Source organism: Arvicanthis niloticus, chromosome 9 (assembly GCF_011762505.2).
Source record: "Arvicanthis niloticus isolate mArvNil1 chromosome 9, mArvNil1.pat.X, whole genome shotgun sequence".
In the NCBI taxonomy this organism is placed as follows: domain Eukaryota; kingdom Metazoa; phylum Chordata; class Mammalia; order Rodentia; family Muridae; genus Arvicanthis; species Arvicanthis niloticus.
Window position 1 is genome coordinate 60,469,330 of NC_047666.1, and position 71,035 is coordinate 60,540,364.

The 71,035-nt window shown below is 44.3% G+C and overlaps 3 protein-coding genes and 1 pseudogene across 6 annotated transcripts; 1 reads left to right on the top strand and 3 right to left on the bottom strand.

Moving 5' to 3' along the window:
• Nucleotides 1–4,623: 4,623 nt before the first annotated feature.
• On the top strand, nt 4,624–15,992 carry Aicda (activation induced cytidine deaminase). Its single transcript, XM_034512215.2, has 5 exons — nt 4,624–4,710; nt 10,739–10,886; nt 13,657–13,927; nt 14,574–14,689; nt 15,131–15,992. Exons 1-5 carry the CDS (start codon nt 4,703–4,705, stop codon nt 15,182–15,184), a joined length of 597 nt encoding a protein of 198 aa, XP_034368106.1. The 5' UTR covers nt 4,624–4,702; the 3' UTR covers nt 15,185–15,992.
• Nucleotides 15,993–16,001: 9 nt separating this feature from the next.
• On the bottom strand, nt 16,002–16,673 carry LOC143443635 (cytochrome c oxidase subunit 7C, mitochondrial pseudogene; annotated as a pseudogene).
• Nucleotides 16,674–33,052: 16,379 nt separating this feature from the next.
• Apobec1 (apolipoprotein B mRNA editing enzyme catalytic subunit 1) lies at nt 33,053–59,737 on the bottom strand. Of its 4 annotated transcripts, none has more exons than XM_076940526.1 (8): nt 59,599–59,737; nt 55,413–55,480; nt 52,237–52,389; nt 46,343–46,500; nt 43,520–43,547; nt 36,691–37,088; nt 36,031–36,153; nt 33,053–34,411 (listed from the first exon to the last, which is right to left on the bottom strand). In XM_076940526.1, the coding sequence occupies exons 4-8, from the start codon at nt 46,356–46,358 to the stop codon at nt 34,263–34,265; spliced, it is 714 nt and encodes a 237-aa protein (XP_076796641.1). In that variant the 5' UTR covers nt 46,359–46,500; nt 52,237–52,389; nt 55,413–55,480; nt 59,599–59,737; the 3' UTR covers nt 33,053–34,262. The 4 variants fall into 4 exon arrangements, with proteins under 4 accessions (XP_076796641.1, XP_076796642.1, XP_076796640.1 ...); XM_076940527.1 differs by having other exon boundaries at nt 33,053–33,179; nt 36,035–36,153; nt 59,588–59,728; XM_076940525.1 differs by having other exon boundaries at nt 59,588–59,728.
• Nucleotides 59,738–64,290: 4,553 nt separating this feature from the next.
• Gdf3 (growth differentiation factor 3) lies at nt 64,291–68,032 on the bottom strand. Its single transcript, XM_034512347.2, has 2 exons — nt 67,597–68,032; nt 64,291–65,120 (listed from the first exon to the last, which is right to left on the bottom strand). The coding sequence occupies exons 1-2, from the start codon at nt 67,865–67,867 to the stop codon at nt 64,291–64,293; spliced, it is 1,101 nt and encodes a 366-aa protein (XP_034368238.1). The 5' UTR covers nt 67,868–68,032.
• Nucleotides 68,033–71,035: the final 3,003 nt, after the last annotated feature.

Sequence of the window (71,035 nt, forward strand, 5' to 3'; positions counted from 1 at the left end):
ATCTTGCCAGCCCCAAATTCGTGTGTATGTATGTGTGTGTGGGGGCGGGGGAGGGTTGCCCTCCTCTCACAAAGGGCCTGCAATCTGCTAGGCAAACGCTCTGTCATGGAACTACATCCCCAGCCCTCAAACAACTATTGGAAAATTAAAATAATGTCTTCCTTGTTGCTTTGTGCCGTGGGAGCCCCTTGCCCTGTTCCCATGTGCTCTGACGGAGGAAACCTCCAGGTACACACACTCCTCTGAGAGCTTAGGACTGGGTGAACCATATGATCCGTGAGCTTTGCGATGCCACAATTCTTTAATCTTTTAGGTTTGTCTTCTAATGCCATTTAATTCTTTTCCTTTTTGTTATTGTTGGGTTTTTTGGTTGTTGTGTTTTGTTTTGTTTTGTTTTGTTTTGTCTTGTTTTGTTTCGAGACAGGGTTTCTCTGTGTAGCCTTGGCTGTCCTGGAACTCACTCTGTAGAACTCAGATCCACCTGTCTCTGTCTCCTGAGTGCTGGGATTAGAGGTGTGAGCCACGTTGCCTGACTGGTCATTTTAACTATTTTATACTGCTGTATAATGTCACATCCAGTTTCAAGGCCTCTAATATCTCTGTCTACTGCCTGGAGAGCACAGTGCAGATCATCAACGACACCCATGGATGATGTAGCACCATGGGTTTGTCCTTTGACCTTATCAAAGGAGATGTTGGGTTGGGGTGCAGCTCGCTGGTAGAACACTTTTCTGACATGCACAAAGGCCTGGAGTTTGATTTCCCAGCACTGTAAAAATTTAACTTTTAAAAATAATACTATATTTTATTATTTTTAACCACTTTCACATGTATACACATTTAAAATACTATATACTTTAAGCCTATGCAATTTCATCTAGAAAAAATTAACAACCTGAAAATAAAAATATAACATGAGCCAAGATAAGGACCCGTATTCAATTCCCAGTATCAAAAGAAAGGGGTGTGATCGAGGGCAAGGTATGCATCCAAAAGAACTGGCAACCAGGGCCAACAGATCTGCCACCCTTGCCTGCTTGTTACACCATCCACAGTAAGCAAAGACAGTGACAGCTCAAGTCTTCACCGGTAGATGAAAGTATCAACAAAACACAGTAAGGGACGAAATTCTGATATGTGGTCTAGCATGGGTGGCTCTTGAAGACATTGGGTGAAAGCAGCCGGCAGCACAGCAAGAGTAAGGGCAGTTTGCGCTACATATTGATACATTTTCATACATACATTTTCTTTCTCGAAAACCAACAAATCAGAAAAAGGAAGAAAGAGAAAAAGACGGGAAACAAACACACTGGGACAAGCATCTTTGCTTTCCAGTTATCTTGAAAGGCTAATTCACAGAAACTAGGGTCTGGGGAGTAAGGGACCACTAGTGACTGCTTAACTGTTTTATGGATGTATTTATTTACTGATTGGTTGATTGGTGCAATGAACGTTTTAGGATGGAGTCTAGAGAGATGGCTCAGTGGCTAAGAGCACATATTCTGTAGAAGACTCTAGTTCAGTTCCCAGCACCCACACCAGGCAGCCCACAATTGCCTATACCACCAGAGAACATAACTCACCAGCCCTCCTGGCATGCACGCACAACACACACACACACACACACACACACACACACACACACACACACACACACACACAATCTTTGAGGGTTTTGTTTTGTTTTGTTTTAGTTTTTTGTTGTCATGTTTTTTGCTTTATGTCTTGATTGGTTGGTTGGTTGGTTGGTTTTGAGACAGGCTCTCTCTATGTCCTGGAACTTACTATGTAGCAGAGGCTGACCTTGAACTCACAGAGATCTTCCTACCTATGCCTCCTGAGTGCTAGAATTAAAGGTATCGTACATTTGGCTCTAAAATTAAAATTTAAAAATTAAAGTTTTAGGGTGGGTGAGATGGTTCGGTAAGTAAAGGCATTGGCCACCATCCTGGGACCCAAGGCAAAAATGGACTCCTGAAATTTGTCCTCTGATGTCAACATGACCACTATGGCGCGCGCGCGCGCGCACACACACACACACACACACACACTAAATAGATATAAAATTTACAGATTGGTTTAAGGTTTAGAAACATACAGCCGTATTATGCAAGCATTCATTCTGAGTGCTCAGGAAGCAGAGGCAGGAAAAAAAGGACCTCAGCCACCTGACAGGTCTCTGCTCCACAAGAGAAAAAGAAAGGTTTGGATATCGATGACCTCTGTGATGTTTGTGACACTCCGATAGTAACCATTGCCACGGAACCCTGCACACACAAAAAAAAAAACCCCACAGGCAAACAGAAGATAAGCAAGAGCATCAGCAATGGGCTGTTTTCTCTCCGGTCCGAAAGGGCCCGGTTTGCCCAGAGAGAATACACAAAGGATTGCGCGCAGCCTGCGCAGCTGCACGCAAGGCAAGCGGCACCGTTGTGGAACCTCTCCTTGAAGACGAGAAAACATTTCCTTTCTTTATTCCTATGGTTTTTTTTTAGCAGGGTTCCTTGGTTGTCCTGGAACTGGACACATAGCCCAGGATGGTCTCAAACTTCCAGGAATCCTCCTGCCTTAACCTTCAGAATGCTGGAATTCTGATCATGTACGACTGCCATACCTTTTGATGTGGGGGCAGGATCACTTGCTCTGCTGCTGTTTGGTGACAGGGTTTCACTGTGTAGCCTTTGGTTGATCTGGAGTACCTTTCTTTCTTTCTTAAGATTTATTTATTTAGTTAGCTAGTTAGTTAGTTATGCATATTGGTATTTTTTTCAAAGAGGACATCAGATTCTATCTTAGACGGTTGTGAGCCACCATGTGAATGAGGAGAATTGAACCCAGGTCCTCTGAAAGAACAGCCAATGTTCTTAAATACTCCAGCCCTTGCGCGTCCATCCCTCCCTCTTTTTAAGAAATGGTATCAATCAGAGCAGGCAAGATGGTTCTGTGGATAAATGTTCTTGCTGCCAAACCTGACTACTTGAATTCGATCCCCAGGTCCTACACAGTGGACAGGAAGGACCAAGTCTTGTAAATTGTCCTCTGACATCTACACACGAGCTCTGGCACTCGTGACTCATACACTCCTCCACTACCAAGCACTGAAAAAATAAATAAATAATTTTTAAAAATGTAAAGAAACAAAACCATCTCTGCCAATGTCAATAAGTTCACCCTTTGGGAGGGTCCTGTTTCTCAGTATGTCATTCCCTGGACAATTGGCGGAAGTAGGGCAAAGGCCCAAGCCTCATCCCGTGAGACAATTTGGAGGGATCGGATTCCAAATGTCCACCTGTCACCTGAGTTTCATTAAACCTGTAATGTCACCACTGATGCTATTTATTCCCAATGCCCTGAATTTTTTCCCAGGAATTCATTAATTCACTAGTGAGTGAAGTTGTGTCTCTGACAGTGATGTGATAATGAGAAAAAAAGTGAATTCGAGGAAGAAGTAGAATGGGGGCTCATTAACATTCCAAATGTGATGTCCAGGGAAGTCAACTGCCGGGAGTAAGCGATGGCTTGAACTATGAGACTTTGCATGGAGAGATTTTGTAGAGGCAGGATATGTGCTCTGTGTGACAGGACATCCAGTCTCTGTAGTTCAAGACTGGCCTGGTCTAGATAGAAAGTTCCAGACCAGCCAGAGGAAATACATAATGAGACCCTGTCTAAAAAAACAAGGAAAAAAAGGAAGGAAGGAAGGAAGGAAGGAAGGAAGGAAGGAAGGAAGGAAGGAAGGAAGGAAGGGATGCTCTTCCAGGTGAACAGGGCTCAGATCCCAGCACCCACATGGTGGCTTACAACCACCTGTTGGTCCTCTGCAATAGAAGCAAGTGCTCTTAACCACTGGGCCAGCTCTCCAGGTCCCCAGCAAGATTTTTTTTAATGAAGAAAAAGAGTTCAATTTAAAAAAAAAATCACTTTTTGACACACACACACACGCAATAAAAAAAATTGCTTTTTGGTGCAAGCAACTAGTCTTTCTAGCTATCTTGTAATGTCATTTAAAAAAAATTTAGTGGGTTGGGAGGTCAAAGTTTACTCTCTGGATGCTGTGGGACTGAGTTTGCTTGCTGAGCCAGGAAGCAGGGTGGTCAACCCCTATCTCTACTGAGGCACAAAACTGAGTGTAACAAACTGAAGGAACATGTTCATGAAGCACAAGATGCTCCTGAAATGCCATTTAATGCCACTTTAAGTCACTGTGACTATTATCATTATTGTTACCATAGTTTTAAAATTAGGAAGCATGCACACACCTTAGTATGATACTCAGGGACACACACACACACACACACACACACACACACACTGCTCACTACCATGATACCAACTTGAGAAGTGTCCAGTGCTATTGTCTCTTGATTCTTGCTACCTGTGGTGCCTAGGCTGACTTTTTAGAGGAACAGCCTCAAAGGAAGCTGGACATTAAGCATAGCAGAACTGCCCTGAATCATTTCATCCATGTGGCTCTGCCCACCACAGCCCCGCCCATCTTTCCTGGACCCAACCCACGAGGTAGATGTTGGATACCTGGTGGTGGTGATGCTGTCGTGAGGAGGAGCCCACAAGAGCAAGCTCAAATTTGAATGCCAGGGGCCAGTGCTCTGTCACACAACGGCACTGAAGCAGCCTTGCTTGAAGCAAGCTTCCTTTGGCCTAAGACTTTGAAGGAGTCAAGACAGTCACGCTGGAGACCGATATGGACAGGTAACAAGACAATCTCATATGTGTGTGCGTGTGCTCCAGTCTTGATGCCTGGCTGTCTGAATGGAAGGCTTTGCCTGTCTGTGTGCACATTTCCTATTCTGTCCATCACCCTCTGCTCAGGTCTTTTGGGTTCTGGACCGAACTCTAACCCCGAGGTTCTTTACTTCGCCTGGTTTCTGTCTTCTCTGTGTTGCTAAGGAGATAGGAAGTCTTGACTCATCCTGGAATTTGGATTTTGAGCTGGAGCTGGCTTGTGACAATAACAACAAAGCCTTAGAAGTCCGTGGCACAAAGAAATCATAGCAACTCCTTACTAAAAACAGTAGTGGTTACTTTCATAATTGTTTGGCAAATATTCAACATTTTAAGACTCTTTAACCGGGAGTCTTTACTGGAATCATTTAACTATAGCAAGGAAATCTGTACTTCTTAAAAATACTAAACATTTGAGATGAATTGCTCGCAACTCATTGCAATGGTGTCTAATGAAGGAGAGAATTTTATTAAAACAGGCAATTTAGTGTTATAGGCTTAACTGTTAGACACTTAGTGTCAGTTTTACTGTTTAATTCATCTGTGCAGAGATTTCTTAGCTTCTTGAAAGCTTTTCGGGCTCTTATATGTGGTTCATGATGAGCCACTATCAGAAATTTTTCTCTCATTTTTCTACCTTTATTGCCAGTGTGTGAGTCACTGTGCCTAAAAGCCATACACTTGAGTCCACTTCCATTTGGCTATGAGGTTTAGAATGTGGAGTTAATATAGTTAACGGTAGCAAGGGTGTTCTTCAGATTCCAGATCTTTCCTTCCTTGTCTTCCTTCTTTCTTATTTCCCTTCTCCGTCCCCTTTTTTCTTCTCCTCTTCCCCCTCCCCTTCTCCCCTTCCCTCCTCCCCCTCCTCTTACCCCTCTTCTTCTCCCTCCTCCCCCTCCTTTTACCCCTCCTCCCCTCCTCCCTCCTCTTCCTCCTCTTCTCCCTCCTCCCTTCCTCCCCCTCCTCTTACCCCTCCTCCCCTCATCCTCTTCTTCCTCTTCTCCCCTCCTCCCTTCCTCTTACCCTTCCTCCTCTTCCTCCTCCCTCCTCTTCCTCCTCTTCTCCCTCCTCCCTTCCTCCCCCTCCTCTTACCCCTCCTCCCCTCATCCTCTTCTTCCTCTTCTCCCCTCCTCCCCTCCTCTTACCCTTCCTCCTCTTCCTCCTCCCATCCTCTTCTTCCTCCTCCTCTTCTCCCCTCCTCCCCCTTCTCCTCCCACTCTCCCTCACCCCTATTAGGGACCACATTGAGGACCTCATACATGCTAGACAAATACTCTGCCACAGAATTACATCCTGAGCCCTCAAAAGGCAACCAACCAACCAACCAACCAACCAGACAAACAAACAAACGTTCGCAGCAGGCAGGCAGACAGCATCAGCTGCTTCTGAGTTTATAGTGAATTTTGAAACCAAATCTGAGATCTATGATGGAGCGCTGATGGAGAAGGGGCTGGGAGAAATCTATGAGCATAGCAACCTGCAAACAAAGACAAAGGTGAGGCTGAGGTTCAGGGAGAAACAAACAAGAAGGTGGAGACAGCACTGACCAGAGAGTAAAGGCAGAGGGTAACTCAAGGCAGCCCTGTTACTCTGCCGGGATTATTTTTAACCCTTTGTGTCTGGTTTGCATTGCTGGGGAAGCCGCTAATGCTCTGCATCAAAGAGCACAGCTGTGTCAGCAGCTGGCAGTCTACAGGCCCGACACACCCCCGCGCAAAGGCCTCCCTCCTTGGAGGGACATCCTGAGGAGAGCGGGCTGGAAATGGGCTCCCAGCTAGAGCTGAGGGAAGTGGAGGATCAAGGTGCCCAGTCCACAGGTCAGGACTGTGCAGCTCCGCCCACCGTGCCTGGAATCTTAAGACAGAAATGGCCTGTTATATCTTCCTGTGGTTCAGACTCAATTCTTCTACTTGTGACACATCCTTCTTTTTCTAAACTCCAAGGATACCTTTCCTTCATAAAAACAGCACTGGCCCCCAATACACACTGGTAAACATACACACACACACACACACACACACACAGATATACACACACAGAAACACGTACTTACACTTCTACCCACAGTATGTGGGAAAACGTTTTCTAGGGCCATGAGTGCGGCTCCGTGTCACAGTACTCACGAGCATATACAAGGCCCCAGGTTCAACCCACTGAAAAAGACTCTACTTTTCCCACCTAGGTAACACAGAAAGTTAAGTTAAATAAGAAAAAAAAAATTATTGCTAAGAGATGAAGGTTAAGGTGTTTAAAATTGGCTGGATTCAAGAGATTCCTGTGCTTATTATTATAATATGCTGAACTATGATGATGATGATGATGATGATGATGATGATGATGATGATGATGATGTGTTTTACCACGTACCCTGGGTGGCTTAGAATTCTCCATGTAAATCAGGCTGGCTTCCATTACACAAAGAGCCTCTGCCTTCCCCCAAGTTCTGGAATTAAAGGTGTGCACCACCATGCCCAGCTGCTAAAGGGTTTTACAGGCTAGTAATGAACAGTAGACGTAGAGGTACTAGGATGATTATCATGGCAAATTATTATTTCAAAATAAAGCTATTATCGTTAGAGGCTAAGACGGGAGGATCCGTGAGTTTGAGGCCAGCCTCAGGGGCATAGAGATTTCCAGATCAGCATAGATTCTGCAGCATGACCATGTCGGAAAAAAGTCAGGGACTGTCACTTGTACTGAATTATTATTAAAACATGAGCTGTGATCATGTGAACATGAATTCGGTGATAGTATATGAATATTTTCAGTGGTTCTAACCAACGCGGCACCAAAGTGGAACATATCCAAATTTCAACCAGCACATAAATGAATAAACAAAACGTGTTCTATCCACACAATAGAATATACTGCTCAGCACGAAAAAAGGAGTCAACCACTGATACTTGGATAGATATCAAATTTACTATGTTCAATGAGAGCAGTTACACAGGAAGGAGAAAATGTGATTTTAATGAAATTATAGAAAGTTAGAAATACTTTACATTTACAGAGAGCAGGTCCGTGGTTGCGTGGGTAAGAGGAGAAAGAACAAGTAGCAACAAGGAAGCTTTGGGTATAAGACGGCTAGAGATGTCATCTCTGATCGCGCCGGCAGTCTGGGCTGCGGACCCGTCAGTATTCACGGAGCTGTAGATTTTAAGTGAGTGGAGTTTACTATGTAAATTGTATCTCAACAACAACAAAAGTGAAAGATGGTTTCAATTCTCTTGCATCAAAACCGTATTCAAATTCCTAACTAGCTCTTTTTTTTTTTTTTTTTTTAAATAAAACCAATCTCTGCACTTCCACCCATCACCACTGTGTGGCAGTGCTGTGTCTACAAGTGAGCCACACTTCTGTTTATCATCCGTTATCTCCGGGCTCGGGTTAAGCTGTCCACAGCTTTAAAAGGAACTGCATTTTTTTTTTTTTTTAAAGAAACTTGAGGGCTGAGAAGATGGCTCTGTGGGAGCAGAACTTGCCACGAAAGTGAAAGGACCTGAGTGCAGCTGGCCAAAAGCAGGCACCTGTAATCCCCGTGCTTCTAAGACGTTAGCCAGGGGTGCATGGCAGAGAACAAGAGATTCTGTCTCAAACAAGACAGAAGTCAAGAACCAACACCCAAGGTTGTACTCGGGTCTCCACATGTGTCCTGTAGCTTGTGTTGCCTCTACCGCCACCCCCACCCCACATACATACACATTCAACACAAAGATTTTTTAAATTATTTGTGTGTGTGTGTGTGTGTGTGTGTGTGTGTGTGTGTGTGTGTGTGTCAATGCAGGTGCCCTCAAAAGCCAGAGGTGTTGGATCCTGGTGGAGCTGGAGTGACAGGTGGTTGTGAGCCGCCTGATGCAGGTGCTGGGTCTAGAACCCAGGACCTCTGAAAGAGCAGTTCATGCTCTTAACTGATGAGCTATCTCTCTGGTCCCCATAAAAATTGTATAAGCCTTAGGGGCTGGAGATGTAACTCATTAGTAGAGAACTTGCCAGCATGCACAAAGCCCTGGGTTAAGTCTCAAAGTGGGTGGAGCACACCTGTCATCCCAGGACCTGGGGAGTGGAGGCAGGAGAGACATCCTTGTCAAATTCCCTACCAGCCTGAGCTAGATGAGATCTTAACTCAAAACAAAAATAAATAAAATAAAATAAGACCAACAAAACTGACCAAGCAAAATCCAAAACTGAAAACCCAAAGACCTAAGTGTGTGGGAGGGGAGGGGAGGGGAGCCACGGGGGTAGAGCGGTGGTTTGTCAGACAGCACGTGCTCTCAAACCTGATGTTTTGAGTTTGAGCCCTGGAACTCCCATGATGGAAACAGAGAGCCAACTTCCACAAGTTGCCCTCTGACCTCCACAGGTATGTATGTGTCCATACACATGTATGATTCACACAACAATAATTTTAAAATGTGATATCTTTTAAAGACACAGAGGCAAACTTCTGTTCAATGAAGAATGGGTAGATACTATGTAGCAAGAGATAGCAAGTAGACATGGCCTCATATGAGCCTGTGCTTGGAGAGGGAGGAAGGGCATCCGGCAAGGCCCATCTGTAATGTTCCTTTTCCTGGATGTAGGACAGGGCATCCATGGAATCTGGCTCTTCAAGGAAGAGAGTGACTTTCTTTTCCCAGTAGCTCAGTGGCTTTGATATCCTGTTCTCTTCCTTCCTCCACTGTGACTCAAGTGCTGGAATTGGAGTGTGACTTTCTGTGTTTTCCTTTGCTTCGTTTTGTGGTACTGAGGGCTCAGACCTAGAGCCTCATATAAGATAGGCAACTGCTGTGCTCCTGAGCTATGTTCTTGTCATAGAGCTCAGGCTGGGCTCAAACTTACAGCAATCCCTCCCTTTCCCCCGGCGCCCCCCAAGTGCTGAGGTTACAGGCACAAGCAACCTACTCTGGCCCTCACCAGGCTTTATCACTTGCTTTTTGGAAGAGTTCAGGTTCTGTGATGCTATTAGGGTAGTGGGGAGACGGGAAGGCAGAATATTAAAGAGACGGCGTCTAAGGTTATGTCCAAAGCCTTCAGATCTCCTGTCTTTCAAGTTCTCAGAATGTCAAACTACCATATTTTTCCCCCGAGTCCCAATAGAATTTACAAACTTATACAATTAATTAACTATGAAAACTGAGGAAGAAGAAGTGATCAAGGAGGGTCAAAGAGATAGATGGGCTGGAGAGATGGCTCAGCGGTTAAGAGCACTGGCCGCTTTTCCAGAGGACAATTCCCAGCAACCATACAATGGCTCACGATCATCTACAATGGGTTTTGACACCCTCTTTTGACATGCAGGCATGCATGTACACAGAGCATTCATACATAAAATATATAAAAATACATTTAGAAAATAAAAATTAGCCGGGCGGTGGAGGCGCACGCCTTTAATCCCAGCACTTGGGAGGCAGAAGCAGGTGGATTTCTGAGTTCGAGGCCAGCCTGGTCTACAGAGTGAGTTCCAGGACAGCCAGGGCTACACAGAGAAACCCTGTCTCGAAAAACAAAACAAAAACAAAAGAAAAATTATTCAAGGGCGATCGCCTAGTTTGACTGCTGCGGTGAGGGGGAGGGGTGGGCTGTGGGCACGGGAGGTCTGTTGCTTGACAACCTGGAGTTTGAGCTCCATATAGAATATGGAGGTGGTGACAGGAGGAAGTACAGTGATACCTCAGCTAGAAGACAGCTGCACAAGGTGACTGTCGTGGAGACTCAAGTAGGTTTAGGGATCTCCCACTGGGTCTCAATCTGAAGCCCCGAAGGGTGGATGGATTTTAAGCTGAGTATGTCTCAGGTGTCCAGAAAAGGAAGCAAGACTATGCTTTCCGGTATAACCCAAATCATTATAAAATTAAAAAAAATCACAATGATCGTAATGGGTCTGGGGTTGCAGTCAGTGGTGAAGGGCTTAGCTAGCTTGCATAGGGCTCTAGGCTCAGTCCTCAGCAGGAGCAATGATAACCAGAAGCCTTGCCCTTTCTTCTCTCATTCACAGCCTTCTGATGAAGCAAAAGAAGTTTCTATACCACTTCAAAAATGTCCGCTGGGCTAAGGGTCGGCATGAGACCTACCTGTGCTATGTAGTGAAGAGAAGAGACAGTGCCACCTCCTTCTCGCTGGACTTCGGCCACCTTCGAAACAAGGTACCAGGGGGGCTGGTAGCTGTTGACCCTAAACCTGAGGATGCCCCTAGTGCCAAGTGCTGAGGGGACAAGACAGTCCCAAAGGGGAGAGAAAGAGAAATGGAGACGGAGAAAAAGCTAGCACCTATGTTCCCAAGCTGACCAACTCTGACGGTCCTCCTGCCTCAGTGCTGTAATTACAGGAATGTGCCACCACACTGAACTTTTTCAAGGTTATTTGACTAATGTCTCCACCAGCTTCCTCGGGTCCTTTCCACATTCTATCCAAACACAATAGATTGGACCTGAAGGTTGTTACTCGGTCACACTGGGAACTCTACTGCCATGCCTTCCTTCAATGACAGGAAGAATTGTCTCCAAACTTTTCTGTATCACCCCCTCCCTGCTTCTGATTTGCTTTAAGGCTGAAGTAAATGGACCCGAGAAGCTGCTCTGTGGTTAAGAGTGTCAGTTGCTCTTCTGGGAGACCTGGGCTTGACTCCCAGCTCTCCCATGGCAACTCACAACCATCTGTAACATCTGTAACACCTGTTCCAGGGCATCCAATGCTCTTTCCCAGCCTCCGAGCACAACACACACACACACACACACACACACACACACACACACACACACAGGCAAAACACCCACACACATGAAATAAAAATAACCTTTAAAAAAGATTAAGGTAAAGGCAGTGGTGGCGCATGCCTTTAATTCCAGCACTTGGGAGATGGAAGCAGACTGGTTGCTGAGTTTGAGACAGCCTGGTTTACAGAGAGTTTTAGGACAGCCAAGACTACACAGAGAAACCCTGTCTGGAAAAACAAACAAAAGGGCTGAAATAATAATGCATGCCTGTATTTCCAGCACTTGGGAATACATAGGGAGTCCCTGTATCAAAAACAAGAACAAGAAACCAGCATTTTGATCTATAAATTTTAATTTTCCCAGTGCTAGGGATGAAACGAAGGCCCTGCCTTGCCAGACAAGCCCCACCCCTGAGCTCTTTCCTAACCTCCTCTGGCCCCTCAGGCCCCCAGTGCTTTAATTCCTCAGTTCTGGGTCCCTTCTCAAGCACTTTCTTGAGTGAAAAAAAAATCATGTCTTTAGAATTTTTGAAAATCAATAAAAAAAAAAATAGGTAAAATGACATCAACTCAACTGTTTTCCAATAATTTCATTTCCTCCTGATCAAAAGATCAGAGGCCAATGGTCACCTTTAACCTGATGAGTTTAGCCTTCAGGAACCAGAGAGACAGTCGTGTGGGTAATTAGCTGCCTGAAAGAACAAGAGAACTCCAAGAGAGTTCACCGAATTGCAGATTGGCTTCCACCTGCTTCTCCTGGGCATCTCCAAGACTCCCAGGGAAGAGCTCGGGTGGAGTTGGCTATTTATAATGTAGGTTCCCTTTCGTGGGGCAAACTTGCTTCAACACCATCATTTTACAGTCTCTTCCCTGCTTGGAGTCACGACACTCTGTATTTACAGATGGCTTGATCAAGTGGTACTTTCTCTTCGCACGCAGTGCTCACAACACCAGCTTGATTTACTGCTAAGGAAATAGCGCAAAAAAAAAAAAAAGAAAAAAGAAAAAAAAAAGAAAAAAAGAAAAGATGAGTTTAAAAAAACTATGTTCAGTCTTAGACTAATGATTTTTGCAAATAGGAGGTGGGCCTACTACAGTTGCAGTTATCAAGTCACAGAGATCACATAGCACGCGCGCGTGCACACACACACACACACACACACACACACTTAATTGCCTTCCACTTACTACTCCATACACCAAGTCAGAGAGACTCGAATCTCTTCAATAAGCTTTTCCCTCCAGTCAGTGCCCTAACCCTCCTTACAAATTGTCCTGGCGCCACCTAGTGGCCACACTTCAGTTTTACAACGTGGCATCCAAACAGGCACTTCGGAAACACAAACCCTGCAAGGTGTGTGATGAATCCTTTGTCCCATAACCCGCAGCTTTTCTTTACCCAACGGGTCCAGTGTAATAAAGAGATTTGGCTCCAACAAGTGCTCTCTTAAGAGAGCACTTAGCCGGGCAGTGATGGCGCATGCCTTTAATCCCAGCACTTGGGAGGCAGAGGCAGATGGATTTCTGAGTTCGAGGCCAGCCTGGTCTACCGAGTGAGTTCCAGGACAGCCAGGGCTATACAGAGAAACCCTGTCTCGAAAAAAACAAAACAGCCGGGCGGTGGTGGCGCACGCCTTTAATCCCAGCACTTGGGAGGCAGAGGCAGATGGATTTCTGAGTTCGAGGCCAGCCTGGTCTACAGAGTGAGTTCCAGGACAGCCAGGGCTACACAGAGAAACCCTGTCTCGAAAAACCAAAAAAAAAAAAAAAAAAAAAAAAAAAGAAAGAAAGAAAGAAAGAAAGAAAAGAAAAGAAAGTTAACTTTAGAGGGCTTGGAGCGATAGCTCAGGGGTTAAGAGCACTGACTGCTCTTCCACAAGTCCTGAGTTCAATTTCCAGCAACCACATGGTGGCTCACAACCATCTGTAATGGGGTCTAATGTCCTCTTCTGGTGTGTCTGAAAACAGAGAAATTAAAAATAACTAAATAAATAAATCTTTAAAAAGAAAGAAAGAAAAGAAAAGAAAATTAACTTTATGCTAGGAGTGGCGGTGCACACCTTTAATCCCAGCACTCTGGAGGTAGAGTCAGTTCCCTCTCGGAGTTCCAGGCCAGCTGTGCGGCATCCCCCAGGATCCCAAATGGCCTGGGTGGGAAAGCATGCTCCTCACGTCACCAGCGCTCTCTGCTCTCTCCCCAGTCCGGCTGCCACGTGGAGTTGTTGTTCCTACGGTACATCTCGGACTGGGACCTGGACCCCGGCCGGTGTTACCGCGTGACCTGGTTCACCTCCTGGAGCCCCTGCTACGACTGTGCCCGGCACGTGGCTGAGTTTCTGAGATGGAACCCCAACCTCAGCCTGAGGATTTTCACTGCGCGCCTCTACTTCTGCGAAGACCGCAAGGCTGAGCCTGAGGGGTTGCGGAGACTGCACCGCGCTGGGGTCCAGATCGGGATCATGACCTTCAAAGGTGAGACTGGCTCCCAGGAGTGGGCCATCTGAGTTGCCATTCAGAGTGAGTGTCAGTGGGGAAACTGGGGGAGAGGTGCTACATAAAGATTCAATTCATCAAAAGTATTACTTTATTTTTTGAGGTAGGGTCTCACTCTTCCAGGCTGACCTTCAACTTGCAATTCTCCATCCTCTGCCTTCTGAGTGGTGGAATTATAAGTGTACATTAGTCTCGGAATTTGAGAGATAGAAGTTGGCAGGGCTACAGGTACACTCAGTGACAGAACTCTTGTCCAGCGTGTGCAAAGCCCTGTGTTCCACCCTTAGCAGTCAAAAAATAAATTAACGATGGTAGTGATGGTGGTGATGGTGGTGGTGGTGGTGGTGGTGGTGGTGGTGGTGGTGGTGGTGGTGGTGGTCAGAGAGATGGTTCTGTGGGGGTCACTTGCCTTCGTGACTTAAGTCTGATCCCTGAAATGCCACATGGTGAAAGAAAAGAAATCTCACGAACTGTACTCTGTCTGCCCTTCTGACTTTCTGACATTCACCTACACACTGTGATTATTATGTGGGCGTGTGCCTACACACACACACTCACACATACTCCTTTTATTTATTTATTAATTAATTTATTTATTCATTCATTCATTCATTTTTCTTTTAAGACTATTTTTACTGCTGGAATACATTTGTAGAAAATCATGAAAGAACTTTCAAAGCCTGGGAAGGGCTGCATGAAAACTCCGTCCGGCTAACCAGACAGCTTCGGCGCATCCTTTTGGTAAGTCAGTCTCTCTCTCTCTCTCTCTCTCTCTCTCTCTCTCTCTCTCTCTCTCTCTGTCTCTGTCTCTCTGTCTCTCTGTTTCTCTCTCTTTCTCACCTGGAGCCTCTCAGATATTTATTTGTGTTACGTACTATTTTATATAATGATTACTTCATGGCACTTAAACAGTCCAGCTTTCTCTTCCGTCTTTGCCCAGGGCAGAGATTCCACTAAGACTCCCGCCTCTTGCCTCCTCTTGACTCAGTCTTCATAACTTTTTCCTTTTGTTAACCTCCCCTCAGGTGGAGTTCCTTCCAGGCCAGAATTCTCCCCTTCTTTTCCCTGCTCCTCATCCCAATTTACTTTCCTTTGGAGCCACCCACTTCGTTTAGACGCGTTCCCTTCCCCCAGCTCAAATGTAAAGCCATTCACTCCGTTTGTATCTCTCTTTCTCTGCAGCCCTTGTACGAAGTCGATGACTTGCGAGATGCATTTCGAATTTTGGGACTTTGATAGCAACCTTCTGGAATGTCACGTGTGATGAAATTTCTCCGCTGAAGAGACTAGACAGAAAACCAACCCTTCAACTAACTGATTTTCTTCTTAAGTACTCACTTTTATAAGTGTAGGGGGGCGGAAATAATATGACTTTAAAAAATACTTGAGCTGCATAGGACCTCCCGAGCGATGATGCAACTGAACTTTGTGTGCGACATCGCCATCTACTGGGGAACATCAGAACTTCCAGACTTTGGACCATAAATGATGCTCTCTCGGACCTTTCAACAGAAGGGAATTGCTTAGAACAGCATCTGGAGAGGACCACACGGTTTGTTACACCTACCCTCCATTCTTTGATTCATTTGAATTCGCAAGGGTATCAGTGACGGATTTTTCTATTCTTTTCCTCTGAGGCTCACTTTCAGGGGTCCTCTTCCAACGAGGCCACGGGGCTGTCCTACAGTCTCTGTCGGGTGATCACAAGCCATTCTCTCAAAAGCATTACTATGTAGGCTTGTGCTGTGTGTTTTCATTGTCCGTCGCGTTTTTCATATTCGTATGTGAGAGGGCTTGGGGGTGGGATTTGAAGTATGGATGATCACCTCTGAGTGATTTTAATAAAGGATCTTAAAATGCAGATGAGGACTGCGAAGAAATCACTCTGAAAATGAGTTCATGCCTCAGGAAGCAAATCCCCTGGAAACACAGACTCTTTTTTCATCTTTAATGTCATTAATTTACTTACAGTCTTATGTAGAATAAGAGTTCAAGAGTTCAATCCAGTTTTCAGATCGCTTCCCTTAAACATCTGTAATTCTGCTAAAGAGATTAAACATCCTTAGTCCTTAAGTAACTGGTGCCTTACTATAAAGAAAGGAGCCGAGCATCCAGATCCAGAGTACATGGTCATCATAGCCAGAAACTGCCACTTTTTTCCCCATTAAAAATGGCAGATTCTTCCCTGGCCTCTCATAGTGACTGAGACAGACCACAGAGGTGGTGAACCTCCGGATACTCTGGCCCAACATGGCTGAAAGCTCTGTGGGGGCACAGAGACGGAATGAGGCAGAAATGGCCCCATGTCCCTACTCTCCTTTTCTTGCTACCTTGGGAACAAGACTCTTAAAGGAGCCTGTGATTTAGAAACACCACGAACTCCTAGTAATGAGCACCTGGGAATTGTTCGAGTATGGAGCGATAATCTATTCTCTTTGATGGATGCCAATACAGTTAAACAGAATTTTTCTAGTTTTTATATGTGTATGCAGCTCCCCCAAATTGTTAGCTGTGCAAGAGGGTGGCAAAATAGAATCGTATCTGATGCCAGGAAGAGTGGCATTCATCTATAGTTCCAGCATTCAGGAGGCTGGGGCAGGAGGATTGTAAATTTGAGGCCAGTCTGGGCTGCAAGGTGAGATCTTATTTAAAACAGCATGGCCAGGGTTGGGGTCGGGTAAATTATGTAACAAGGAAAAATACAAGATGCAAGACCATGGCAAGGATATTATGCTTTGCCCAACAAAATGTGGGGAACCAACATAGACTCCCTATTTGTCTCTCTTTATGCCTTGTCTCCCTAACAACAATCTTTGCTGGTGAGAAAAATATTAGAAGAATATCCCTGTGCAGTTATTACCCAGTTGCTGTTATAATGCAATTAAAAGACCCACAGGAAATCCTGTACACACAACCATTATTTATTGTATGTAAGTTGCCAAGGAAGAGGAGAAAAAAATAAAAATCATCAATTTCTTCCTGCATCTATTCCTGTTTTTTTTTTATTTTGCTGTACAACATCCAGTGATATTCCTGCCGTCATTTCCTCTTCCAAAATATTAAAGTAGGTGCCTGACATTTCATGAATCTGAAACTTTAGAAATTACTATAGCTTCGTGCATAGCTGTGACCATCTAAAATCCTAACGCTTTGTCTCAGCAGCTGTGCTCCTGATTTTTAGGAACTCCCCCCTACCGCCCACCCCCCACCCCCACCTCTCCAACCCCCCAGCCACCCTCCAGCCCCCCACCCCCACACAGCAAGTGCATCCTGGCTCATTTTAAGTCCACCGAATACACAATTAAAATGTAAACATTTTGGAGATGAACTACTGAATAAGATGATGTCGAAAAAGTGTTTATAAATTAAAGTTATACAAATCACAGGGTAAGGTGACGCATGTCTTTAGCCTCAGCATTCGGAAGGTGGAGGCAGGAGGATCTCTGTGGGTTTGAGGCCAGGCTGATCTAAATAGACTGCTCCATGAACAGCCAAGAACACTACAAAGAGAGACCCCGTGTTAGAAAAATAAGTAAATATCTGATGAAATAGAATTTAATTGAGAATCCAGAAAATTAACTCACTCGGCTATGACCAACTGATTTCAGATAAAGGCGCAAGGTATGCTGAGTCAACAAATCCTGTTGGGGCAATTTGACATCAGGTGCAAAGAATGTAGTTGACAAGGTGACACCTGCCTGTCCCCTACTTGGGAGGCCTAGTCGAGAAGATCATCAGTTGAAACCAGCGTGGGCATAATAAAAACTGTCCTAAAACAAAACAAATTAAATGATAGATTTGGGCCTCTTCCATACACCACACACAGAAATGTGTTCAACTGCAAGAACTTCCATGTAGAAATTAAAGTTTAAACTTTCAAGATGGCATAGATGGAAATCTTTCTGAGTTTGAATTCCTACCCACTGGGACAGCCACCCACTAAAGACAGTGTCAGTAAGGCGGTGGAGTGACTGGAACTTGTGGACCAAGTTTCAGTTTTTATTGTAGGAATAAAAACTTGTGGACCAAGTTCCAGTTTTTATTGTAGGAATAAAAAATGGTACAGCCGCTGTGGGGAGCAGTTCTGCAGATCCTCAGAAGTTAAATGGGGGAATGCTATTGGACCTCGACAATCCCGTTGCTGAGTTTCTAAGAGAATTACAAGCTTGAGGAGTTAGTTAGACAGATGGCTCACTTGGTAAGGTGTTTGCCTTGGAACCACATGGACCCCAGTTTGATCCCCAGAATCCGTTAGAATTCTGGACATGGTAGTGCAAAATCCCAGCATTCAAGAGGCAGAGACAGCCGGGCCTGAGGCCACTGGTAGCAGCATCTGCTTGGCAAATTCCAGGGGAAGGAGAGAATCTTTTCCTTTTAAGGCCATGCTTGGTGGCACACACCTTTACCCATCACTTGGGATGCAGAGACAGGTGGATTTCTGTGAGACTGAGGTCAACCTGGTCTACATAGTGAGTCTCTATTTAAAAAAAAAAAAAGGCTAGAGCCTAAGGAATGATACCAACACATATATGTGCACATGGCTGAGGACTGATAGCTACATACGCACATGCAAATGACTAAAAGTGCACATGCACACACCACAAATAAGAAGAAACATGTGGTCAAACAAAAATTCATATGTGAATGCTCAGAGTAACATTATACATAATAGCCCCAAAATTTAAATACTCATCAGTTAGTGAGTGCATAAGCATAGCTCGGCACATTTGGCCATAACATGAATATACCTTGAAGGCATGGTGCTGGACCAGCAGGATGGCTCAGTGGGTAACGACCTCATAAGCCAAGCCTGACAACCTGAGCTAGGAGAAGAGAGAATGGACTCAAAGCTGGCACCTGGCCTCCTCGCATGCATCATGGCTCTCGAGCCATCCCCGTGCATATACAATAAGTAAATGCAATTTTTCAAAGAGAGAAAAATAATGATTAATTTCAAAAGAAAACACTGTGCTCTGTGAGAGAAACACAAAACTCCACACGTTGTATGATTCCACAGTAGGAGTCCGGGTGTGTCTGTGCACACCTGTAAACCCAGCACTTGGGAGATGAGGCAGGAGGATTGGGAGCTCGCAGCCAGGCTTGACTACATGAAGTCATGACCAGGGTGGGCTACATGAGACCCCATCTCAAAACAAACAAACAACAACAAAAAAATCCCTGAAGAGACAAAAATCGTTAATAATTGGGGGACTCATAGAGACCACTAAGCACTTGCCAGGGGTTGAAGGAGAGGGAAATGAAAATCTGCTTAGGTTTGGGTGTCAGAATTCTATCAAAGGGAAGCAATTTTTAATAAAATTACTAGAATCCTGTGAATTTAAGCTTTTGTTTTAATTAATTGATCAATTTGCTTTTCTGCGACAGGGTCTCCCTGTGTAACTTTGGCTGTTCTGGAGTTGCTATGGTATAGTCTTGGCTGTCCTGGAACTGAGAGATCCACCTGTCTGTGCTGGGTTAACAAGTGTGTGATACCACACCTGGCCAGCATGTCTCTGAGAGTGGCGTTGCTATCCTCTCTGCCTACAAGACAAACCCCTAAAATTATTCCTGCTGTATCCAGTCTCCAGCCCTGACAGGGGAATTTTGTGCTTCGAGTCTGTCTGCTTATTTTGGTGGTGCTGCATTTGAACCCAGGGCCTCCTGCATGTAAGGCCAACACTCTACTTATAAGCCATACCCCAGCTTCTAAGAGGCCTTATTTATTTATTTATTTATTTATTTATTTATTTATTTATTCATTTATGGTTTTTGCTGTTTGTTGTTGTTCTTGTTGTTGTTGTTGTTGTTGTTGTTGTTGTTTTTCGAGACAGGGTTTCTCTGTATCATAGCCCGGGCTGTCCTGGAACTCATTCTGTAGACCAGGCTGGCCTCAAACTCAGAAATCTGCCTGCCTCTGCCTCCCAAGTGCTGGAATTAAAAGTGTGCACCACCACTGTCCAGCTTGCTGTTTGTTTTTGAGACAAGGTTTTTGTCCACATAGCCAAGGCTAGCTTACAATTGTCTCAACTGAGGCTATCCTTGAATTCCTGATTTTTTCTGCTCCATCTCCTGATTACTACCACTACCAGTACACACCACCACGAGTGGCCCCTAAGTAGCTATCTAACCCCTCTGAGAAAGATGAAAAGCCCCCAGGAGTTGCAAGCTGGCCCAGTACTCACAGGGAAGGGGGATTAGTTCCTGTCAGATATGCTCTCATGAGATACCAGCTTCAGACACTGTCAATCTGAGAAATTAAAACCACTCTGTGATTCTGTGATTCTGTCTAAAAGTTGTGCTGTCCACAAAATGCCACACACTCACTGCTTCTCTCCTGTGAGCTCACAGTTTTATTCTGTCCTAAGCGCACACTCCCTAAACATGAGGCTTCATCACAAAGCCCAGCCACAGGGTTCACACTGTCCACAACCAACCCTCCTTTCCTATCACCGAAGCCCAAACGCTAGAACTGGTTCTATCTGGGAATTCTCGTGGCATCCCATAGCATATGCAAGTAAGCAATACGTTCAGCATTTCCTGGAAACCATTGGCACACAAAACTCTGAGTCACCGATACCTGCGGCTCTCTCTACTGAACGCTTCCAATGCTACCTAATTCATTTTGGCTTATGATCATTAGTGAGCGTTAGTTACGTTTCTGTTGCTGTGATTAAAACACCGTGACCAAGGGCAACCTAAGGAAGAGAGAGAGTTTATCTTGGCTTATCTCACTGAGAACTAAGATACCGTCACTGTGGGGCGGAGGCCTGGCATCAAGTGGCAGGCTTGACGTGAGGAGCAGGAAGCTGGGCAATCACATCTTTTTTTTTTTTTTTTTTTTTTTTGGTTTTTCGAGACAGTGGCAATCACATCTTTAACAGCAAGCACCAAGCAGAGAGTGAACTGGAAGTAGGGCACTATAAAATGTTAAAGCCCAACCCGAGTGATGTGTCCCTCCCCCCTCCCCCACGCCAGGCTGCACTTCCTGAACACCCCCAAACAGCGCCACCTACCTAAAAAAAACGACTTTGACCATCCGAGCCTATGGGGGTGGTTGTCATTCTAACCACAACATGTGACAAGTGCCCTTGCACAGTGAGCCATCTTGCCAGCTCATATTCCACCGTAGGTATTGTATTTCACTAATGCCATCTCTGCAGTGGTGGTAATGACGATTGTTTCTTAAGGAGATTTCATTTAAAATTAATACTAACCCACTAAGTATTTGCTCATTCTTCCAAGAGTTTACTGATCAATTGCTGTATACACGTAGCACCGTGGTCATCATTACACAGACTGCTCTGAAGAAGGCTGAAGGATCCTGGGGCCGGAGAGATAGCTCAGTAGTTTACAGAGCTTCTTGGTCCTCTAGAGAACCCAAGTTCAGTTCCCAGCACCCACATCACACAGCTCACAACCACCTGCAACTCCAGCTCCAGGGGGTCTGACACCCCGTTCTTATCTCCATGAGACCTGCATACATGTGACATACAAACACACAAACACACAAATACAAAAATATCAATAAATCAATTTTTTTTCTTAAAAAGTAGTCTTAAAAATCCATGGACCTAAAGAAGTACTATTTGAAATTTTGAAATGGGACTCAAAGAACTTCTCACAGAAACTAATACATATAGTGTTTTGTAACATAAATAAATGTTCAATCAGTGGTAATTAACCTAAAGGCTGAGACTGCAGCCAGGATGGGAGAGTGCTTGTCCAGCGGGCGCCAAGTCTTGCACTCAGCCCACAATGCAACACACAGCTGGGTGTGGTGGTACATGGCTGTAATCCTAGCATTTGGAGGATGGAGATGTAGGGGGCAGAAGTTCAAGGTCAGCCCTTAAAAATGCCTTGGATGATAAATGCATTTGCCAAGTAAACCTGATAAGCTGGAGTTCAATTCTAGGAAGAACCTCCTGCAAGTTGTCCATTAATCCCCACAGGATTGCAGTACCCACATGTGCCTTCAAACAGAGATAATGTGTGTGTGTGTGTGTGTGTGTGTGTGTGTGTGTGTGTGTGTAACTATATATATGTGTGTGTGTGTGTATATATATATATATATATATATATATATATATATATATATATATATAGTTTGTTATTAAAAGTTCAAGATTGCCAGGCAGTGGTGGTGCCACACGCCTTTAATCCCAGCACTTGGGAGGCAGAGGCAGATGGATTTCTGAGTTTGAGGCCAGCCTGGTCTACAGAGTGAGTTCCAGGACAGCCAGGGCCACACAGAGAAACCCTGTCTCAAAAAACAAAACAAAATAAAGTTCAAGGTCATCTTCAGCTGCAAAATAATAGTAAAACTGAGATCAATCTGGGCCTGTCTCTACAACAGCAAAAAGATAAAAAAGTAAAACACAACATTAAACCTTTATTTCACGTATTATTTACTTAGTGGGATATGTGTTCTGGGACTAAAGACCTGCACTCCCACACCCAGCCTCGGCCCTTATTTTAACAACCATAAACAACGGGCTTATCACTCATTACTTTTGCCTCCCTAAAGGACTAAATTTTCATGATGTGCAACGATTTTATATTTTGTTTGTGCACAACCTTTAAGACTTGTTTCCAGGCGTGGTGGCACACACCTGTAATCCCAGCACTCAGGAGGCTTAGACAGGTTTGGGAGTTGCCAGTCACCCCGGGCTACATCACAAGACCCTTTGGATTCTCCTCTCTATTCAAACACTCCGCTTCTGTCTCTTCTGGTCCATGGGTCTGCATCCAGCCCCAATAAAGAGGAACAAAAAAAGAGCCACTGAGGCAGCATCAACCATCCTCTGACCTGTTGGCTATCTCTGACACTTAATGCAATGATACAAAGCCTCTTGGGAACTGCACCGTGGCTGAGTGTACAAGACTTGTTCTGGGTCCCATCCCACATGACTATGGAGGTTGAAAGTAGCATCTGCCTTATTGTTGGCTCCTGAACCCTTGATGACTGAAGCCCTGAGCCTTCCCTTCAAATTTCTAATTTCTGCCATGTCTCAAAATCTGGGAAGAGGAAGAATGCACGTCCTATCGATTTTGTGAAATGGGTTTCTATCTGAGGAGGTAACTTTACCTAGGAAACCTAACACATTTAGGTAGAGAATGGTTTATAAAGTTAAATGGGACTTAGGAGGAGCCACAAAACGAGATAGTGAGGAGTCCCTGGGGTAGTCACTGCTCAGGAGCTGTCACCCTCTCTGGCAGGTATGATAACCAGGACGAGGCAGGGTTGGCCTATAAAGAAGCAGCCATCCTGGGAGGGAACTTGCTGGAGTCACAGGCAGTCTGGGAGATGGCTGAAAAGCCAGGCAAGCTGTGTCCACAGGAAGACGCTCTAGTCTTCAGAGCGTGAAATCTACTCAGCACAAATAACTACCTTTGAGTGCTAATCAAATGCGATAGGCCCCTGGGGTTTTAAGACAGTCATGGTCCATGCAATTTGGTTTCTTCTTCTTTCCAGTTTAAATCTCACAGGGTGTCACGTATTATCAGACACGAGATCTAAATAAGAAACTGAGCGAACGAAGCAGAAGCCAGTGATATACAGAAAGACTCCATGAACGTCCCACAAAAATCACCCGTATAAAGAGCAAACTGAGAAAGAAGCTGTGGTGGCGGCCTTCACGGCTCCTTCACGGTCTTCTTTCTTCTCTTCTTTCCCAAGGTTTCCATGCTCTGTTTACTCCCAAATGGAACCTTTCACACAAAGACAAGATTTCATAAAACAGCAATGACAGCTGAATGATGGCGGTATGCCTTTAATCTCAGCACTCAGGAAGCATAGGCCAGTGGATCTCTGTGAGTTCAAGGCCAGCCTGGTCTACAGAGTGAGTTCCAGGGCTGCATAGAGAAACTCTGTCTCAGGCTGGAGAGATGGCTCAGCTGTTAAAGGTTAAGCTCACAACCAAAAATATAAGAGAAACCCTGTCTCAAAAAACAAAAACAAACAAATAAATAACCCCCCCCCCAAAGAAAACATAGCCATGACTTAGGCAGAGAAGGAGAGGAGTCTGTCTGAGGATGGCTCACAGCTCAGCTGTTAACTCGCCTAATTACTTAATTTATTCAAGTTCCCAGGAATCTGTCTTCAGTGCAGCACTTAGCATGGTCACTCAAGATTCACTAGACATGGGTGATTCTGCTACAAAAGTTATTCCAGGAACTGAGGGTGTAGCTCAGGGGTAGAGTGCTTACCCACCCTGGGGAAGGGCTTGGCTTCAATTCCCAGCACAGGAGAATAAGGGGGAGAGGGACAAGGTGGATATGGTAGACTATGTCTGCACTGGGAGCAGGGGCAGAAAGATTCTGACAGTGAGACCAGATTGGGCTGTATAGTAAGACCTGGTCTCCAACAAAACAGAGAAGGAAGAAAGGACAAAGAAAAATAAGTTCTTCCAGAAGACACCGTGTTTGTAGTGCTGGGATTTTCCTTTCTTTCTTTCTTTCTTTCTTTCTTTCTTTCTTTCTTTCTTTCTTTCTTTCTTTCTTTCTTTCTTTCCTTCTGAGACCTGTCTATAATGTAGCCCAGGCTGGCCTCACACTTGCTATGGAGTCAAAGATGGCCTTGAACTCCTGATTCTCCTGCCTCCACCTCTCAAATTCTGGGTTTATAGTCTATGGTATCACTCTGGGTTTATATGGTTTTAAAAATCGAACATAGAAAAAAAAAATCGAACATAGGGCTTCATGAAAGCTAGGCAACGGGGTTGGGGATTTAGCTCAGTGGTAGAGCAATTGCCTAGCAAGCACAAGGCCCTCAGCTAAAAAAGAAAGAAAGAAAGAAAGAAAGAAAGAAAGAAAGAAAGAAAGAAAGAAAGAAAGAAAGGAAGGAAGGAAGGAAGGAAGCAACCTAGGCAAGTGCCCTACAGACGGAACTCCATCTCCAGCCCTGGAAATTTATGAACCTCAATTTAAGACACTGTCTCAGTCCGTCTTGTCAGACTCTGGTTCTCAGGACAATCAGGCTGACCACTGGGCCTAGGCAACACCTTTAGTACTGAAGACCAGATTAGCACCGTTCTAACTATAGTAAGTCAACACACTGCACCTTCTGTGGGCGGGCCAACTGTATCCACCAAGTCCACACACCAGTGCACACACCTGGGTATTGGCTTGCCCTGACATCTGGAGTTAAGAAGGTAGTTATTCAGGAAGTGACTCACGTTTATTGGTTCCTCTGTCACCAACCCCTGCTGTATTTGTTTACTCTTTAGTAATTGAGCAAGGATTTGGGGACCACCCAAGCTCACAGCCATGTCACTTTACACTTTAAAGTAAGTATATATATGTGTGTTTAGGATGGAGGAGAAGGTGCTTGGAAATGTTCAACGCATTTGTCACCGAGTCCCTGTTTAATGAAAGATTAAATTGCTTAACGTCCACAGGCAGAATCAGGGCTGAAGCTGACTTCCTCCAAGGGTTATTTTTTGAATTATAAAACCTGGAGAAAACTAAGTCTGCTATATATAAAGGAAGTTGCCAGAACATGACCCCTTGGTTTGCAAAAGGCTGCTTCCCGTTTCCCGGGGCAGAGACACATAGTCAGCAGCAGCTGGGTGGCCTTGGTCGAATCATTTGAACTTTTTTCTGTTTAGATCTTTCTCTCTTCCAAAGTCAAGCCGGTAACAAGTGGAGACTTCTGGGGGAAAAAATAAATGAATTCAATGCATGAGACACTCAGCAGTTTGTATAATCAAGAATACATATGCCTGATTGCATTGTGTATGAGTCTGCCTGTTCACCCTGAGTTCCTTGTAGGTTTTCAAGCACTCTGGGTACATTTAGAAGAGACAAAGTATTACTTAATCTATAACTTCGTTGCTTAGGTTGTGTTTCACAATGTCCTCATGACACAGGAACTTTATCATCCTCGTTTTACTGCAGAAACGGAAATCAGATGACCAACTTGCCCAAGGTTCCTCAGCAAGAAGCAGGGTTAGAGTTTGACCCATTTGTGGCTTCTTCTGTTAGCTACCAGAGGGTGTTTAAATATTATAGATCCAGCTGTATCCAGCCAGCTCAAGAGCATTGCCAGACTGGTTATCTAATCAGTTGGCACTTTGTCGTCTTTATTTAGTTAGTGCTGGCATGCTACCAGCTGTTAAATGTATTATGATGGTTTCTCCTGAGGATAGGCCATACTTGAAGCTGCAGCTATGGATAAAATCTCCTGAAAAATGTATTTATATAGTACAAGAAAACTATGGGCCAGCAAGATGGCTCAGTAAGTAAAGGAGCCTGCCGCCAAGCCCTGAGAACTTGAGTTTGAGGCTAACCAGACTCACTTGTTAAGAGGGAACTCACTCCTACAAGCTGTTCTCTGACTTCTACATGTGTGTTAAGTCATGTGTGTGTTCACGCGGGCGCGTGGGCATGAGCGCACACGCACACACACACACACACACACGTCATGGACACAATGAACACATAAAATAAACACACGTCATGGACACAATGAACACATAAAATAAATAAAACGTAATTTCAGAGAAAGCTTCTTCCTTGGCAAATGATGGATGGGGTGTGGCAGGAGGGTCCAGAGGACCTGCACACCTCACGAAGTCCCTCGGCTTCTCATCCTCCATGCAGCCGGCTGTTCTGTCTTTCTCTCTTGTTGTCTCACTATCTCCTCTATTCTCTTCCGCTGTTCTTAATATCTTCCCTCTCGGTATTCCCTGCTATCCTTGCTTCTCTAGTCCTGGCTCTGCCCAGTCTGTTTCTCCTTCTGCTCTGGATTTGTCCAGACACCCCTGGAGAGTTTCCCTGTCTTAGCCACAACAAAAACCATAACCACAGAGTGGTCATCCCAACAGTTTCTTTACTGTGTCTCCTCACATACATCTGGTGCTGAGAACTTGAGGCAGAAGACACTCCCCTCACTTCCAAGGGGCCTGGCCTCTTCTAACTGAACAAAGCTGCTGATTTGGCTCTCCTGCGGTCTAGATCGTGTGTTTCATCTGGCTTCTGCCACCACCATATTCAGCTCCAAATTCTAGGGTCTGCCTCTTCTGTCCCTTCTCCTCCACCTGAGCTAGCCACTTGTCTCTCCTTACCTACTTGCTAAGTGTCTCTCCCAGAGCTCCTGGAGCATGCTACAAAATCAAGCTGGTGCATCGGGCATCCTCCCTACATCTTTTGGGTGCCCTTATGGAAGTGCCTCTCCACTGATCCTGGGTATCTCTCTGACAAGTTTCAGTCCCCTTGGGGATGCCTCCAGGCTGAATTCTGACCCATGACATTTTCCCTTTACAGAGTCACCCTGTCTGTTTCTCCGACACTATCTTGGAATCATCCTTCTGGTGGAATTTCTTCTGGCAACGCTCTAAGTCTCTCCAATCCCCCGTCCTGGGCTCCTGGATGCCTCTCTGCCTGCTCTGTCTCTCAGCTCCCTCCTGGAGCTCGCTCTGTCTCTAACCGCAACTAAACACTTTTTCTCCTCAGTTTCCTCTAGGAGCTGCCTGTTCTGTCTCTGTTTCCCTCACTGTCTTGCTGGAGCCTGCTATCTGTCTCTCTTTGCTCTACAGAAGCTTCCCAGGAAAAACAAGCAGTTTTCTCTACACCCTTCTAGGCCTCTGGGACCCTTTCCCTAAGCCTTTCCCTCCACCTCCTCACACTGGTTCTCTCTCAGCCCCCTCCTGGAGCTCGCTCTGTCTCTAACCATTGGTTTGTCCCATACAGAATTAGACTTGTTGGATTCCTCCTCTGCCTTCTCTAATCTCTTTCCTCCTTGGACTCAGAGATTTTTATTAAAGCCTTGGTGTCTTACTACAAATGGCTTGGCCTCGGTATAAACTAGATAATCAATCTCAAAGGCCAACAGACAAACAAACAAACATTCAGTTTCCAAATTTTCACAGATTGAAACAACTTCTGCCACTGCATAAGCCAATGATCCCTTAAATCTCTGATCCAGGCTCTGCTCTCATTCTCAAAAATCGTTTTTCCCCTCAGCCTTCATTGTGCCCCACTCTTGTCTTACCCCTGAGCCTTATTTGCTCTGCTCACTCTTGTCTCTCTCTGATCACTAGATTTGGCTTTCTGGAGATTCAAACGTCTTTGGGTATAGATAATATTAAAAATTGTTTTAGGTGGGCAGTGGTGGTGCATGCCTTGAATCCCAGCACTTGAGAGGCAGAAGCAGGTGGATCTCTGAGTTTGAGACCAGCCTGGTCAACAGAGTGAATTCTAGAGAAACCCTGTCTCAAAAAATTAAAATAATAATAAAATAGAAGGAAGAAAAGAAGGAAGAGGAGTACATTGATGATATTGTAATGATAGTGTGCTTCTTGAGATAGAGCTGCACATGTGCCTTTAACCCTTGCACTGCCGGGAGGCAGGAGGACTGCTGGGCCTTGCTGGACACCAGCTTAGCTACTGGTTCAGTGAGTGACGCTGTCTCCAGAGAACAAGGCAGAGAGTGATAAGGCACGACACCTGACATTCTCCTCTGCTGCCCAGGCCCCATGCACACACACTTGTGCATATGCCACATAAATAAAACTGTTTGTTTGTTTGTTTGTTTGTTTGAGACAGAGTCTCTACACAGTTCAGGCTGTCCTGGAACTCCTTCTGTAGACCAGGCTGGCCTTATAGACACCAGCCTGCCTCTGCCTTCCAAGTTGATGAGATTAAAGGTGTAGGCCACCACCACCCTGCCTAAAGTGCCATTTTTTAAAACTATTTTTTAAGATTTATTTATTTTATGCATATGAGTACACTGTAGCTATCTTCAGACACACCAGAAGAGGGCATCGGATCCCATTACAGATGCTTGTGAGCCACCATGTGGTTGCTGGGAATTGAACTCAGGACCTCTGGAAGAGCAGTCAGTGCTCTTAACCGCTGAGCCATCTCTCCAGCCCTAGAGTGACATTTTTTATTCATCAGATTGACAAAGACAAAATATTGTAGTTACATGCCAGGTGTAATGGTGCACACCTTTAATCCCAGCACTCAGGATGCAGAGGCAGGTGGATCTCTGTGAGTTCAAGGACAGCCTGATCTACATTGTTCTAGGACAGCCAGGCCTACCTTGAAAGACTATCTCAAAAACAAACAAACAAACAAAATATATTGGTGAAGTTTATCTGACAATGATGTAGGGAATTGTTAAGGTATAGACGATGCTTGACCATAGGCTCAAGACCTAAGCCCCTTTGTCACATCTTATTCTTAGACAAGGTCTCACTAAGTTACCCAGGCTGGCTTTGAGCTCAGTCTATAGCTCAAGCAAGCCTTGAACTTGAGATCTTCTAACCTTAGCCTACAGAGTTACTAGTATTGTTAACCTGTGACTTCGAAGCCTCGATTAATTTAATTTTCAAAAACTACATTCTTTCTGTATCACATCACCATCTTATTCTAAGCCGCATGTGTAGAGGATTGTGTACGTATGGATGCAACACCTATCAATTAAAGTTTGGCTGGCCTGTAGCTGAGGCAGGAAATAGATGGGACTTCAGACAGGCAGTAAGGATTGTGGAAGAGAGGCAGCGGGGGAAGAGTGGGCCCACAAAGAGAGGACTGTTGCACGTAGCTACGGACTAGACACCGCAGACTTGGATTAGGGTAAACGGGTTATTAACTTATGAGCTATTAGGGAACTAGCCAAGGCTAGTTGGCCAAGGTATCTGTAAATATATATTTTGAATCTCAGCATTGTTATTTTGTAAGGATCTATGATTCACTGAAGAATGATACCCTGGACTCAAATAGTATGCAAAAGGAAAGAGCATTTTATCTGGAGAAGTCCAGCATGCTGGCCATGCAAGGCACCCCAGTGAGCTCGCAGGCCCAATTTAAAGCACTTTAGGGGAATTCCGGGGTAGTTGACCTTTATCTTAATCTATTGCTCTATCTCTAGGAACATTCCAGAACAATTACTGGGGTGTGGGGAGCTGGGAACTGTTGCTGGGATGTCTCAAAACTGTGGCTGAGGAAGTCTGGAAACTGTTGCTAACCCTTGCCTCAGGTCAGGAAGTGGGGCAGCTTCTGATGGCAGGGCAGTTTCTAACTAGCTGCCTGAAGCCTGCTTTTTTAGGGTTTTGTTTTGGTGTGTGTGTGTGTGTGTGTGTGTGTGTGTGCGCATGCGAGTGTGTGTTTGGTTGTTTGTTGTTTTTGTTTGTTTGGGGTTTTTTTGGTTTTTGTTTTGGTTTGGTTTGGTTTGGTTTGGTTTGGTTTGTTTTGCTTTGGCTTGGCTTGGCTTGGCTTGGCTTGGCTTGGCTTGGCTTGGCTTGGCTTGGTTTGGTTTTGGTTTTGGTTTGGTTCTGTTTTTTCCAGTAACTGACTTGCCTGAACTCACTCAGTTCTTGTAAACAGAGATTTAGGCCTAGTCTCCTGAACTGCCAATTTGAAGCCTGTCGTGGAGTCAGCCTAGCCAGTCTCAGTTTCACAAACTTAGGCCAGGAGGAAAACTGTTTTACATGAATGATTCCTCTGTGAGGTTTATTATCACGGTGACCAAATGCCTGAGGCCAACTTGAAGGGAGGAGAGCTTCACCCTGGCTGGAGGCTGTGGAGGGTTTAGTCCATTGTTGTGGGAAGGATGTGGTAGAGCCCAACATCGCACACCAGGGAGTCAGGGAGCAGAAGAAAAATGGCCTCACTTGCTGGCTGTCTCCTTCCATTCCATCCAGGCCCTCAGCCTGTGAAACAGGGATAATCGGGTCATCATGCCTTGTTGAATCCTCTGGGTAACACCTTCCACAAAGCACTCAGAGCACACCCCCAACCTCGCTAGAGCTCTCTGTCCACTGACTTGACATTATCCCAGCATTGTTCTGTAGTGCCAGGGAAATGTTAGCGATCCCCGAAAACACAGACAGGAACCAATCTGATGCAACTCACAGCAGGGTTTTTATTCTATTAGAGCTAGCTCGCCCCACCCCACTCCATACACCCCATCACACGGGATAATTTTCGTGGTTGGGAAGCCCCAAATATCTATTGGGGCAAGGCGTTATAGTAAGTAGCAGTCAGGGAGTATGTGTGTAAGCATCTAGTTGGAAAGGTACTGTGGCCTTTGACATAATTGGCTGGTGCTGGGAGTCATATCATAAACTTAATTTCTGCCCCCCCCATTATTGTCATTAAGCAATGGGTGAGCTTGTAATCTGGAGGTGCAGGTTTGTTGGAGGAATAACCTGGAGATGCTGGTCTTGTTGGGGATTAGCCTAGAGATTGGAGCTAGGCTTGGGTTTTGTTGGGGGTCAGGGAGGGCAACTTGGAGCCTGGAACTAGGCACCAGCCTGTTAGTTTACCTGAGTCTAAACTTAGGTCAGGTTTTCTAAGATGGAGTCAGAACTTAAATATTTGGCCTCTCAGTTCTTTCACTGTTGTGCTGGGGACTTTGTTTTTTGTTTTGTTTTGGTTTTTTTTTTTTTTTTTTTTTTTTTTGGCTTTTTGGTTTTTTTTCTCCTGTCTGAATTCTGTATTTCACCCTTCCTTTAACTTAGTGTAGTAAACCCTCCAGATGCTCTCTGAGAAAGGCAGTCTGGGAAGTCACTTCATCCCTTATCTGTTGAAGTGTCTTTATTTCCAACTGTGTCACTATTCTCTTCACTGTGACAGAATGTCTGGTAGGAAGAGAACTTATTTATTTATGTTTTATTTGCATGTATGTATGCCTGTATACCAGAAGAGAACATCAGACCATCCTGTTAGAGATGTAGATAGTTGTGAGCCACCTTGTGGTTGTTGGGAATTGAACTCAAGACCTTTGGAAAAGCAGATAGTGCTTTTTTTTTTTTTTCATATTTTTTATTGGATATTATGTTTACATTTCAGATTTTATCCCCTCACCCCATTCCCACCACCACCCAGGAACCCACTATCCCATCCCCCCTCCTGCCTCCACAAGGGTGTGCCCCCACTTACCCCTCCCCACTCCTCTCTCCCCACCCTTGAATTCCTCCCCGCTCGGTGTTCAGCCTTCATGGGACCAAGGATCTCCTCTCCCACCCATGCCTGACAAGGCCGTCCTGCCCTAAGTATACAGCTGAAGTCATGGGTGCCTCCCTTTGTGCTCCCAGGCTGGTGATTTAGACCCTGGGGAGCTCTGGTTGGCTGGCACTGTTGCTCTCCTCTTGGGGCCACCAACCCTTTCAGCTCCTTCAGTCCTCTAACTTCTCCATTGGGAACCCTTGATCAGATCAATGGGTAGCTGAGAGCATCCGCCTCTGGATATGTCAGACTCTGGCAGACCTCCGAGGAGACAGCTACATCAGGCTCCTGTCAGCATGCACTTCCTGACATCCATATAGGCGTCTATCTTTGGTGACTGCACATGGGACGGATACCAAGGTAGAGTGGTCTCCAGACGGCTCTTAATCACTGAGCCATCCGTCCAACCCAGACAGGAACAATTTAAAGGAGGACGCATTTGTTTTAGCTCATGGACTCAGAGATTTCAATCTACAGTCTTTTTGTTCCATTCATCCGGAATGCACGTCACTTCCCCTGGCTTTCTGCATGGGTTTGTTGGGCTACTGCCTTCGCCCACTAAGCAATCTCCCCGCCCCCTCTTTTGTTTGATTGGTTGTTTGTGACAGAGTCTAGATAGGTAGTCCAATGGCTGGCCTCCAACTCATGCTCCTTCTGCTTCAGCCTCCTAAGTATTGAGACCAGAGGGTGTACTACCCGCCTTGTAGGAAACCTTCTGCAAAAACAACTGATGATGCACAGCTGCGATGGCTTTCAAGCTATCAGCGCCGGACGACAGTCAAGAAACTGCTCAACGCCTGAAGAGAGTCTGTGGCACGAAGCAGCCAGAAAGGGACAGGTATAGGATCTAAGACAGAGCTAACTGAAGAGAGAGGACACAAAGGCTGAGTTCGAGATCCCAGTTGGACAGATGGATGGATAAAAGACAAAAAACGTTGAGATCCAAAGTCTTCCAGGACAACATAGTGAGTTGGAAGCTTGTTGAGACCCTGGCTCAAAGGAGAAACAAAACAAAGCAAGAAAATCCTGTTTGACTCTAATGAGGTAGAAACCCCTGATCACCACATGCACTAACGTTCTTTCTTCATTTTTCTCACAAACTCCAGTGGGTACCGGGGGCCAAACACCATAAACATACTAACAATTGTTGGATGGTTCTTTTGCTGGAGGTTTTTATTTATTTATTTTTGTTCATGTGTAGACATAGGGCTGTTGAGACCGCTCAGGGGAGATAATTTGCTTTTTTGAACTCACAATCTTCATTCAGTCCTCAGAATGGCTAATAGGAGAGAAAAAAAAAAAACTTAAAAGTTATCTTCTGACCTTCACAGGAGTGTCACCATATGCACACATAACCCCCTCAACACATACAATAATAATAGTAAAGAAATACTTTTTTGTGGGTTTTTTTGTTGTTGTTGTTGGTTTTTTTTGTTTTGTTTTGTTTTGGGTTTTTTTGTTGTTTTTTGTTTTTTGGGGTTTTTTTTTTTTTTTTTTTTTTTTTTTTTTTTTTTTTGGAGACAGGGTTTCTCTGTGTAGCCCTGGCTGTCCTGGAACTCACTCTGTAGACCAGGCTGGCCTCGAACTCAGAAATCCACCTGCCTCTGCCTCCCAAGTGCTGGGATTAAAGGCGTGTGCCACCATTGCCCGGCCAAGAAATAAAATTTTTAAAATTAAAATGTATAGGTAGACTTCATTAGAAGTTAATAAGGTCTAAGCTTTTAATACCCAGGGACTGCTGTATGCCACAATAGCCTTTGGAAGGTCAGGCAGGCAAATGACTGAACTGGTCTGAGTGACTGTATTATGTAAGCTGGCAAGGTGTTGGCTGTTGGCCTCTGGCATACCTGGAAGAATTTAGCACACTGAATTTCTACATGGTGAGGCTGGCTTCAAACTTAATGTGTAGTTCTAAATGACTTGACCTTGTGATTCTCCTGCCTCCACCACTCAAATTGCTGGGATTACAGGAATGCACCACTTTACCTGACTCTTCAACGTCTACATTCTTGATTGGGGCAGGGGTGGGGGCAAGAAGGCATTAGATAAGTTCTCACTGTGTAATTCTAGGTTGACCTGGGTCTTACAATGTAGACCAGGCTAGCCTTGCACTCGGAGAGATCTGGTGCCTCTGCCTCCCAAGTGCTGATAATACAGGAGTGAATAACCATTCCTGGCTCAATTTCTAGATTCTCTGTTTTTCTGGATGTTCTTGGAATTAAACCAATGGCCTCGTGTGTAACTAGAATGCTACCCATGAGTGACAGCCCCAGCTCAATGTTTAGATTCTTCATGGGCTCACTCTTTGGTGGGTCATCAATGCTTGCGGTCAAGACAGTACACATACAAGGAGTCATCTTGTCTATCCCCAACTCCCAGAAGTCATTTCAACCCTGTAGCCCAAAGGAGGTGGGGTGGTATCCTTTGGTAATGGCAGTTCTGAAGAGTAATTGTGAAAAACGTGAATTGAGGTTGTTTTCTTCTTAAGATGTTCAAACAGGGTGGAAGTCCCTGAAACAAAGAAAATTTTATTTTATCCTCAGTAATAATTAACGCTAGTATTACTGTGAACAAGTATAATGACGTTTTTCTTCGGTAGTGTGACTGACCTCTGCCACAGTGGGAAACAGGACTCCCTGCAACACTGAGGCTGGGGTAAGTATAGCCAGAATAGCAACAATAAAGACACAATGGAATCACCCTGTGTCCCAGACACATCTTATATACGTCTGACCTTTTCCTCCCCATACTTGCTTCCCACTACAGAAATCTTTCTTGTGATTTTTTTGGTGATGGTGGTACAGATTTTGGAGACACGGTCTAGATTTATAGTCCAGGCTGCCCTTGAACTCAGAATCCTCTTGATTCGGCCTCCTGAGTGCTGGGATTTCAGGTATGTGTCACCATGCCTGGCTTCAGAATATTTTGCTCTCTCTCTCTCTCTCTCTCTCTCTCTCTCTCTCTCTCTCTCTCTCTCTCTCTCTGAGCAGTCAGTGCTCTTAACTGCTGAGCTATCTCTCCAGCCCCTTGTTTTCTCTTTTTTAAAATGAGTTAACTAGTTAAATAACTAAATATTTGAATAATTTTTACTTCTGTAAGTAACCATTTCCCCATAATTCTGTAAGTAGCCCCAACAAAACTCATTGTTCACCCAGGGGTAATAAAAGAATAAATGACAAAAAAAAAAAAAAAAAAAGCCATGAGAGTATGTGGGAAAATCCTCAGAAGCACAGAGGATTCTTCTCTGTGTGTCAAAACTGTCTCTTAAGTAACTTAAAAGAAAAGGGGGGCGGCGTGATGGAGGCAATTAGGGATGTGGGGGTTGCGCACCTTTGTCCCAGTTCTTGGGAGGAGAGGCAGACAGATCTCTGTGAGTTCCAGGCTAGCCAAGGTTATATAGTGAGACCCTGTCTCAAAAACAAAGCAAGCAAACAAAGAGGGTCTGGAGAGACAGTCCAGGGGTTAAGGACACTGTGATGATTTGAATGACATATCCACCACCATGGGTGTGTATTTGAACACTTGGTGTCTGGTTGGTGCCCTGGAGGTGATGAAACTTTTAGGACATAAAGCTCTGCTGGAGGAAGTATATCACCGGGGGCAGGGTTGAGAGTTTATAGCACCACCCCTCCCCAAGTCCCTGTTAGCTGTCCCTGTAGGGCTGAGATATAATCTACACGCTACCATGCCTTCCCCGACATTGTGTATGCACTCTACCTTAGGATCTGTAAACCAAAGCCTTCCTTCTATCAGCAGCTCTTGGTCAGGATGTTTTATCTCGGCAGCTGTGATACAAAGTATTAACTAATACAAGTAATGGATACAAATGCAGGCTGCTCTTGAACCCAGAGTTCAGTTCCCAGCATCCACCTCTAACTCCAGTTCCAGGGGATCCTCTGCAAGCACCTCCACATCCATTCATAAACACACAGAGACAGGTTAAAAGAAGAGGAGGAGGAACTTACTAGGGAGGCAGGCATGGTAGGGCAAGACCTAATCCTAGGGTTCAGAAGGTGGGGACAGGAGACTCGGGAATTCAGGAGTATCCCAACTACATAGTAAGTTCAAGGACAGCCTAGACTATATAAGACCCTGTCTCAAAACAGAAACAAATGAACAGCCAAAGATACCTACTAAAATGATCGAGTAGAGTTCCAGTACGTAGATCCTCACCCACAGATGGGGGTATCTTGGCCACTGAGCTTCATTCGAAGGGGAGTAGTTGACAAAATTCCTCCAGCAGTAACAAGACTCTAAGGAAACACAGAATTTGGTTTCTTTAACAAATACAACGGTAAATGGCTTAAAATGACCTGGGCATAATGCCTGCAGTCCAAGCTTTTCAGGAGGCTGAAGCGGGAAAACTGCAAATTCAAGACCAGCCTGCTGTACATGACAAAATCCAAGGTAGCCACTTAATAGCCTTGCCTCAAATAAAAACTAAAGAGAGCAAGGATGTAGCTCAATAGTAGAGAGTCTCCCAGGTACGCTTAGCATGTACAGGGCTTTGGCTTCAATTCTGGATAGCAACAACCACAGAGCATGCGCTGTACGTAAAGGCTCTCCTATTGGCTACTAGAGGTGGTCTTGGTCGGTAAGAAGTTAAGGTGACTGGGAGGCAGAGGTACCTAGAGTAGGTGGGGTTGCCATTATCCAACCTTCCCTTGCTGGGAAGGTCCTTCCTCCCCCACTTTATGTTGGACTTTCGCCTCTGGGAATCCCAGCATCACCAGCCTGTGCCGTCTGCCCCCTTTGCCACCACCACTCTCTCAGGAGCATTTTGCTTTTACCTTGCTCCGTCATGATCTGGATAGTCACACCGCTGCTAATAAGATCCCTGAGTCCTTGCCGGTTTCGCTGATCCGCGTGGTGATAAAGTCGTGCTACATAAATAAACAGAGTTATGTGGGGGTGTCGTCTCAAAAATTCAGTAATGGCTTTGGAGCACTCCCCACAGGGACTCCAGGACAGGAACCAGGTAATGGAGCATCTGGTGTTCGGACGAAAGAATCTTTCTCTAGTAAATTTTTCAATGAAGTTTATTTCAGTATGTTTGCTGGTGTTTTGGCTCGTGTGTCGCCAGATGCTGTGCCTCCCGCCCCAGTTGATCTCATACAGCAGACAGGTCTCTTTCCGAAGTTCCCGAGGGTCAAAGAAGACTTCAAATTCATGGGGCTCAATTCTTCTCCTGAAACAAAAAGACTTCCATGCAATCTAAGAAACTTAAAGAACTTTTCTCATACTTTTGGGGGGTTTTTTTGTTTTTTTGGTTTTTTTTTTTTTGTTTTGTTTTTTTTAAGATCTTACATATTCCAGGCTTGTTAGAAGCTTGATACAGAGCTGAAGATGACCTTGATCTTTCTTTTTTATTTTTATTTTAGTGTGTGTTCGTGTGTGTGTGTGTGTGTGTGTGAGAGAGAGAGAGAGAGAGAGAGAGAGAGATGGATTCATACGTTTGCATGTACATGTACACAATCACTTGCTAATGTGTACACATACATATAGAAGCTAGAGGTCAATGTTGGGTGTCTTCTCTATCATTCTCCACCACCTTATTTTTCAAAGCAGAGTCTCTCGATGAACCTCATTGGCCAATAAGTTTCCTGGAGCCATGTGACTCTGTCTTTACAGTGTAAACAAGCCACTAGGCCTGACTCACATGTGGATGCTGGCAACTCAAAAGCGTTGAACCCAATGAGCCGTCTTCCTGGCCAGACCGTAAACACTGATGTCCCTGCTATCCCTGCTTCCACCCAAAGGACTGGAATTAGCAGTGTGTGGGAACCTGGGGTTTCATGTGGTCCTGCTCCACCAACTGAGCTACCTCTCCACCCCTCTCTTTTAAATATTTATCTTTCAAATTGCCAGGTATGGCAGCACACACATAATCTCAGCACTAAGGAGGCAGAGACAGGAGGGTGACACGTTTGAGAGAAGCCTGGGTTCCCTAGCAAGACTCTGTCTCAGCACTTTACTGGGTGACAATCCCCTTTGTAGCATGATGCCGTAGGTGTTTTTAGTCCTAATTGTCCCGCTGGTACCTGAACTATCACATTAGAAGATCCATCTAGTGGGCATGGTGGTACACACAGCGCTAGAAGTCTAAACAGGCGGGCCTCCGATTCCAAGTGAATCTGTGCTACAGCATGAGACTCTGACTCAAAGAGGCTGAACAAAGCAGGAGAAAAATGTAGAAGAAACAGCATGGGAGAAGCTGGGGGGAGGAGAGAAGCCAGGGGGGAGGAGTTGGGGGAGAAGCTGGGTGGATTTAATCAAAACAGATTAAACACATGTACAGAATTCTCAAACAGCAACATTTTCCAAAGCTGAACAAAGAAATAGGTCCTATATTCACTTCCCAGCACCCTTATGGCAGCTCACAACTATCCATATCTCCAGTGCCAAGGGATCCCACACCCTCTTCAGACCTCTGCAGGTACTACACACACACACACACACACACACACACACACAGAGGCATGCGAGCATGCACATATACAGTCACACAGATACAAGCACATACACATTAATAATAAATATTTACGCCGGGCGGTGGTGGTGCACGCCTTTAATCCCAGCACTTGGGAGGCAGAGGCAGGCGGATTTCTGAGTTCGAGGCCAGCCTGGTCTACAGAGTGAGTTCCAGGACAGCCAGGGCTACACAGAGAAACCCTGTCTCGAAAAACCAAAATAATAATAATAAATATTTACAGGCACTTGCCTTTAAACCCATCACTCAGGAGGCACAAGTAAGTGGATCTCAGTGAATTCAAGAGATCAGCCTGGTCTATATATACAGGGCTATATATACAGGGCTACGAGAAGGAGGAGAGGAGGAGGGGAAGGAGGAGAAAGAAGAGTTAATTCAGTTAGTCAATCACCTGGCTGAGGGATCGCCCCCCTTGGGAGGGCAGGACTACATTAAACTATGCCGAAGGGATAGGAGGAGTAATTATTCCTCTAATGAGATTATGTCATTTTCCTTCTGGAATTCCTGCCCCTGTGCAGTTGCTCCGAGATGTCAAGAGGTTCTGTTGGGTCAGTCTGCCTTTCTGAGTCCTTGTGCTGCTTTGCTCCATAGCAAAGACCATGCTGGGAGTTTGCTCTGGGGTGTAGACTGGAGGATGAAGCCTCTACCTCACTGCTGAATAGTTTTGTTTGGTTTTGTTTGTTTGTTTGTTTGTTTGTTTGTTTTCCTGACTGGCTGGGCTGAGAGCTGGCAGGAAAGGGTGAGCGTGTTGTCAGCATAGGGTATTTACCACGTACAGATGCAGCTGGTTTTCAAGTGCTATGGAAAACATAACAAGGACCCCTGTGGAGCTGGGTTTGGGAAGTGACAAAGTTTTGGGGATTTTCAGAACTATGGTGCTTGTCAAGGAATTAAAATGCTCCAGGGCAGAGATGGTGGCAGGGTTCTCCTTTAATCCTAAACAGTAGACACTGGAGGAGCTCTGAGTTAGAGGGTAGCCCAGTCTACAGAGTTCCAGGACAGCCAGAGCTACACAGGAAACCCTGTTTTGTAAAGCCAAAAATGTAATAATGATGATGATGATAATAACAACGATGACATTAATAATAACAAATTAATATTAATTAATTTTATTAACATTTATTATAGTCATTCTATAATTAATACTATTAATATTAATTAAATTAATTACAAACATTGTTAATTATATGTCTATATACAATATTTATATATAATAAATTACTATTATCATTATTATTGTTGTTGTTGTTGTTATTATTATTAGCTCCTGGAAGTTCAAAAAATAGAAATGGAACATGGGAATGACCATCTTCCACAAACACAAGCTGTGGAGGAGGCTTGTTGACACATAGGTTAAGTCCGGGGAAGGAACTCACTTCTAATAAAGGGAAGAGGGCAGAGTTTACTGCTGCTCCACTCCTCCCTTGATTTCGAAGGCTCTCTAGTCACTCCATTTCGTTACAGTACTAATAATTGTAAATATATTCAATCCTGACTGGGGAAGACTTCGGCTTTCTTCTCTTCTGCCTTTTCTTTCAGATGTGGTCTGAGCCTCAGCATGCTTTCCCTAGGATGGTAGACTGGGCTCCTTCTCTCCAGCTCCCTCATACAACGTGTGGCTGCTTGTCCACCCTGTGGCTGACCTCCAGGCTGACTTAACTCAAATCACATAACCGTTCTCTTTCTCTTCTCTGTCTTCCCTTCTGGGCAGCTGCAGAGATTTATAGCTTGTCTGTCCTAAGGTTTTTCTTTTTAAACTCTCATGAAATTGTGCTTGTATGTTTTTTTCTGACCATGTCTTAAATTCTTTTATTAACAAGACTATGAACCTTTTAAGAGGAGACCTGGATTCCCCCATTAACACGCGGTGACTCTGGAAGGACTCCCCGAGGTTTCCACTAATGTTGTGAAGTTGTCTTTGCTTTGAGTTTGATAGATGGGTCTGTGTTTTGGAATGTATCGCTGCCTGCAAGCTGAACAGTGCTCCCATCGTGGCTTCAGCTGTGCTAGGGTCTGGGGGCCTGTTACAGTAACAGTGATTTAAACATAAACAAAAAGCCATAGGAGCTAAACCCAATCACAGGAATCACAGAAATTAAGCTGAGGAAGCAGGAAAAGATGAAGAATGGTAGGTAACCTAGTGAAACAAACAAAAAATTCCAAAGCTGTATGTCCCGCCCCGCCCCCTTATCCCAGCTCCACTACAGTCTGAACCGCATGGAGTCAGAATCCAGAGTGAGAACACAACTTCAGATCCCAAGGATGTATCAGCAAAACTAAAACAAGCCCATTAATACTGACCAAGGGACGTCTGGGAGCTGGAGAGATGGCTCAGCAGTTAAAAGCACTGGCTGCTCTTACAAAGGACCTGGGTTCAGTTCCCAGAACCCACCTGGAGGCTCAGAACCATCTGTAACTCCAGATCCCCAGGATCAGACACCCTCTCCTGACCTCATCCAGCACTTGGCATTCACCTAGTGCATGCACACAGACTTACTTGTGAGCAAAACATTCACACTCTAAAAGACAAAAAAAGTCTGCTGAAGTCATTTCTAAGTGATGTATAAAAATCCAGTTTTTCTGAGACCAACAAATTAATCTTTTCAAAAAGAGCCTTCAGCAGGAGGCAGCAGACAAGGGCTTTAAAATACAGGTGGGAAAGCACAAAATTCTAAGGACTTAATCCTTAGCCCTAGCCCCTTAGAACTAACACAGGGCATGCCAGAGTGACTTGGCACAGAGATTCATGTTCCCTTGAGAATGGCACATTCAAAAAAAAAAAAAAAAAGAAAGAAAGAAAGAAAGAAAGAAAGAAAAGAAAAGAAAAGAAAAGAAAAGAAAAGAAAAAGACACGTCAGGTTTGAAAGCCCCCTACTGGAGTTGTGGGGACCAGGAAAAAGCAAATGTGCCCATACATGATAGATAACAGGCTTCTTGAAAAATGGTTGGAGAAAACAGTGGTCTGCCATGGATTTAAGCCTTTAGACACAGCTCTGGCTTCTATTTATCAGCTTGACAGAAGATAAATAGGTATAGATGATAGATAGATAGATAGATAGATAGATAGATAGATAGATAGATAGATAGATAGATAGATAGATAGATGCATGAATGCATAAACGCATAGCTCTGCCAGGATTTTCCATAAACTTTTGAAGAAGAGCACGGCAGAGAGTGGGCAGAGTCTGGAGAGATGCTCTGGACCAGCACACAGTGGTTGGTAAAGCATCAGCACTTTGGGCATTGATTCACACTAGAGTGAGATTTGTGTGGAGGTGACATGGGGAATCCCAATGCAAGGACCTGGCTCTGAGCCCTGCTTTTTAAACTTTTACCACCAATCCCTTTCACACAAAGAAATTCCTGTTTGTTTTATTCAGTGGGCCACAGTGTAGCTGGTTTCTAAGTTGCAAAACAAAATAAATTTAGCAGTGATAATGTATCTGGTTACACTGTTACAAGTGTTTATTTTTCTTAAAGAGAAGGAAGAAAAGAAAGAAAAAAACCTCAACAGATTCTTAAAATGCACAATGGCAGATTAAAAAAGAAAGAAAGAAAATGGTTAAGACATGTTCATGTTTACTTCTGTGCAACTGTGTGTCACCAGGAAACAACTTTCCACTTGACAGAGGCACAATGATATACATGTCTCAGCATGTCTCATTCTCTAAAGACACTGACAGAAAAAAAAAAAAGAGAGAGAGAGAGAGATGTGGGACTTACTGGCCAGGGCTTGCTCAGGAGCACTGTTAAAGATCACTCTGACTGGAGCATGGGACTTCCGGCACAGCACACCTGAGCATGCCTGTCAAAGCCAGATATCCAGAATAATGTTTGTATAAAAAGCATTATTTTAAAAAATTATGTGGAGCCAGGCATGGTGGCGCACACCTTTAATCCAGCACTCAGGAGGCAAAGGCAGGCAGATCTCTGTGAGTTTGGGGCCAGCCTGGTCTACAGAGAATGTTCCAGAACAGCCAGGCTTACATAGAGAGACCCTGTCTTGAAAAAATAAACTAAACTTTAAAAGTATGTAAAAAGCAAATAAGCTCATGCATACACACACACATACATACACACACATACACACACACATACATACACACACAGACACACACACAGACACACACACACATACACACACATACACACACACATACACACACACATACATACACACATACACACACATACACACACACATACACACACATACACACATACACACACACACATACACACACACATACGTACACACATACATACACACACACACATACACACACACACACACACATACATACACACACACACACATACACACACATACATACACACACACATACACACACACATACACACACATACACACACACATACACACACACACACACACATACACACACACACACACACACTCGTGTGTATGATCTTTTAAATTCTCTAGTTTTCTTTTTACAGTGGTCTAAGTATTCTCAGTTCCCCTCACAACTGCCTGAGATCCTTTTGGAAAGAAGAGACAGAGCTTTGAGAAGTCTCTCCAGATCCACCATTTGCCCAAACCAGGAAGTCAGAAGTCAAAGCAGAAGCCAAGGATGTCTGGGGTACGATGCTGTTGAACTCTGTAGTTTCTGTGGCATTAGATCCAGGAACTGACAAACATGTAGTCTTGGATCAGAACCAGGTCCTTAGACAAGCCACACAAGGAATTTTTACAGGACCCTGGGTACATTCATATATAAGATGTACAGTCTATTTAGATGATAAAGAAATGCATTTTAAACCAATTTTAGTATATAAACATGTGTGCATATACATATATATACATATATATAATTTTACCATTTAATAAAGACAAAAGCAAATTTGCATGCTATCGATAGCCCTGTAATTCTTTTGTGTTTGTTTAATTTAACATTTTAAAATTTTTAGTTACATATGAGTGCACTATCCGCATGACAGAAGAGAGCATCATATCCCATCATAGATAATGCTGGAAATTGAACTCAGAACCTCTGGAAGAACAACCAGTACTCTTAACCCCTGAGCCATCTCTCCAGACCCCCAGTCCTGTAATTCTTAAATGTCCATTTCCGTGATTGAATTGGGAGAACCCATGCCTGTCTTACCTCAAAGTGGGATCGACAGCTACAGGGCCTGTAAACCAAGAGATGATTTTGTCAAATAACACCCAAGTTCACAGTGAACTGCCATGAAATCATGTTCTAGTCTCCCAGACCTACAAGTCATATGGGAAAATGAATGTAGGAGCCAGCACAGTGGGGCACAGCCTCCTTCCCAGCACAGGACAGTCTGGCATGAGGAAACACAGGTTCCAGTTCTGCCTAGCCTATACTTTTGAGATCTGTCCTCAAAAGAAAAAAAAGCCTATTTTAATCAATTTAATGGGAAAGTGACTTCTCAAAGGATCTGAGAGGTACAGTTTGTAAATTATGAAATATAGATTATGTATATTGTATTCCTGTATCTCATTCTACCCAAAACATGTTAGCTAGCAACATGGCATATTCAGTGGTCACTGGATGAACTTTAGCCTACTGCCATCATGTCCTGTTTTCTCCTCTATGTTTTTTTGAAGTTTGTTTTGGGGTAATGTACGAGCTGGACATACCGCATCCAAGATTAGAGTCTATTTTCAGGTTTAGTTTTCTAAAAGACCAGAGAGACCCTCAGTCCATACAGGCTGCGCCTCCTTTCCTATAGCCGTAATGATAGCAATGGTGACTAATACTTTATAACTGTAAACCTTTTTCAGAATTCTATAAAACTTGGGTTTACAGTTTTGCTTTTAAAACAAACCAATGTCTAATTTCCCAGGTGTTTATACTTCCAGCCTATAGACACAGAATAATCTACAGTTATTAACAGTGACGATGAGATGGGGTGCAGTCAAGATGGTGTTGTTAAGATGCAGTGTTAGTGGTCAGTGGGTTATCAAACAGGTAAGATGGGGTGTCCCCTACAGTGTTAGTGGTCACTAGGGTATTTGCCATTTTTCCTTTTCTGTCATTACTTATTGGTAAACTGTCTCCTGTGCTGCTTCCTGTATATTCTCCAATTTTTTCAGAGCTGGAGATTTTAAGGATAAAAGTGGGGTTTCCACAGCATCACCGTGGTTTCATCTTCCACAGACAGCTGTCCTTGTTCTGGAAGGACTTCCCAAAACACCAACCTCACTTCTGCCGGATGTAAACTGTTGAAACCCGGTGCTTTTGCTCCTCGCAATTTTGATCCTTTTCTTGTGGCTTTGGCATCTGACTTCTTATTACCAGAACCTTAGAGTCTCTTTGACTCTAGCGTACAGAAGGAAGGGTTCATTCTTTCCCAGATGGCTTAACCATTGCCTGGGCTTATGTTTGCTTGTTTGTGTCCAGCCCCAAACCAATTAAATAGCAGGCAAATGTGTCCAGAGCACTATTTCAGTCATATCTCTATGCTTCAGATATTCTCAAGATTATCCTCAGCTACACAGTGTGTTAAAGGCCAGCCTGGGCTACATGAGAACTTGTCTCAACAATAAGTAATACAGTAATACAATAGTAGTAGCAATCGTAACAAAAACAATTTTAGAAGTTGAATGCAATCTACCTCATCTGAAATCATTTCCTTCCAAAGCTAGGCATGTTTTCCATCCTGTAATTTTTTTTTTTTTTTTTTTGTATTCCACCTCTAAAATGCATGTACCACCCAGTCTGTTGTATATTGTGCTGGGATTTGAACCCAGGAACCCTGCATGCTGGTCACATCTATACAAACTGAGCCATATTACCCAGGCCGTTTGTTTGTTTAAGAGTAAGATCTCATATTATAGCCTAAGCTGGTCTGAAACTTATTATGTTGCCCAGAATAGCTTCAAATTCCTTGTAAGCCTTCTGTTTCAGCCTCCAGACTATTTAGATAACAGGTAGAAATAGCCACATCTGATTAATATTAATTAATCATTGACTAGTCAGTCAACTAGCATATAAACCATTATTACTACTTCTGTTTTATCTTAGTAGTTTCAAGTTACAGTTTTACATTTTTTCAGTGGGGGTGGGGTAGGGCTGAGCAGGACTGAGATTGAACACGCTAGGCAAGCTCTCTACCACGGGGCTGTACTTTTACTCTTCCTACTTAAAGCTTTTTAAATTGTGAGTGTGTGTGGTGATATGTATGTATGTATGTATGTGTGTATGTATGTATATATGTATGCATGTATGTGTGTGTATGTGTGTGTGATGTGTGTGGTGTGTGTGTGTGTGCCTGTGTGTTCATGTGTGCAGGTACCTGTGGAGGCCAGAGGAGGACACTGGAACCCTTGGAGCTGAAGTTCCAGGCCTTTGTGAGCGGCCTCATGTGGATGCTGGGAATCAGACAAGAACACGAGTCTCTTGAGTGCTGAGCCATCCCTCCAGCTCTCTGACCTTTTCTAAGGAAGGGTCTTGCTAAGTTACCTAACTTGAACTTACCTTATAGTCCACAAAGACCTTTAACTTGTAATTCTCCTGCCTCAGCCTCCCAAGTAGCTAGAATTACAGGCTTACGTCACCAGACCCAACTAACTTAATTTTTTCTTATTGCCATGAAACCAACACTGACTTAGCATTATTTGTCAAAATCATTAGGAGCTATAAATACTTCCTCAGAACAGTAATTCGTCTTATGAACAGTATTAATTATTAATTATACCAGGGAAGTTGGAAAGCACCCAGAGACCCAGGCACAAGCAGGTCAGACTCATTACAACTGACGCACTCTTCAAGACCACGGACCCAAGCTAAGTGTGGCAGCAGGCACTTGGATTCCCAGACACTCAAGTGGTTAAATGAAGCAGGAGGGTAACCTGGGGCCAGAAGTTGGGGGCCAGCCTGGGGTAGCATGACAAACTGTAGAGTAAGAAGCAAAGTAAAGAGGAAAAATCAACTAAACACTTGCCAGTGTCCCTTTACCTGTCTCAGAACTCATCCTGCTATGCCTCTGGACCGCTTCCTCCCTCGGGAGGGAGCTTATGCTGCAGCGATGGCAGAACCTCAGGAGCTTATGCTGCAGCGATGGCTTCTGCCAGCTGGGTGCCGGACTTTGTTTCCTCAGGTGTGCCCACAGCCACCTGCAGGGACACAGAATGACTCATTCCTGAGCGTCAGTAGCAACTTGATATCTGTACTATGTAAATGAAGAAGGAAGTGGCATCTGGATTTTTGTCCTCCCACAGAACCATCAATTCTGCACAATAGACCATTGATGATATTAAATTCCAAAGTTCTCCTAGGGACATCTAAATTTAGAAAGCTTTCTCCTTCCTGCAAGCTCAAGTGAGAGTGGGAGGGAAGCCAGTACAGAGTCAGGGAGGATGAAGCTGCTCCTATAACTAAGAAGACCTCAGTGTGACCCGGTGAGACTGCTAGGGTTTTACCTGTTACTCCCTCTCATTTGCCCTTTGCTCCATATGCCTATTAGAAAAAGGAGGGGCAGCTTAAGATGCAAAAGCAGGACCTTGGCCTTTGAGTCAGATAGCTAGTGTGCAGTTCTGGCACTCTCTGCCTTGTGAAGGGAAGGTTAACTGTATGACTAAGTCTAATCTCTGCTTTAGAGAAAATATTAATAGGCTATACTCCTCTACAGCAATCCTCTGTTGCCAGAACTTCGGGTCAAGTTCAGGCTACCAATTCCTTTAGGCTCAGCATCATCCCTCAAACTTGAGGTCACTCTCTCAAGGCCTAAGTCTCCCACTTGGATCTTCTCCCTAGATTCTGTTGCTGGGATAAAGACCAAGACCAAACACAAACTTCTTTGGCTTCCATTTCCATGGTACACTCCATCACTGAGGAAAGTCCAGGCAGGCTCTCAAGCAAGAACCCGAAGGCAAGACCTGAAGCAGAGGCCATGGAAGAATGCTGCTTACTGGCTTGCTCTCCCTGACGTGTGCAGCCTGCTTTGTAATATACACCAGGACCACCTGCTCAACGGTGGCACCGCTCACAGTGGTCTGAGCCCCCCCACATCAATCACCAATCAAAAAAATGACTACAGACTTACTTACCTACAAACCAATTCAACAGGGCATTTTCTCAAGTGAGGTTCCCTCTCTCTGGCTTGTGTTTTTCTTCTGTCCCAGAATTTCTACCTCCTAGCATAATCTCTGCTTTCTTAGGTCTGCCCACTCTACGGCTTGAAGACCAGCAAGGATGACCTCCACACAGACACCCTTAACAGTCTTGACCCCCGGTAAAACTAGGAAGCAAATGCATCATAAGTGCCCATCCTAAGGTGTAAAATATCGTATGAAGACAGAGGTTATTAAGAATTTGTTGAGGGCTGTCCAAGAAAAGTTTCTTCCTCCTGGTCAACAGAATAAAATCTGAGTTCTGCCTGGGTGGAGACCAGACATTCAGGTCTGACTCAAAGATTAGAACATTACTCCAGCAGGGCCTATCAATCACCTGACAAGGAAAGCACTCCACAAGTAAGCTGACTCACTCAAAGGCATGCCGGAGGTGTGAGGAATGACCACTGCCTTCATGAGCCCCTAGAAGTTGTTCCCCTGATGCAATTGCTTGTAGACCTTCATGACTAAGCCTGCTTGCCTTTTCTGAGTTCTAACTCAGAAAGCATAACTTTATTTTCCTTTTTCTCTCTTTCCATCTCTCTGACCAAAATTCTGTGTATACTTTTCTTGATACTTTGGACATTCATTTATTCTCTTTCTCTCTCTCTCTCTCTCTCTCTCTCTCTCTCTCTCTCTCTCTCTCTCTCTCTCTCTGTGTGTGTGTGTGTGACTGTACTTGTTTTCTCGGACACTAACTCAAAAGTCAAAAAAGTCGTGGTTTTCTCTCCTCCTCTCAGCCGGCTCCCTTCTCCAGGAAGTTGCCATGACACGTGACTTTACCTGAGCCATAGCTTTCTTTCTAACTCTAATACAGTACTGGCTGCTCTACCATAGGACTGGAATTCCTAGCACCCACGTCAGGTAGCGCACAACCACGTGTAACTTCAACCCTAGGGGCTCTGATGCCCTCTTTTGGCCTCCACAGGTACTGCACATTTGTGCACATGTATACACACATGCATACACACATAAATAAAAATAAATCTTTTTTTAAAATAACCTTCAAGCATCCTGAATCTTAGCTAGTTGGTTGGTTAGTTAGTTAGTTAGTTAGTTAGTTTGGTTTGGGGGGGGGGGAACAGAGTCTCTTTATGTAGTCCTGGCTGTCCTGTAACTCCCTATGTAGATAAGGCTAGCCCAAAATCACAGAGCTCCTCCTGCCTCTACCTCCAAATACTGGGATTAAAGCTGCTCGCCACCATGGCCATCTTATGAATCCTTTAGAAATCAGTGTGTTAATGAGACTAAGAACTCACAACAAGGAACCCCAACTCCTCCATAACACTCTCGTTCTCTCTAAATATGTACCTGCCATACAGCTGCTCAAAGAGTTCCACTGCCTGCTTTCTAAGTTAGGAAGTTGGCTAAGAGAGATGGCTCAGTGATTAAGAGCACTGGTACCCCTTCCCGAGGTCCTGGATTCAATTCCTAGCACCCACCAGGGCAGTTCATAATCATGTGTAACTATTTCCCAGGTTACCTTCCTAACCTCCATGGGTGCCAGACAGACACACATGTAGTGCACAGACAGAGCTATGTATTTTTTAAAGAAATAAGCAAAGAGTTAATTCAGCAAGCATGAGCTCCTCTTATCCTCATCTCTCCACCTGGCGGCTGCTGAGATCTCTAGCTTGCCTGGGGTGTAACTCTTCTCTTAAACTATTAAAATTATCCTTGAAGAGAAGATGAAGGAGAGGAGAAGCTAGGTGATGAGAGAGAGAAAGAGAGAGGGGGCATGGAGGCAGATGTTCACAGGTCTCCACCAGTCAAAGATAGTTTTTATATCTAGGTTGGGTATTGGGTTACGCTTCTCATTGAGCATTATCAAACTTATAAATCCTTTGATTAACACTTAAAAAATTGTATAAAAGCAAAAGGGAAAGGGGGCATGGGACATGGGTTTTCTAGGGAGGGGAAATGGGGAAAGGGGATGGCATCTTAAATATAAATAAAATATTAAATAAAAAAAATCATCCTTGAGTTTCCTGCTTTATTTTATTAAAATTCTTTTTCTGTCTTTAAGACTACTGTGAAAGGTACCCTTGTTTTCTCCAGTAATGGCATGAATATCATCCACTATGCTATCTAGGTGATGATTTAAACCCCTCTCTTATTTGGTACATCCTCCACTGTGAATGTCAAAATTTATTGTACGCATTGTCTTTAGGGTAGAAGCTCATTGTGTAGCACAAGTTAGCATCAAATTCTTGCCAATCCTCCTGCCTCAGCCTTGAGTGTTGGGATAACTTGTATGACCCTCTATATTTGGGGGACATTTTTTTTTTTTACTAATACTTGGTCATTGTAAGTAATGTTCCAAGCATTGTTCTTACACATCCATCTCTAGATAATGACTCCTTTAGGATAAAGTCCTAGAGAGGGGGTTAGAGGTAATAAGACATTAGTAACTCTTTTTAAAGACAGAATTTCATTACCCCTGGTTAGCCTCCAACTCTCTCAGTAACCATGATGACCTAGAACTTCTGATCATTCAGTCTTCCACCTCTGGATCCCTGACTCTACAGCTGTGTGCCACCATGCCTAGTGTGTGTGGTCTTGGAAACGGAACCAGGTCTTTCTGCCTGATAGGCAAACACTCTGTCAATGGAGCGTCCTTGCCAGCTCTTAACATGGGTGTTAGCCGGGGCCTAAGCAACAGCTTTGAGCCTGGGTGAAGACAACATAGCAGACGACACTCCTGCCCTGCCTACCTTCCTTTAGATTGTTCAGCTGCTATGGCCAGCTGGACCCGGAAAGCAAGGATCATTTTGGTACCACAGAATCAATCTTGAATTCCCTTTCCTTAAGAGATATCTTCACTAAAAAATCCAGACACGCTCACTGTCTTGACCAGATCTGAGGTTTACTGTGGTTCTCAAGCTCAGGTAGGATGGTTAGTCAGTTTTTAAACACAGTAAATTTTTTTGAACATGCTATTGATAAGTAAAATAAACCAAGGAAGAGGACGTGATACTTCAAGAGTGGCAGACTGACATCAGTCAGGATAAATAATTAGTCATGGCTCATTCTGGAAAATACAGTTTTCCCTGGATTCATGCTTCTCTGGTGCCCTTGGGTACTTTACCCACATGTTCTAGAATCAGCTCTCTTTCCACTCCTTTAGATATAATCTTATGTTCTGGAGATAGATAGACAGACAGACAGACAAATAGATTAAGTTGTTTTATCTTATGTGTATATGCATTATGTTTTTCCTGGTGCCTGGGTAGGTTGAAAGGCATAAGATCCCTTGAAATTGGAGCTACAGATGGCTCTGAACTCCATAAGGTGCTGGGACCTTAACCCAGCCCTCTGTAAGAGCAGCCAGTGTTCTTAACTAACCAGCCCCACCTCTGCTTCTATCATAATGTCAAGGGCCAGGAACTGTAGCTCAGTTTAGGAAGAATGCTTGCCTAGCAAGCACAAAGCTCTGGGTTTGAGTCCTGGCACATGGTATCTTCCATCAGAGGTACACAGGACTCTATCTCAAAACAAACAAAACCCTATAATTTCAAATTCTGGGAACACATTGTTGGTCTAGAACAATATGGTCCAAACAAGCTTATGCCTCGACTTACACCTCCAGGCCTGGTTGGATGCTCCTCGCTGCGTCAACGTGGCTGGTAGCAACGGCAGCATCAGGGGCATGTGTGTGTTGGAACTTACACAGTCACTCACAACCTTGCAGAAACGAACAACTCAAGACACATAGATTCACCTGTTTGCAGAGGGACAGTCCCCGGGAAATGACCGAGTAAAACTCATCTTTCTTAGGCAGATGGTGCCTAAAAACTCAGATCCCCACCATCCACCTTTCTGGGGAACTCTTTACTGCAAGACTTGGAGACCCAGAACAGTGTGATGGGGTGGGGGCTGCTGTTTGGTTGTTATTTGTGTGACTGTGATGGGATAGTTGCTGTTCCCTTGTTGCTTGTGGGGGGGGGGGGGGGCGGGAGGTTGACTTTTCTTTCTTGTTTTATTGCTGTTGTTGTTTGTTTCTTTATGGAATGTTTTGGCGGTATTGTTTTGTTTTTGAGATTAACTCTCCGTGTATTTTCTTTCCATGCTGGCTTCAAACTCTAGGGCTCAGGCAGCCCTCCTGAATCCTACCTCAGCCTTCCTAGAAGCTGTAACCAGCTCGATCATCTTTCTTTTAGCCAGCAGAGGGCAGAGAAATCATACAACTAGCTTGAACCAAGCCCCAGTACATACATCCCTGAAAGTCCTCCGATTCTTCTGCATCCTGTTTTTGCTCGCTGGCATTACTGTAGGCTGGAACACCTTACATACAATACACCCTCACATCTTCCTGCGTGAAAATCCCCCACTGCCCCCAATGAACGCCTGTATCAGATTCAGTCTCTCCTATTTCTCACTCGGATTCTACCTATGATAGTTTCAATAACATTCACCTTTCCACGATAGCTTATGATCATTATTTCTCTGAAAGTCTGGACTATTAACCCTTTAGGTGCCGGAAGCTCCCATAACACTCACTATTAATACTTTTTTATTTAATTTTTTAAAAAAAATCTTTAAAAAATTTTTTTAAGTCAGGCATGGTGTCACCACATCATTAATCCCAGCACGAGGAAGGCAGAGTGTCTCAAGCAACAAGGTAGGTACATGTAGTTAGTATAACAAAAGTTATATGTTATGCTGAGGGTCATCACACAAGGTTCATACCCTTTAAGTTCTCAGCTATGGCTCTAAGCCTATCTCCCCGAGGCTGCTTACCTGTGCAAGGTATCTTAGCTGAAGATCGGGTTCAGACTCTCTGAGTCGAGACAAATCAGACAGTAATCTCTGATTTGAGGGTCAGGATGCTCAGGGAGACCCTACAGGCACCAGGCAGATCGAGGTGGCTCCTCTCCAGCGTCTCCAGCAGTCCTGAGAAAGTACAGAGCATGTGTTGCCTTTGCTCTATTTATATATCAAGTGAGCATTCTTAAGAGAGTTGAAGTCCTGTGTCTGGTTATCTTGAGTGAGTGATACCACGGGTTCTGGTTATCTCACACAGCCTTGGGTGGAGTGGTGTTCCTCACTAAGCTATTTTTACATATCTAAACGGCATTTCTTTCTTTCTTTTTCTTTCTTTTTTTTTACTCTGCTCATCACATAGAGACATGTAGATCTCTGTGAGTTAGAGGCCAGCCTGGTCTACATAGTGAGTGAGTTCCAAGATAGCCAGGGTTACCCACAGAAACCCTTCCTCAAAACAACAAGAACAGAAGAAACAACAACAGCAACAAATCTTTAATTGTTTTTAAATCTATGTGTGCATGTACAAGTGCAGGTACTCAAGTGGGTATCCAGCATGCACGTTGAGGTCAGAGAACAAGTTTTAGGAGTCAGTTCTTTTTTCCATCTTGTGGATCTGAGGGATTCTCAGGTGACAAGTGCCCTTGTTCACTGAGCATCTTTCCAACCCTACCTTTTGATTTTTAAAACAGGGTCTCATTCTATACATCAGGGTGGACTTGAATTCATGGTGGTCCTCCTGTCTCAGTCTCCTAAGTGGTTGGGATTACAAATGTAAGCCCTATGCCTGGCTTATCAAAGAATTGTATCTGGGGTTTGAGAATGTAGCTCAATTTGTAGTGCCTGCCTAGGATGCGTAAAGCCTTGGGCGCTGTCTACAGCACCATATAATGTACACATAGTGTTAAGCACCTGTAGTATCAGTACTTGGCAGGATGAGGGGAAAGGATTATAAATTCAAGATCACCATTATCTACATATCAATAAAACTCCAAAGCAAGCCTGGGGTAAATGAAACCCTGTCTCAGGAACAAAGCAAGGGCCATCAGTATGGCTCAGCAGGTTGGCACTGCCAGCCACACCTGATGACTTGAGTCCCACCCATTTCCAAAAAGACCCACTTGTTGGAAGGAGTCTGACCCTCGATAGTTGTCCTCTGACCTTTACACACATGCACGCACACACATAAAAAAAAAAAAAAAAAAAAAAAAAAAAACCCTTAAAAATTCAAACAAAGCTCTTTTTAATTTTAAATACAAGGAAAAGAGGTTGTGAAAGTGCCAGGTTCGGAAGAGTGGAGTGACGAGGGGTCAGAGCATAGTAAGGTGACCAAGCCAAGATAAGGGCAGGAACTGCATCCAGGGCTTTATGCTTGCTCCATATCGCCGAGCTACAAGCCAGCTCCCAAACAGAGTCGTCCCTGAAGCCAGTCAGGGTGACAAGACATTGTTGTGGGAAGACTGCTCTGGTGAATATGGGTTTGAGCCAATAGAAAGCCTTTATTAGTCATCTGGCAAAAATACTGCGTGTTCAAGATCCCAGGGTAGACCTGAGCCTTTCTCAGGGTGAGCTTTCAAGCACAAAAACACGTCCTGGGTTGACATACTTCAGTTAACAAGAACGGTTAGCCAGAAGCAATTACGGAATCCAAAAAGCAAGGTCAGTACATTCAGGGACTTTCCCAGAACAATGGACTTTGTTCTCGTTTTGGCAGGAGGTGCTGCCCATGTGCTGGGCTTTAAGGCCTGAATGTGCTTCTTCCATCACAGAATTAGTCGTGGTAAGGTGTGGCGGCCTGTCACAACATCACCTGGAATCTAGGAAAGAGTGAAGAGTTTCAGGGACATCTGAATAGTTAGAAAAGGAGGGCGGGGCAATCTGGCTAAACCCAGTAGAATGTTTGCCAGGTCAGAAATATCAATTCTACCAGAGACTGCAGTCAAATTCCTGCCCAGTGCTCTGGATGTCAAAGTAGAAAAATCCAATGCTGCTCCGGTCCAATGGGAGTTACAGGGACTCAGGAGACCAGCTGCGTGAAGCAATAGCAGGGACTCTAAGAAGCTTGGGCAAAGGAGTAGAAGAGAGAATACTGTCACATGTAATATTTCTCATCATTTTTTTTCTCCTCTCCATTCCTGACTCAACAAAAATAGTGATAACATCAACAGAGCAAGGACATTGACAATGACAGCTGGTTTTAGCCACGATACCAGGGGCAGATCTTTACAGTCACATGGTCCAGATTCTCTGCTCATAAACAAAGTATTCCTGTGTGTATGACATAAAGGAAGTGCTTTTTAAATAGAGAAGAAAATGACCAGGAAGTAAGGATTTAGGCAGGTGTGGTGGTACATGCTTGCAACTCCAGCAATGGGGCATAGATGCAGGAAGCCAAGGTCTTGCTTGGGCTTCATGGTGTGAGTTCAGCCTGGGCTACATGAGACCCTGTCTCAAAAACTAATAAATAAAATGAGAAGAAAACGCTTGAGCAATCAATCACTAGTGTCCCAACAGTTAAGCCCCATCCCTTTAAAGAATGCCCCATTCCTTTAAAAGAAGGGCTGGAGAAATGGTTCAGGAGCTAAGAGCACTGACTCCTCTTGCAGAGGACCTAGGTTCAGTTCCCACCACTCACGGGGCAGCCCACAACTGTCTGTAACTCCAGTTCCAGGGGATCTGGCCCCTGCGGGCTCCTGCACACATGTGGTACACAAACTCAACCATGCAAACACACATAGCATAAAAATAAATCCTTTAAAATTAAAAACTATGCCCAGCGAGGTGGATGGGATGAGTGGGTACAGGCATTTGCTGGCAAGTCTAAAGATTTGAGTTCTAGCCTAAGGGCCCATGTAGCAGAAGGAGAGAACCCACAGGAGTCCACATCCACAGGACCCAAGAAGGAGGTCAGAGGCATCTTTCTTGTGTGAGTTCCCTTCTTCCACCTCTGGATTCTGGAAACCAAACTCACGTCACTGGACCCAGTAGCAATCACCTCTTACCTACCATATTACCAGCCCATATTGTTGTGCTTTTTGGTTTTTTCCCAGATAGTTGCATGTAGTTCAGACTAGCCTGCAACTCCTGACTTTCTTCTCCACTTCCCAAGTGCTGGTATCACAGGGGTTGGAGGTAGAGGAATACAACCATACCTGGCTCATGATGTCCTTGGAGCTAATATGAAGAATCCAGAAGCAGAACAAAACAACCACGGGCAGTCCTGGAAAGAGGAAAGAACCATTGTCAAGGTCTGAAAACCCAAAACGACCAAGTAGGAACAAGAGTCCACGCAAAGCAAGATCTTTATTTGAATTAGGCAGCAAAAAAAAAAAAACGACCGGTCAGAAACAACAGCAGAGGCTCGGGGGCTGGCTGCATTGTCATTTTAATAAGTATTTAAGCAAATGTCAAAAATATATTGTATGCAGACCACTGCTGGTCGATCAGGGCCACGGAACAGACTCCACCAGAGCTGAACTGCAACCCTGAGCCAGAATGTTGCAATTTTTAGTTCCAAAACCACGAACATCTCTGCCAAGTCATCCTACCAATGAAGACTTAGGGATAGACTCCCCATCCCACCAATCAGATTTAGGGAAGAGAACATGTCTTCGTGATATACCAGTTCCCATAGATAACCAGTTGGTTATTCAACTGTGACATGGACACACTTGCAGGCAATCATGTCTTAACTTGCCAACCAGGATGCCAGTTACCCGAATACATCTCTCTTTCTGCCAAGCAGGGAAGTCTTAGGAACTTAAAACTTTGCTTGATCCCTATTCAAACTGGAAGTCTTATTCAAAATGGCTTCAGGTTGGCTCCTTCTTATACTCCCCCTCCTTGTGTTTGTACATTGTTCGAGTCCTTGATTATCTGTTTCACAGTATAAAGGACTGTGTTGGGTTCTTAGGACCAGGAGCTTAACTGAGATGGAAATCAATGTCCGATGAGGAGCGGGAGGAAAAGGAAGGACAGTGGTCCTGATACAGTAGTAAATACGGTAGTCAGAGAAGGGGCTCAATCAAAGAGATTCTGGGACCAGTTACCAGCCTGTCTCCCCTGCTCCTCCCTATCCAGAAGGTTTCCACTAAGGTGTCTTGGGCTAGCCCAGAGGCATAGAAACAAGTTTACCCCTAAGGAAATTTACTTTTGACTTGTGTCAAGGGGGCAGGAACAATGTACTCTCTTTTATATTTTCAGTCATTAGGGCCCAGGAAGGCTGAAAATGCCAGTCAAATGCTGGACAATGGGGCATTTTTTCAGAAGCATCTGATTAGCAGAAACTCAGGCTGTACTCCTCTGGAGTCCATTTGACCTGTAACAGGTGGATCCAAGTCTCATGCGTTCTTTGATTCCCTGATGCTTATATGGATTTTAAGTTTAAAAGGAGATATATTAGCAATACCGTTGTATTGAAATTCATATTGTAGAAAAATAGTTAACACACGTTTGCAAACAGCAGGAGCAGACTGATGCTTTGTGTCCCAGCACAAACTATAGCTCTAGGCTTAAAAGGCATGAACATTTTTGTTGTTGTTGTTTTTGTTCAGAGAATGAGGTTATGGGTTGGGTAGAGATGTTTTAATCCGATAAAAAAGCATCTTTTAGTTATATCTAGAAGACAATCAGAGAAAACTCAAAATCCTGAGCTGGCGACTGAGTAGTAAGCAGTCAGTGCTCCATCAAACCTTGAAATTCCAAAATCTCAGGGCAATAACAGCACAGAAGGGGAAAGAGATCCAAAACATTCCTCACCCCTACATATTTTACATTGTTTTTGAGATGTTTAGAACTTATTTAAGTTTTTCTATCCTTAGGTTTTTTATGGACTTGGAATTTTTTTTCATTGACTATAGACATAGTAAGTAGTTGTTACTGAGAACAGCCATTGTAAAGTACGTTCTTTTAGTGAAAAGTTGCATCTGAAAACTTTATCCTTTAACACGAAGCCTGTGAGCATGATAAACTTGTTTGCCCACCCCCTTCCCCGGTAGCTTTAATTAATGAACTAATTAATTAACTAACAAGGTGTCTGTAGTCTTGGGGGAAGAAGCTGATTGTTTGCTATTGTCTAACTGGCAAGCAACAGTTAGCTTACCCATCAATGTGATCAGAGAGACCTGAGAAAGATAAACCATGCTCTAAATGGCCTATGTGTCAGTTAAAATGACAGAGACTAGTCCATATTCCATCACCTAGACCATCATCCCAGGCTCCTGTGGTCTCCATGGCAATGGGGACAGAGGTATCAGGACAGCATCAGAGACATTCCTGTGGAGGAGGACTGACATCACCCTGTCTAGGCAAAATGGGGCCATCAACTCTCCAGTGTCCTGCCTGTCCACAGTTTAGATCAGGCCCTAGCAGCAGGCTAGGTGTTGGGGCAGTTACCTCCAGCAGTTAGTGTTGCCACAGTCGGGTAGAGTCCTTTGTTCCTGTGTCCATTGTCTTGAGACAATGGCATCATTGGGCGTCATTACTAGGATCTGAGAATCTCTGTCTGTCATAGTAAGTTAAATACCATATTCAGCAGATCTCTGGCAGGTTTGAGGGCTAGTATCTCTTAAGCACATCTGAATCAAACGGTCCTCATCCATTTTTAATTATTTGCTTTAAGTTTTTTTTAAAAGATTTATTTATTTTTATTTATATGAGTACACTGTAACTGTCTTCAGACACACCAGAAAAGGGCTTCAGATCCCATCACAGATGGTTGTGAGTCACCACATGGTTGCTGGGAATTGAACTCAGGACTTCTGGAGAAGCAGTCAGTGCTCTTAACCACTGAGCCATCTCTCCAGCCCTATTTTCTTTAAGTTATATCTTGTAACATTTTTTTTTTTTTTTTTTTTTTTTTTTTTTTTTTTTTTTTTTTTTGGTTTTTCGAGACAGGGTTTCTCTGTGTAGCCCTGGCTGTCCTGGAACTCACTCTGTAGACCAGGCTGTCCTCGAACTCAGAAATCCGCCTGCCTCTGCCTCCCAAGTGCGCCACCACCGCCCGGCCTTGTAACATATTTTTAAGCCAGTGATTCTTAGGGTTTTTTTTTTAATGCTATAATGCTTTAATATCCAAGTTCTTCACCAGATTGCCTATGGTCATTGTTTTATTGCAGCATAAGACAGAAATTTTTCAGTCTCTGGTGTTAAGCTGTGGTCCTAATTTTTAGTCTTTTATTTACTTATGCATAAAGACCATATACTAATAAAGGCATACAATAAAATATCAGATAAACTTTAAAATGTTTCATAGCTTTATAAATAAAAACATTTTTAAAAGCTGTTTTTTAAATGTCCAGTTTTTAATTTTTTGTAAAATTCCAAAATTTTCATTAAAGTGATTTAAAATTTCTCAATTGTGTGTTTTTTGTAAAACAAAGTACCATTTTTTAAAGAGTGAAGACATGGAGCACAACCATAATTCTTAGAAGGCAAAACCAAAAATTTTAAAAAGATTTTATGTATATGAGTATATTGTAGCTGTCTTCAGACACACCAGAAGAGGGCATCAGATCCATTACAGATGGTTGTGAGCCACCATGTGGTTGCTGGGAATTGAACTCAGGACCTCTGGAAGAGCAGTCAGTGCTCTTAACCACTGAGCCATCTCTCCAGCCCCCAAAACCAAATTTTAACAGTGTAAACAACTTAGTGTTTTATTACAAATGGGTTAGTTATTATGTTATTATTATAAGTGGGTTATTTTTATGTTACAAAGTTTAGCTGCCAAGAAAAGTTCTTTTTTTATATAAGATTTATTTATTTTATTATATATGTGAGTACACTGTTGCTGTCTTCAGACATACTAGAAGAGAGCACCAGATCATCTTTACAGATGGTTGTGAGCCACCATGTGGTTGCTGGGATTTGAACTCAGGACCTCTAGGAAGAGCAGTCAGTGCTCTTAACCACTAAGCCATCTCTCCAGCCCTGAAAAGTTCTTGTATGAGAACACATGAAGGTGCAGCTTTAATACCTCCTTTTTTTTTTTTTTTTTTTTTTTTTGATAACCTGGTTTTTAAGATAGAGCAGAAATTATATAAAAATCTTATTCCAATTTGAAAGTGTATTTGGATACCTGTTTCCTTGGCTGGCTCATGTCATGTGTTGCTGCCCAGAATGGCCCCAACCCTGAGTTTTAAGTTAACTTTTTGGTACAGATATTATACATTTTTAATCATACCCCAATAACTTATAAGCCAATGATCTATAACCAATACATATAGAACATAGTACATTCATACATTATATATTTAAGACCAGTCAAAAACACACATGCAGTGGCCACATACGTTTATACATTCAAAACAGACAAAACTTTTCTTACTTCTTCCTGACCTAATTTCAAGAAAGGAGCGCCTTGCTGCCTGCAGGATCCAATTCTCATGGGTACAGAGCAGAAACCGGCTTCCTGACCAGAGAAAGCTGGAGAGCTGCAGGTTCTGCTTTAAGAGCAGTTGTACAGATCAGGCGGCTGGGGTTGGCTGTCAGGCGAGCAGGGGGCGGGACTCCACCAGCCCAGTGGTGTTGCACTCACCTCTGCAAGAGCAATGCCAATTTATCAGGTTTTGTTGTTGTTGTTATTGTCCCGATTCAGCCGTTTCTTTTTTTTTTTCTTGTGAAAATCCTTGAGATGGGTAAATACTAAGTCAAGAGGTGAATAGCCCGCAGATGAACTTTGGCCCGTTTTTTCGGATATGAAACACAGAGTAACATTCAAACTAAATGAAACTACAGACACAAACTGACAGACATGGGCAATCCGGCATGCCCAGAACCAGAACCAAATGGTCCCTCGGTGGAAACCAGTGAGAAGGCAGGACGGCTCCTGTCCACCTCTAATCCTAGGGGCAATGCTTCGTCCTCTTTCTCATTTCTTGGGTCCCAGACAGACTCCAATCAGAAAACAGAATACAGGCTTCCCTCCGGGAGGGAACTAAATGTTAGGGTGTAAAAATTCAAAAAACCCAAATCATCACAAGAGTCCAGCAAAGCAAAATCTTTATTTGAATTAGGCAGCAAAAACTGACTGCCGCCACCACCCAGAATGTTACAGAGATGGTAAACTCTAAATCCGCACGTTATTCCACAAATTAGGATTGAGGAATAGAGGACTTCCTTAGGAACCTGTCTTTGTGGTACACTTACCCTGTTTCTATTGGTTGGTTTATTCAACTGTGGTGGGAGACTTGCCTAGCAATCATGTCTCAACTTGCCAAGCAGAATGTCAGTTACCCACTGAGGTCTTGGGAACTTAAACTTTATTTGACCCCTATTCAAAATGGAAGTTTTATTCAAAATGGCTTCAGTTTGGTTCCTTCTTACACCATTGTCCTTTCAACAGGATTTTTACTATCTTTTCTTTTCCTTTCTTCTCCTCCTCCTCCTCCTTTTGGAGACAAGGTCTTTTTATGTGGTTCTGGTTGTCTATAACTCTCTATATAGACCAGGCTAGCCCCAACTCAGAGATCTACCTACCTCTGTCTCCTAAGTGCTGGGATTACAGATGTGTAAAAAGACTGATTTTTGAACCAGACGGTAGTGGCAAACACCTTTAATCCCAGCACATGAGAGGCAGAAGCAGCTGGATGTCTGAGTTCAAGTCCAGCATAGCCTACTGAGAGAACTCCAGGACAGCCAGGAGTACACAGAAAAACCCTGTCTCACATAAACAAAAAGCTTAGTTGTGTGTGTGTGTGTGTGTGTGTGTGTGTGTGTACAGAAGAGAATGCAGGATCTCTCAGAACTAGTTAGACATGTTTGCGGGACACCAGGCTTGTTACATGGGTGCTGGGATCTGGACTCCAGTGCCCAGGATTTAGCCACAGTCACCTCTTACCTGCTGAGCCTTCTCTCCAGCCTCTCTCTTAATAACTTTTATAGAAAGGTCCTACTTTGCTTTACTATTGCTGTGACAAACACAACCAAAAACAACCTAGGGAAGAAAGGACTTATTTCATCTTACACTCCCAGAGAACAATTCATCACGGAGAGAAGTCATTGCGGGAACTTAAAAGAGGAACGGGAAGCAGAAACTGAAGGGGAGACCACGGAGAAATGCTGAATACTGCCTTGTTCCTCATGGCTTGCACAGTCTGCTTTTCTTTTTTTTCTTTTCTTCCCTATTTTATTTTTAGCGTGTGTGTGTGTGTGTGTGTGTGTGTGTGTGTGTGTGTGTGTGATTTACTAGAACTAGAGTTCATGGGTGCTGGGAACTGAACTCTAGTTTTCTGCAAGAGCAGCACATAGTCTTAACCACTGAGCCATCTCTCCAGCCCCTCAGCCTTCTTCTTACACAGCCCAGGTCCACCTGCCCAGGGGTAGCACTGCCCAGAGGGGCCTGGGCCCTCCCACATCAATCAACTCTCAATAAAATGTCCTCAGACATAACCTGAACGCCAGTTTGATCAAGGCAATTCCCCTTTGAGACTCCCTGAGGTAATAACTCTGGGCTGTGTTAAGCTGACAGCTCTAGCTAATTAGAAGAAAGTCCTGGGCTGAAGAGATGGCTCTGTGGTTAAGAGCAATGGCTGCTCTCCCAGGTTCAGTTCCCAGCACCCACATGGCAGCTCACAACTGTCTGTAACTCCTGTTCCAAGGGATTTGACACCCTTGTACAGACATATATACAGTCAAAACAGCAATGTACATAAAAGAGAATTATTTATATATATATATATATATATATATATATATATATATATATATATATTTTGGTTTTTTCGAGACAGGGTTTCTCTGTATAGCCTTGGCTGACCTGGAACTCACTCTGTAGACCAGGCTGGCCTTGAACTCAGAAATCCGCCTGCCTCTGCCTCCCAAGTGCTGGGATCAAAGGCATGCGCCACCACTGCCCGGCAAAGAGAATTATTTCTATATATAATTTTATAATAAATATATTTCTACATATAAATTTATTTAAAAAAAAAAGAATAGAAAAGTATCAAACACATGTACATATAACCCAATATCTATTTAAACACCCTAACAAAATCTTGCTGTAATAATTCAGTTGAGGTAAATTTATTAAAAAAAACCCTAGGAATTTCTATCAACTGAGTTTTGGGCACACACTTGAAGTTTTAAAAAAATGAGCCCAGGTCTTAGGACATAGCTCAGTAATGGAGTCCTTGCTTGTTTGTTAAGGCTCTGGGTTTGACCCCCAGCACAACTGCAAAAACTAAAATAAGTAAATGAGCCCCCCCTGGTGGCCCATGCCTGACATCCCAGAACTCACCCTCTGAAGGCAGAGGCAGGAAGATCACCCTAAGTTCAAGGCCAGTCTGGTTTATATATCTGAGTTCCGTTCTAGCCAGCGCTACACGGTAAGACCCTGTATCAAAAGAGCAGGTATAACTGGGTGTGGTGGTGGTCCCCAGGGAGACAGAAGTGGGTGGAGCTCTGTGAGTTCGAGACCAGCCTGGTCCACTTAGAAAGTTCTAGGCCAGCTAGGGCTACATAGTGAGACCCTGTCTCAAAACAAAACAAATCCCAAACAAACAAAAAACAAAACAAAACCAAACCCCAGGTGTGGTGGGTGGTGGGTGACATAAGTCTACATTAGGGGCACTCCAGAGGCAGAGACAAGAGGTTAGAGGTCAGTGAATTATGTAAGACTCTGTCTCAAAAAACAAATAAACTAAAACAAAGAGGGCTGAGGTTGTAGCTCAGCTGGCAGAGTGTGGGTCTAGTGTGGTCCCCAGGACCACATAAACACAAGTCAGGAATGCGCATGCCCAGAGCAGCAAAACTACTGCGGTACAGGCAGGACAGTTAGGAGTTCAAGGTCACCCTTTCCCTGCTACTTAGGGAAGTCTTAAACTAATCTGGGATAAATGAGACTTGGTTTTTTGAGACAGGGTTTCTCTCTGTGGCCCTGGCTGTCCTGGAACCATCTCTGTAGACCAGGATGACCTGGAACTCAGAAATCCACCTCCCTCTGCCTCCTGGGATTAAAGGCGTGCACTACCACAGCCTGGCAAGAAAAAGAAAATTCTAAAGCCAGGCATGGTTATTCATGCCTCCAATCCCAGCATTCCAGAGGCCTGGAGACCAGTTTAGACTAGAGAGTGAAACTGTCTTAAGAAAACCAAAACAAGAGGAACCTCTGGGTGTGGTGGTGCACACCCAAAATCCCAGCATGGGAGAGGTGGGAGCAGGAGGATCTGCAGTTCAAAACTCTCCTGCACTACAAAGGAAGCTTGGAGGAAGAACTGGACTTAAGTCTCTGTCGCAAGAAAACAAAACACAACGCAGGGAAAACCCATGATTCTATAGTGAAGAAAGCAAGTAATCTAAGCTGTAAAATCATTTGAAAGATCTGAGGCTAAAGAAATGGCTCAGCAGTTAAGAGCACTGGTCTAGTGGAGGAGACTCAGGATCTCCTGTAACTTCGGGAGATCTGGCTCCCCCTTCTGGCCACCATGGAATCCTGCAGGTACACAGGGCACTTACACAAGCGCCCAGGTATACAATGAGTGAATTTTTGATCTCGGAAGGTTTTCTATGTTATATTTTCGCAAAGTAATTTAAAAACTTTAAGATACATAATCATATATGTATATATGTATGGCAGAGAGCAGGTCTTTAATTCTAGGATTTAGGAAGCAGAGGCAGTTTGTGAGTTCGAGGTTAGCCTGGTCTACATAGTGATAGGAGAGCCTGGTGCACTGAGACCCTGTTTCAAAAAAAACAACAACAACAAAAAAAAAATTATTTGGCCCTGGTGGCACAGAACTGTAATCCCAGCACACAGGACGTAGAGAAAAGAACTCACTACTGTGAGTTCAAGGCCAGCAAAGGATACACAGTAAGACCTTGTTCACACCAGAACAAGCAGCCTGGCTGTTATGCACAATGAGAACAAATGAGCTAAGATCACTACGGGCTCCGTAGCCATACACAACTGTGTGTAATTATGGGGATCATTAAGCATGATGGCGGACATGTCCAATTGAAGAGGTCATAAGCCAAGAACCGTAGTTTTATTAAAGAGTTTACCCTGAGCACATGCTTGTCCTATTCCTGAGACTAGCCACACCCACACTCATCCACTACCATGTCTTCATAATGTCGGAGAATGACGTTCTTATCATTATCTTGATAGAGCATGGAGATGGGAGACAACTTGGTGGGGATACAGACAGCCTTGGGGACCTTGGGGTCAGCCATATGCATCAGAGCCTGCATGAAAGCATAATTGGAACTATTCAGATATGTGGTCATTGAGAAGGGGCAATCTCCATGACAGTAATTTGCCATGAACCCCTTAGGGGCGATGACCCACTTGTGCCAACCCAGGTCCTGGAAGTTGATGAACAGCTGATGACGGTGGCAGAGGTTCTTACAAAAACCCTTGGGGACAGGGATAGCTGCCCTCCTTTTCCTGGAAGAAGAGTGACAGTGTTTAGGGTTGAGGGTTACCACCAGCAGGGAGGCATGAAGAGACCCTATCAGCCGGTCACAGGGGTTCTCAAGCTGGACATTTACCCTGGAGTATCTGTCCTCTTTGACCAGAATCTGTAAGTATAAGTCCAAATTCTTCAGTCTGTTTCTGTTCCAATCCTTAACCACACCCTGCAGGTTGAATTGCAGAGAACCTTGAGGCCCAGGGACAGACAGCTGAGCAAGCAATCTGCCCAGCTTAGGGTGGGATCGCCCCCACAGACCACGATCCTGAACCACAGACAGAGCCACCACCAGCTCTGGTTGCAGGTTATAGTAGGACCTGGGCCCCAAGTCTAGAGTCAGCAGAGCCATGGTCAACTTTCCCTTTTCTTTGATGGCAGACAAGTTAAAATAGAGGACCTTCTGTAGACAGGAGCCATCTTGGGAAGGTTTCTGTGTGTTAAGGAAAAAACCTAGAAGCAAAAAGAAACATTTGAGAGACACTGCAACGGTTTCTACTTCGGACCCACACGTGCTTGTGCATAAGGGAGCACAACCCTGAGCTCCTGTCAAACGCTTCCTTCTGGGAGAACAACTCCCCCAGTCCTCCTTATTCAAGTCCAGATGTGTGCTAGTCCTCAGAAGTTGTCTACCTTGGTTTTCTTACATAAGGTCTCATTGACCTGAGGTTCACCAATTTGGCTAGACTGTCTGGCCAGTGAGCCCCAGAACCTGTTTGTCTGTGCCCTAGAATGCTGGGGTTACAGGAGGACATGTAGCACCTGGCTGCCGAACTTCATGCTTGTAAACAAGGTAATCACTTCACTGACGAAGTCTTCTCCCCAGCCCCACCTTTTTTATTTATTTATTTTTGGAGGAACTGTGTTCGTTTGCCTTGGGGTTTTTTTTGTTGTTTGTTTGTTTTTAAAGACAAGTTCTCTTGTAACCAAGGCTGGCCTTGAATTCATTTTAGAGCCAAGGATGACTTTAAACTTCTAATCCTCCTGCCTTTACTTTCAAAGTTTCGAGACTGCAAATCTATTTCTGTACATCTGGTTTATACTATGCTGGAGCTCAAACCCAGAACTTCAGGGGCACGAGGCAATCCCCAGCATCACCATACCATACCATAACACACACACACACACACACCAGTCTCCTATGTATGATCTTCCTCACACCTCCAGCTCTACCTCAATCCTCATGCCCCGCCCCAAATTTTGGGACTAAATGAGTACTGTAGAAATTTGGGGGAGGGGGGTTTGGGGGGAGAGAAGGGGGGTTACAAAGTGGTGAGGGTTTTTCTGTGTAACAACCCTGGCTGTCCTGGTACTTGGGCTGTCCAGGATGGCCTCGAACTCAAGAGATCCACCTGCCTCTGCCTCCTGAGTTCTGGGATTAAAAGCATGCACCACGACAGCCTGCTGAAACTCTGAAACGGAGTAAACTTTTGATAATATCTGCACTTTCAACGCTATTCCCAATCCAACTCCCAGGAAGTATACATTAAAGGCTTCGGGGACAAGTACATATTCAAATCTTTTCTTCATCTCTGCTTTATAATCTCAGCCCTTGGGAAACTGCTGCAAGGTGATTGCTGGAAAACTTTGGCCAGTCTGAGCTGCAGACAGTGGGTCTCAAAACAACAAAAAACACCCAAGCCAGGAAAGAAACAGTTACTAGAAAGACTATGCATCTGAATGCCAATGCAGGAATGTGGTTGCTTGCAACAATCTCCAACTTTGAATAAGAATCAAGTAGGGAAATGAAGGACAGCCTAAGGCTAGAAGAACCTACTTTTAAAACATAAAACAGGAGGCTTGTGCAATTTAGTGGTTGGTCAGTTTAAAAAACTATGGGATGGCAGTCCCTCCAACTTTTATAAGAGTGTGACTGTGGCTTAGTTTAATACCATGGGTCTATATTTTTAAAAAGTCAAGTCATGCGTGATAGTGAATATCTTTAATCCTAGCACCTGGGAGACAGAGGTAGGGGGTGTCTCTTGAATCCAAGGCCATGCAGGTCTAGAAAGAGATCTCCAGGACATCCAGGGCTACACAGAGAAACCCTGTGTTGAAGAAACAAACATAAATAAATAAAATAATTAATGAAATATAAATAAATACAGCACTTGGGAGGCAGAGGCAGGCAGATTTCTGAGTTCGAGGCCAGCCTGGTCTACAGAGTGAGTTCCAGGACAGCCAAAGCAACACAGAGAAACCCTGTCTCGAAAAACCAAAAAAAAAAAAAATAATAAATAAATAAATAAAAATAAAAATAATAATAATAATAAAATAGATAGATAAAATCACGAGATGTGCTGGCTTTTGATCCCAGCACTCAGTACTTAGGAAGCAGAGGTCTACGTAGTGAGTTCCAGGACAGCCAGGGCTACACAAAGGGACCTTAATTAATTAAAATCAAGACGTGCTTCTTGTATCCAACAAAAGTAACAGAGAGGGAATAAAAAGAAAGATGGCTGGCTGCTTAAGAGGACCAGAGCTAAGTTCGCAGCAACCATTTGGTTGGGCAGCTTACAGCCTCCTCTGGACTCTTCGGATAGGCACACACAAACACATATTAAAAACAGGAAGAGAGTAAGCAGGAGAAGAGAGAAAGAGAGGTGGTGGGACTTTAAAACCTACCTTGAATTCGGTCTCACCCAAGGTGTGATATTGTCTAACTCTCGAATTGATTACCTACTGTCTAAGCCCACTCTGTGTTAACTGTAAATTAAACAATGCTAAGCCGGCACAGCGGCAGCTAGACTAGCGTGGAGAGGCGATAAGAACACGTGCTTTCCTTTGGGCTGATCTTGGAACCTAGACGGAGGAATGTGCAAGGTCCTAGCTCAGACTCCTGCCAGCCATGGTACCCGTCTGTCCCCTCCTCCCTGATCTACAGCATCCACTTGGAGATTTTTCTCTGACAAATCCTCGGGTTCCTTACCCTGGTCTGGGAGAAGGCGAAGCAGGTTCCCACGGACACCCAGCTCCTTCACGTAGCATAAGTCCTGCGAGGCCCCGCTGGCCGCAGCAGCTTCTCGAGCCCGGATGATTTTCCTTAAGATGCGAGGCACAGGTTGAAACCTGTGAGGCGAAGGTGCTTTCTCTAAGCCTAGAAACTGCAAAAAGTCATAGTCTTGAAACTCGGATGTCTGGCCCCAGGCCAGGGTTAACAGAAGGAAGCCAAGAGTCAGAAGCCTTTGGGAAGGCTGCATGGCCGACTGAGCTGGGTAGTACAACCTCTGGAGAGCGCAGCTCAGCGGTCTAGCCTCCTGCTCAATTCAGGAGCTTGGGAGGTAATCAAGTGTGAATTGCTCTCTTCTCAGCTCCTCAGAGGCAATTCAATGTGAAAAGACAGATGGGGGGTGTGTGTGCCCGCGTGTGTGCGTGTGCGTGCGTGCGTGCGTGCGTGTGTGCGTGCGTGCGTGCGTGTGTGTGTGTGTGTGTGTGTGTGTGTGTGTTCGTCTTCTCTTGCTCTATTCTCCCACGGGGGGGGGGGGGGTGGTCAGCAGTGTAGAGGGTGAGTGGAAAGGGAGACACACCCATTCAATAAACCCTAACCCTGGTGTCTATGATATGCAAAGCAATGAGATAGCTTCTGGGAGAATAGTAGAATAGTAGAGAATAATTTATTATATGTGGAATTTTGAGACAGGGTCTCATGTGTCCTAGATTGACCTTCAACTTGTTTCTCTTTGAACAATACCTTTGTTTGTTTGTGGTGCCCGTGAGGGGGCTGTGCCTGCCACAGTACAGGGGCGGAGCTCACAGGACAATTCGCAGGAGCTGGTCTCTCCTTTCATATGGGTTCCAGGAATTGAAACCGGGTTATCAGGCCTGGGGACAAGCTCCTTTACCCACTGAGGCACCTTGCTGGCCCAAGTTTGAACTTTTAATCTAGCCTACATATCACTCCCAGTGAGAGTAGATGAGAAGCATGGTATGGAACTCGGGGCTGAGAACATGCTATGCGAGCAGACAACCCACTCCTGGCGCTATAGTCTGTCTGTCTTTCTTTCTTCTTTTCTTTCTTCCTTCCTTCCTTTTTTAGGTTTTTCGAAACAGGGTTTCTCTGTGTAGCCCTGGCTGTCCTGGAACTCACTCTGTAGACCAGTCTGCCCTCGAACTCAGAAATCCACCTGCCTCTGCCTCCCAAGCGCTGGGGTTAAAGGTGTGCGCCACCACCGCCTGGCTTCTTTCCCTCCCTCCCTCCCTGTTTGCTTGCTTCCCTCTTCTTTCTCTCTCTCAAATGGGGTCTTTCATAGAAACAAGTGCTTTTAACTTTGGGCCACCTCCCCAGCACCTTCCTGGAACTTTTGGTATGGTCCAGGGTAGCTTCTGACTTCTAGAGATGTTCTTGTCTCTGCCTTCCAGGTACTGGAGTTTTAGTGTGCACTGCCACCCTAGCGAATTTCTGACTTTGACCCCACCCCCATCCCCCCAAAAAAACTGACCAGAAAGACTCTCAAACCCCATTGAAAGGCTGACTCATTTAAACTGCCAGGCAGTTAATTCCATGGTAGAGGGTTTGCCTGGTGAATGCAAGGCCCTAGGTCTGACCACTATTACTGCAAAAAGAATTGGCTAGTCTGTCCCCAAGACACTGCTCATGGTTTTTGTAACTGGAATGTTAACATTTTGAACTATTTTATTCTATTGTAAGAACTTGTTTCCCTTCCAAGGGGAGAGAATGCTGCTTTTAACACTTCTTGACAGAATAGCACCTCTTCAGTGGGGCATCGAGAAATCCCATCTGGCCTCCAGCCCCTGACCCTGCCTCACTTCTGACCTCCCAGGGTCATGAGTGGGTATGTCCAGGTGATATTGGCCAAGCTGCTGTCCTGTGAGCGTCTTTCATCTCAACCTGTGTGCTGAGTGAGCTCAAAGGTCTTGGGACTGCAAACACTTCTAGCCTCTTCGGGATAGATGCAGCTTCATCTTCCCACTGAGCCTGGGAGACAATCAACTACAGAGCCTGCCTGGGGCCTCTCTGAGTTTGTTGACCTTCTCTCAAACAACACCCCTCGGGATCAGAACCGCAGTCGGCAGACAATGTGGATCCCACTGACAGCATCCAAGTGTCACCTCTCTTGGTGTCCTGATGCCACCTCACTCAGTTTTCTTTGCTTATTGTTTCTCTGAGTAGTCGAGGCTGCCCTAGAACTCAAAGATACTAATGTCTCAAGTCTGGAATACTGGGATTTCCAGGGTTAATTTATTAGTTATTTATTTACTTACTTACTTATTTTAGAAATTCTGTTGCCTGCCTTCCTCTATTATTATTTAAAAAAAAAAAAAAAAAAAAAAGCCGTGAGTAGCCGGGCAGTGGTGGCACACGCCTTTAGTTCCAGCACTTGAGAGGCAGAGGCAGGTGGATTTCTGAGTTCGAGGCCAGCCTGGTCTACAGAGTGAGTTCCAGGACAGCCAGAACTACACAGAGAAACCCTGTCTCGAAAAACAAAAACAACAACAACAACAAAAAGCCGTGAGTAACAGGGAATTTCAGAGGATAGAGGAAAGACAGTTCAGGAGTTTAAAGCCAGACAAATTTAAGGCCAGCCACCTTAAGAACCTACTTCAAAACAACAGTAAAACCACTTCAAGCAGGGGCTGGAGAAATGGCTCAGTTGTTTAGAGCATTTGTTGCTTTTACAGAGGACTAAATTCAATTCCCAGCACCCACACGATAGCTCATAAGAGTCATTGACTCCAGGTCTAGGGGATCTGGTGCCCTCTTCTGGGACCTGTGGGTACTGCATGCACATGGTACACATTCAGGCAAAACACTCATACACATAAAATTAACAGCGAATTAAGTAAATTTTTTTTTTTTAAAAGCACTTGCTGATTTTGATGAGGATTTGGATTCAGTTCCCTGCACCTACATAGTGACTGACAACTGTCTGTCATTCCAGTTTCAGAGGATCTGACTCCTGTACTGCCCTCCCTGGGCACGGCACATAAAAACACCTGTGCATATACAATAAAAATGTCCTTTAAATTATATACAGGTTGCTATTGTAGCTAGGTGGAGAAGCTCACCTGACTCCCACATCCCTGAGGGTATCTAGACAGGTAATTGCTGCAGGCTGGGGAAAGACATTTTCTTACTATGGCCACTAAGACAGACCATTCTCTAAAACTCCCCTCCCCTGTGCTTCTGTAAGTAACCTTAAACACTGTTTCATATGCACACGCTTACTATGTAAGCTAATTTAATTGCATCTGTGTGTGATGTGTGTATGCATGTGTGTGTGTGTGTGTGTGTGTGTGTGTGTGTGTATCCTCTTGCCTTCCACTATGTGAGCTCCAGCAATGGGACTCAGGTGTCAGGCTTGGTAGCAAATAAATATGCCAGGGTGGTGGTGCATGCCTTTAATCCC

Coding starts and splice junctions, on each gene's coding strand:
- Aicda (XM_034512215.2), top strand. Junction 10,887..13,656: donor TCGGCCACCTTCGAAACAAG/GTACCAGGGGGG, acceptor CTCTCTCCCCAG/TCCGGCTGCCACGTGGAGTT. Junction 14,690..15,130: donor AGCTTCGGCGCATCCTTTTG/GTAAGTCAGTCT, acceptor CTTTCTCTGCAG/CCCTTGTACGAAGTCGATGA.
- Gdf3 (XM_034512347.2), bottom strand. CDS start 67,867: ATGCAGCCTTCCCAAAGGCTTCTGACTCTTGGCTTCCTTCTGTTAACC. Junction 65,121..67,596: donor TCGCCTTCTCCCAGACCAGG/GTAAGGAACCCG, acceptor TTTTGCTTCTAG/GTTTTTTCCTTAACACACAG.
- Apobec1 (XM_076940526.1), bottom strand. Junction 37,089..43,519: donor GCTGTCGATCCCACTTTGAG/GTAAGACAGGCA, acceptor TTTTTGTTTCAG/GAGAAGAATTGAGCCCCATG. Junction 34,412..36,030: donor CTACTCGATCATTTTAGTAG/GTATCTTTGGCT, acceptor TCTTTGTTTCAG/GGACTTCCACCCTGTTTGAA.